This window comes from Rutidosis leptorrhynchoides, chromosome 2 (genome assembly GCF_046630445.1).
Source record: "Rutidosis leptorrhynchoides isolate AG116_Rl617_1_P2 chromosome 2, CSIRO_AGI_Rlap_v1, whole genome shotgun sequence".
Classification (NCBI taxonomy): Eukaryota; Viridiplantae; Streptophyta; class Magnoliopsida; order Asterales; family Asteraceae; genus Rutidosis; species Rutidosis leptorrhynchoides.
In genome coordinates, this window is record NC_092334.1 from 34,464,881 (window position 1) to 34,536,969 (window position 72,089).

At 31.8% G+C, this 72,089-nt stretch overlaps 1 pseudogene; it reads right to left on the reverse strand.

The window, feature by feature from the left end:
- Window positions 1-34,342: 34,342 nt before the first annotated feature.
- LOC139887776 (E3 ubiquitin-protein ligase AIP2-like) lies at window positions 34,343-58,452 on the reverse strand (annotated as a pseudogene).
- Window positions 58,453-72,089: the final 13,637 nt, after the last annotated feature.

The following is a 72,089-nucleotide window of genomic DNA, read 5'->3' on the forward strand; positions in this document are numbered from 1 at the left end:
CCACTTTGATTTAGGAAACCTTTCCCTTTTAACCATATTCGAAAAATGGTAAAGTGATTTTATGAAATATATATACCAACTAAATAAGTTTTTAATTATCATTTTTGTATGATAGTTTTTAATTAACTAACAATATATATACCACTTAACCACCACTCTGGTTAAGTTCAAACTTAGTAGTTAATTATAAATGTTTCTATTATTAGTATTGCTATTCTATAATTAATAATAAGTACTATTAATATAATTTTTTTTATTAATTAGGATTATATACGTTATAAATGCAGATATAAGTATATAACAGATAAATGTGTAACAGATAATAAATAAATATAGTTATATAAAATGCAAATATATATGATACTAATATAACGCGTAATATTAATCTATCACAATCAAATCAGTATTTTTGCTGCTCATAATTTGTACTATAACTGTTCTATATTCGAATTCCAAATCAACTATCAAACAAATTCAGTTACCGATTCAAATCAATCGTACACCTTTTATTCAATTTTTTTTATTTCTTTTGTAATTATATGATGTTTGGTCGTCTGGATTAATAAGCTGTCGACCACCAATGCTAAAGTAAACGAATTTCTATATGATTGATAAAATTATCCAATACATCATTATCCACTAACCACCATATCTCTTTATCTCTTTCTCTCCAAATTCTATAACCCATTTCCACTTTTAATATCTATACTACGGTCGATCAAAACAATTGCATATTGCAGCAAACATACTATGTTAATCATTCAAAGACGCCATAAAAACTTGCTACCAACTTTCGGTTTAATGTTACCATCCGATTCTTTCCATTTCTTTTATCATGTTCAACTTCATCACCAAAACAAATACGAGATCATGAGCCAACCATCACCACCAACGTACATCACCTTATACCCCGATTTATGCTATTCAACAATCACAAAGCTTGTTATTAATATCATAGAAAAACCGTACCACAAAGTTATATAGAGATCGAAAAACTCACCCATCGTTTGATCACCTCACGACCATCACCTTGCTGAACCGCTATCCGTAACCCTAAACTGCCGGTCATCACTACCATCTCCTTTCATTCTTCTCTTGTGATACCGTGACCACCATTTTCAACAAACCGCATCACTATACACTATTTATGTCTCTATGATAAATTCAAAAACCATCATAACAAAACCTTACAATCCTCTTATTGCTACTGCGGTTTACACCATTAAACGAAAACCACCACAAAATACCCATGATTGTATGCTGCTGTAACTTCCTACTACCACTACTGTAAGCACGCTTTTGCTTCTTCACCTGTTGAGTTCAAAACACGATGATAAAGCTGGAAACATTCACGGTATAGTGTTTTATCAAAATGATACATGGAATATTATTATGCAATACATTATTAATGTGCAAAGATAAAGACTAGTGGAACAATTCATAACTTCAAATGGCTGACAAATACAAATATAGATAACCCCACTTATTTTTATAAAAAAATAAAATAAGGAAACTAAATGAAGTGGAAAAGTAGATGCTTTATGATCGACATTTTTTTTTTGCTGTTGGTGTTATCTTTTTTCGTGGGGTACCGAAGGGAAAAGAAGGCCACAAATTTTTTTTATTATAGTAAGAATTAAAAACAAGACTTTTAGCTTGTGAATAATTAAGTTAGACCGAGATGTTTGTCAATGATGATGACGATTAGATGATAACAATGGGGGACGATGATGATGATGGTGAGTCACGATGAAAAAAATAAAATGATGGAGATGATAGTGAAGAGTTGAAGGTGATGAAGATGGTAACCGATAGATGTTGTTTGATGATGATGAAGATAAAGGTGGATGATGATAATTAGTTACGTACATAATGTTATTCGATGATGGTGGAATAACGATGATGATGGTATAATGACGACTAGAATGAGATAATTATGATAATGATGATGATACACTCGATTAAGTATGATGATTATGTTGTTATGGTGATCGTATGATATAGATGATGAGATATTATGATTTCAATTATAGAGATTATGAATTAGGTTTTAAATCCATGAAAAAAATGAAACAGAAAATAGATTAAGTATGATTAGATTATAGACTAAATCAGGAAATTGGAATTGGAGGAGTGGCTAGGGAGTCTTTGTGTTTAACTAAGAGATCATGGGTTCGAAACTAAGCTTATTCAACTGCATTTTTTTTTTTTTTAAAATACGGGCTGTTGTCAAGCTTGAGGTGTTGGGCCGAGGTTCACCTTCTTATATTGGGCCGAATGGTTGTTAACGGATTTGAAACAGGAAACAAGGATTAAATATAAATGGGTTAGTGATTTAGTCAAGAATGCGTAATCAGCTGGATGGTTTGGGTGTGTGTGGTTAACAAGAGGTTGCGGGTTCGAGCCTGGGTTGAGGCAATTTATTTTATTTTTGGAGCTTTTTCCTCTTAAGGTAGTCTTTTTATTATTATTATTATTATTATTATTATTATTATTATTATTATTATTATTATTATTATTATTATTATTATTATTATTATTATTATTATTATTTTTATTAGTAATTATTATTATTATTGTTATGTCATTACAAATATTAAAAATATAAATATTAGTATCATTATTATTATTAGTAAGATCATTATTTTTATAGTTATTATTATTAGTATTCATTATCATTATTATCAAAATTATCATTTTATTTAAGTTATCATTTTTATCATTAATATTACAAGTATCATTTTTAACTCTATTATCATTAATATTTTTTTATCATTACTAGTATTATTTTAATATAATTATAATTTTAACAAACAAACGATATATATACATATATACACAAAGTTATATTTAATACACCTAACATAACAAAAGTAATATTTTTAATTATTTTAAATATATAAAAAGAATATATGAAACGTATAAGTTATTAATATAGGAACGATATAACTAATAAATGTACATATATGTATATAAATTTGTACGATTACAAGTATGTGTGTTAATAAATATATAAATGATATAGGTTCGTGAATCCAAGGCTAACCATACACTTGTTCAATGTCGTCATATGTATTTTTACTACAAAATACATTATTGTGAGTTTCATTTGCTCTCTTTTTAAATGCTTTTGCTATATATATTTTTGGGACTGAGAATACATGCGCTGCTTTTATAAATGTTTTACGAAATAGACACAAGTACTTAAAATTACATTCTATGGTTGGATTATTAAACCGAATATCGCCCTTCAAGTCTGGTAACCTAAGAATTTAGGGAAATGGCCCCTGATTGACGCGAATCCTAAAGATAGATCTATGGACCTTGACAAGTCCCATTCGGGGTATGAATGCTTTAGTACTTTGAGATTATTATACAGATGAGAGGTTCTGTTTTGGGGATATTCTATGTGATGTTTTAGCAGAGGGGTATAAAATACTATTAATTTTTACAGGAAATACTATTAAATACGATACAATTTTACACAAGATATTTATTTATTTAGAGAATGGATATACTTAAACCTTGCTACAACACTTATAGGCAGTGTACCTAATCGTACAGTAGTGTAGTTTTTAGTAAGTCCGGTTCGTTCCACAGGGAAAATCTTTAAACAAAGCTTAACGCTATATTAGTTTACTTTTATAAAAATACAAATATATATAAGTAATATTATTATTATAAAGGGGGGTTTTTACCGTTTAATGACCGGTTTGTCGATTTTAAAACTTTAGTCGCAGTTAAAACCAAATGTAAAATAATAAATAAATGCAAGACTTAATTTAAAGCGTAAAGTAAATAACGATAATGAAATTGCGAATAATAAAAGTGCGATAAAATAAACTTGCGATAATTAAAAAGTACGAAAATTAAAGTGCAATTAAATACAATAACAATAAATAAAATGCGATAATTAGAAGTGCAATTAAATATAAAATAAAGGAAATAAAATATGAAATAAAAGAATTATGCTTATTTAAACTTCCGTAACCATGATGTTTGACGTGTTGATTTTAGTTTTATGCCCATGGGTTAATTGTCCTTTGTCCTGGATTATTTAATATGTCCATCTGGTTTTTGTCCATAACAGTCCATCAGTCATAAATATAAAGTGTGAGTGTCCTCGTCAAATTATCCTTATACCCGAAGTTAAATATTCCAACTAATTGGGGACTTAAACTATAACAAGATTTTAATACTTTGTTTAATAATTACACCAGGATGTCGACTGAGTGTAACCCAAGGTTTTAATATTTTGTTATCAATTATACCAAGTGTCCTTGTACATAATTTCACCCCTGTTTTAATTATTCTAGTGGCTATTAATCCATTCCCGTGTCCGGTTAAATGAACGATTATTCGTACATATAAATACCCTGCCCATCGTGTCCGATCGAGTGTATATGGTAATTTATAGGGACGCCAAATTGTAAATCTTTATATTAACATTAACAAACTATCATTTAGTTAAACAAATATAAAGCCCATTAATAGCCCATAGTCTAATTTCCACAAGTGTCGTTCTTTTATCCAAACCCTAATTATGGTACAAAGCCCAATTACCCAATTTTAGTAATTAGCCCAACATCATGATTACTTCGGATTAAATAAGCATAATAATAACTTAGCTATGAGACACTAAATTAAAAAGGTTGAACATAACTTACAATGATTAAAAATAGCGTAGCGTTACACGGACAGAATTTCGACTTACACCCTTACAACATTCGCTAACATACCCTTATTATTAGAATTTAAAATTAAAATTAAAATTAAAATATAAATTATATATATATATATATTACGTATATAGATAGAGAGATTGATGGATATTGGATGATTTTTGCGATCAGAATTCGTTTGCTTTTATAGGGAGTTTCAGTTTTTGGGGCTCCGCGACTCGCGGAATTTTTGCTCTTCAAACTCCGCGAGTCGCGGAGTTTGAAATTCCAGCTCACTCCAAATTGGATCTTAGTCTGCCGACGGTTTATTATATAAATATAATATATATATAATTAATATAATTAATTATATATTATATTATATTTATATACATAGTTAACTTGTAATTTTTAGTCCATTGCGTCGAGCGTTGAAAGTTGACTCTGGTCCCGGTTCCGGATTTTCGAACGCCCTTGCGTACTATTTTATATCTTGTACTTTGCGTTTTGAATCTTGTACTCTTGTAATTTTGAGACGTTTCTTATCAATAATTGGAACCTCTTTGATTGTATTTTGTACTTTTGAGCTTTTTGGTCGTTTGCGTCTTCAATTCGTCGAATCTGTCTTTTGTCTTCACCTTTTATTATTTAAACGAATATCACTTGTAAATAGAACAATTGCAACTAAAAGCTTGTCTTTCTTGAGGAATAATGCTATGAAATATATGTTCGTTTTTAGCATTATCAAATATTCCCACACTTGAGCGTTGCTTGTCCTCAAGCAATATCGTCTTGAAATACTAGAATCACTTCTTTATTCTTCACACTTTGTACATCAGTGATTTCTATACGGCGGTATAAACAATGGTAGTAACGATATGGTTTACAGTCTCACATGACTATAAAAATTTAGATCCATTAAGGAAATTGGATCTTTATGAAAACATTTGATCTTTTGAAAATTAAATCTAGTTTTTACCCTAGATAAGTTTTCCGGAATAACCCTTCATCGGTGTTTGCAAAATATTTTTGTGGGTTTGATGGGTTTCAGATTTGAAAATTTTAGCTCAAAACTTATGGTTTTGTGTCATCCACTTGCTAACCTTGTATTTGGAAAGCAACACGTCCAGTTTACTTGTCCCGTATATTACCTTTCGATAAACTACCATCCGGTTGTAAAGGAAAGCGTTGAACAAGCAACTGTTAAGGCAATGTCCCCTGACATGCTTTTAATTATGGTCTATAACGTGTCGGACGCAATTACTATCCTTGGTAGGAGCAATAGTAAAGCTCACCCTTATGATTTTTCGGTCTGGCACAAGGTCCTGTCTTTGACCATGCTATGCAAGCACCGTTCTTACGGTTGACACCCGATTTGGTTCAGGTGACCTAATGAATTTCAGGTGAATTCCTAGGATTTTACGTTCAATGGTAATGAACGCATTGAAAATGGATTTTTAGAAAACAAATCGGTTTGTAATTTTATCAAAATATTTTCTCGTTCAAGCTCGAGTTTAGATATCATTGAATTCCATGAGTTTGTAATTCTCAATCTTTAAGGTCAATCTCAAGGATTGAGTAATATCAGGCTTAAAAGCTGATTTTTGATGTTTTAAGGAGATTATCCTTTCTGGGGATTTGATTCATTAGTCTTATCCAGCTAATTTGCATGGTGCCCCCCATTGTACGAGATAAATCCTTCTCATGGTTAGGATAAATCTGACCACTTGGCGACCCTGTTTAATGCTGAGGTTCGTGGATTTCCTGCTGATTTTAGTGATGACTTTTCTAGATTTTTCGTCAACCTACAGCTGGTCTGGACGACAACTTCCTGACCTAAATCAAGAAGCGCGTGTCTTTTTCGGAAGACTTTACTTCCTTTTAATGATGGAATTGATTCATCGTGTAGATCCATCTTTCTTACAGTAAATCAGGTAAAACTTTTTAGTTTAGTCCAAAGCAAAAGTATTTTCAGTTATTTGTACAAAAATATGTGACATATGTTTAAGATAACTTGGTAATTTTTCCCACACTTGACTTTTATTTTTCTTTTTATTGTCCTCTATTCTATTTTAAATGAATTTTAACATTTTGGTTTGTTTCTCAATTTATGTCCTTTCCGAGGTAACAATAATTTCGGTGTTAAAACCTAGTTTTATCGTTCATAAATATGTATAAACATGATTTTGAGTTCATTTAATTGAAAATTTTGAAAAATTTTACTAGAATTGGGTAGTCAGTATATAAGACTAGGGCTATTCTTTATTATCAGAGAGCACTAGATTCTAATACAACTACTACTTTACTAGTATTTCTAATGGTAACCAAGTGTATAAAGTAAAAATTTTAAAATCCGAAAGAATTTAACCCCTTCCCACACTTAAGATCTTGCAATGCCCTCATTTGCAAGAAATCAGTAACAATTTTTAAATTATTGAGGGTGATTTGTGTGAAAATGATTAAATTTTACCAAAGTTTCCAAACATATTTGTGTTTGCTTGCTGAATGATAAATGGTGCATATCATTTGTTCATTCCGTCTTGTTGTTATTTCACATATATTTTGCATCTTGTCGTCAAAATTAGTTGCTTTTGCTGAACTTAATGCCAGTATTTGAAAATGCGTTGTTTTACCCTGTTGTGTACATAAGATAAACTGCAAACATATATACATATTTTTGAAGTTTGGTATATTACCCCACATTCAAAAATTATTAAAATCTAAGAATAAAAGTTAGAAAATTATAAAAACTATTACAATATTAACATAAGTATTAAACGTATCAACATTACAAATTACAAAATAAATAAAACTAAGTAGACTAGGGATGATACTGATACCAGTAGGGGTTCCATGCATAACCATAGGTGCTATAAAATGCTTCGGCTGGGTTATACGTAGGATACAGTGGTTGAATCTCTATAGACTAGGGAGGGAATATGGGCTTTGGAGTAGGAATATAGTTTCTACCTATATGTTGGCAATAAGCTATGATTTGGTTTTGATGAACTTGCCAATCTTCAAATGCTCTTTGTCTAGCATTTTCGTACTCCTGTGAAGCTATAAACCTTTGCATTTCTTGCATTTCATTTCCCCCTCCTACATTACCTTGCTGTTGGTTTCTCTCAACCTGTGGATGTCTATCATGGTATTGTACTGCGGCGTTATTTCGCCTCTTCAAAACTTTCGCACCATGGTATACATTTAAACCTATTGTATTGCGGGGTTCTGGTTCTTCGACTAATAATCCCCCCTGACTTATATCCACACCGAGATATTCAGCAATCAAAGTAATAAATATACCACCTCCTATTATGCTATGCGGTCTCATCCCCCTAACCATAGCTGATAAATAATAACCCACACAATAAGGTATACTTACAGCGCTTTGTGGGTCTCGAATACACATATGGTAAAACAAATCCTGTTCATTTACCTTTTCCTTGTTCTTACCTCTTTGTGTAATCGAATTAGCTAAAAACCTATGAATTACTCTTAATTCAGCTCTATCTATATCCAAATAAGAGTAATTTCCCCCTTTGAATCGGTGATGGCTTGTCATTTGACTCCATACACCATGTGTATCAAAATTTTCATCTATCTTTCTACCATTTAGTATCAACCCTCTACAATCGGCAGATGCTAACTCCTCAGGCGTATATATACGTAAAGCCTGAGCCATGTCTAGTAAAGACATGTGGCGCATCGAACCTCCTAACAAAAATCTAATAAAAGATCGATCGGTTAAACTAGCTACCCGATCATTTAATTCTATACTACACAACAATTCTTCACACCATACTTTATATACAGGTCTACGCATGGTGAATAAACGTACCCAGTCGTTAAAAGTAGAATTACCATACCTCTGTGCAAGTAATTCCCCAATTGGCCCGGCCAATTCTACAGCTTCTAATGGTCCCCATTCTATGACCCTAGGTACCTCAACAACTTTAGAATGAAGAGTATGCAAACCCCTTTGGTATTTTGGATAATCTATCCAAAGTCTGTCAAATCTCAGGTTCGGGTGCAAATCTTCCAAGTGCATATCAGAAAATGTCATGACTGGATGAGGTATATCTTGTTTGTAGTAGTTATCCACCTCCTGTTGTTCCGCATTCTCAGCAGGAGCATTACGAGCTTGGGATGAAGATTCACCCCTTTCAGTCTGCAAAACACATCAAACACAATTTTTGTGCATCCAAATATGCATTAGTGTCAGCAAAATCATTAATCAAAATAATTATAATGACATGATAAATTTATATCAAACTTAAGCTTATTTTCACATTTTTATCAAATCTACACTTTTTCAAATAAGCATATATGAAAATGTTCACCAAGTTCATAAGCATTCAACTCAAATAACATGTCAAAATAATCATTACTAGCAATTAAACAAGTTTCAAATGGCATTATCTCTCAAAAATCAAGTTCATGAATTTTAGACTTGAAAAAGTCCACTTTAATTCTCAAAATCATGTTTAGGCTCAAAGTTTGGATCATTTAACTACCTAAACATGTTACACTACTTAATTTAGTAACAATTCATGAAAAAAATCGGCCATAACCTATTTATATCAAAAAGCCCCAAATTTGCTCAAGAACACAAACCCTAGATTACTCAAAATTTGAAGTTTAAGGCTTCTAATCATGTTAAATAGCATCAATCTAGGTTATACAAGCATAATACATAAGCAATTTAAGCATAATTACACTAAAAAGCATCAAAATCAAATTGGGTATAAAATTGCTCAAAAACACTAATTTTCGGATTAAATGGTGTTTAGGTGTAGAAATTTACCGTTTTTCTTGAGTAATTCCTTGATAGCATCCTTCTTAACATGATTTTAGTAAAAGATTTGATGATTAACGGTTAAAAATTGTGATTTTGGGGGTGTTTTTTCGGGTTTTTTCGGGTTTTATCGCAGTGTTTTCGTGGGTGTGGGTTGTGGACTGATCAGTTCGGCTGTTTATATTTTTTTTTTCTGTATTTTGCATTCTCCCCGAGTCGCGGTATTTTACCCTTCAAACTCCGCGAGTCGCGGAGTTTGTATTATTTTTTTTTTTTTAACATCTTATACTAATTAAAACAATTAAGTAATTAATTTTAAAATTTTGTTTCCCTTGTTATTTAGGACGAGGTCGTTTCGGATCAATGTCCTAGTCCATCCTTCGACAAAATTTTAAAATTTGTCTTTTTGTAGCGATTGTTTTAAAAGCTAAGATTTTTGGGGTTTTTTTTAATGTTTTTGGCATACTTTAATTCAATAAGATTGAAAATAATGATAATAAAAGTTCTCGTCCCTCCCTTGGGTAAAGCAATTTCGGTTCAAAGACCTAGTCTTCAACTTACGACGAATTTTAAAAATCATATTTTTAACTTAATGAGATAAAGTAAATTTTTGTTTTTAAATTCACACAATTTAAATATAAAATTCAAAATTAATATTAAGAATTCACACCAAACTTAAAATTTGAAATGCATAAAATTAAAAATTCATATTTTTTAAAAATTAAAAATTCACACCAAACTTAATTTAAAAATTCATATTATAAATTCACATCAAACTTATATTAATTTTTCAAATATTTACAATTTTAAATATATTGATTTTACAAAGTTTACAATATTAATTTAAGATTTATATATTAATTTTAAAAACATGGTAAAAATAAAATTAAAATTTTTTTTGGCTTTTTATCCCACTTTAATCAATCAAATATTATCAAAAATATGCGCCCCTCTTTTCGGTAAAGTAATTTCGGTTCCAAGACCTAATTTAACTCATGACGAATTTTTGAAATATTTTGGTTTGATTTGATTAAAGATATTTATACCTTAAGAATAAACGTTAAATTTTGCAGTGATGTAATAAATTTTTGAATGATATCAATAATTTCGGTCGCCAAATCTAATTTTATTCAATACCAATTTAATACTTTATAGCGAACAAATTAGCGTTTATTATCAAAAGGTTAAAAATAAAAATAAAAAATAAAAACTGTACAAACATACCTGTGAAATAGATTTCTTAGTTATATGATCTATCCCATTCATAAGATAGTCGGTTTAATTGGTTTTCCAAGGCTACATAGGCGTAACCTCGAGCATTCAGTGTTTTTTCTTCTAAACATATGAACGGTCCGTCTCTGCATAAAGTAACAAATTCGGTGTTTGAATAGGTTTGATTATTTGAACATTTACCTCCATGTGACCATTTTCCGCATTTGTGACATCTTTCTAGGTGTCGTGCTCTTCTTTTCGCTGCAGATTTTGATTTTCCTTTACCAAATTGTAACTTATTATCTTCGCATCTGGATTCTTTTCTAACTCCGTCCAATCTTTCTCTGATTACTGATACTATTTCACTCGGTAGTGTGTCATTATTACGTTTAGTGATCAAAGCATGTAGCATTAGACCATGGTTTAGTTCACAGGCAGTCTTCATTTCCTAAAAAAAAATAAAAATTCAGAATGGGGGGAGAAGACTAGTTCTTTAGGGTCTGCTAGGGAAAGACCATTCGGGTTCCATTTTCGAGAACTATACGAAAACAGACAGTCTAACTCTAACAGAAATACATATTATCCCCTATACTTAGTTAGCTGTGTTATCGAAATTGTGATTAACTTCATTGTCTTCTTCCATCGGACCATGTATGTAATGTTTAACTCTGTGACCATTAACTTTAAATTCAATCCCATTTGAATTTATTAATTCTATCGTTCCGTATGGGAAAACTCTTTTGACTATGAATGGTCCAGACCATCTTGATTTCAATTTTCCATGAAATAGCTTGAATCGTGAATTGAAAAGAAGAACTCTGTCTCCTTCTTTAAATTCTTTTAAACTTCTGATTCTTTTATCATGCCATTTCTTCGTTCTTTCTTTATAGATTAACGAATTTTCGTATGCTTCATGTCTTAATTCTTCTAATTTGTTTAGTTGACTTAATCGTAGACATCCAGCTTCATGTAAATCAAGATTACATGTCTTCAAAGCCCAAAATGCTTTGTGTTCAATTTCTATTGGAAGATGACATGCTTTTCCATAAACAAGTCTAAAAGGTGTGGTTCTAATTGGATTTTTGTAGGCTGTTCTAAAAGCCCAGAGTGCATCCTCCAATTTAATGGACCATTCCTTCGGATTTGATCCTACAGTTTTCTCTAGAATACGTTTTAAAGCTCGGTTGGTATTTTCAACTTGTCCACTTGTTTGTGGATGATATGCGGTGGAGATTTTATGAGTTACTCCATATTTTTTAAGAACTTTCTCAAGCTGATTATTACAGAAATGAGTACCCCGATCACTTATTAAAGCTTTCGGTGTTCCAAAACTTGCAAAAAGACGTTTTAAAAAGTTGACTACAACTCGTGCATCGTTAGTTGGGAGAGCTTGTGCTTCCGCCCATTTAGATACATAATCAATGGCTACGAGTATATATAGATTATTATGAGATTTTGGAAATGGACCCATAAAGTCAATACCCCAAATGTCAAATACTTCGCATACTTGGATGACATTTTGTGGCATTTCATCACGTTGACTTATTTTTCCGGCCCTTTGACAAGCATCACAGGATTTGCAAAGAAGGTGTGAGTCTTTGTAAATTGTAGGCCAATAGAATCCAGCATCATAAACTTTTCTTGCTGTTAGTTGAGGCCCATAATGCCCTCCTGTTGGTCCTGTGTGACAATGGTTTAATATTTTACTGGCTTCATCTCCGAATACACATCGGCGTATTATTCCATCTGGACAACTTTTAAACAAATGTGGATCTTCCCAGAAATAGTGTTTTATATCACTGAAGAATTTCTTTCGTTTTTGGTACGATAATCCTTTTTCAAGGAATCCACATACTAAGTAGTTTGCATAGTCTGCAAACCATGGTATTTCATTATAATCTATCTTCAATAGATATTCATCAGGAAAGTTGTCTTGTATGGCTGATTCATTTAGAACTTCTAATTCGGGATTTTCAAGACGAGAAAGATGATCAACGGCGAGATTTTCTGCTCCTCTTTTATCTCGGATTTCAATATCAAACTCTTGTAAGAGTAAGATCCAACGGATTAATCTTGGTTTAGCATCTTGTTTTGAAAATAGGTATCTAAGAGCAGAATGGTCGGTATAGACCACCGTTTTTGCTAGAACGAGATATGATCGAAATTTGTCAAAAGCAAAGACAATAGCAAGGAGTTCTTTTTCAGTAGTTGTATAGTTCATTTGTGCTCCTTGTAACGTCTTACTGGCATAATATATAGGTTGAAATCGTTTTTCAATCCTTTGTCCTAAAACGGCTCCCATTGCAAAATCACTTGCATCGCACATTAGTTCAAATGGTAGATTCCAATTTGGTGTTATCATGATCGGGGCATTAGTGAGTTTCTCTTTAAGAATATTAAAAGATCTGATACACTCATCTGAAAAGATGAATGGATCATCCTTTTCTAGGAGTTTATTCATAGGAGTGGCAATTTTAGAAAAATCTTTTATGAAACGTCGGTAAAAATCGGCATGCCCTAGAAAACTCCTAACTCCTCTAACATTGGTGGGATGTGAAAGTTTAGCAATTACATCTACTTTAGCTCTATCCACTTCAATTCCTTCTTTTGAAATTTTATGACCAAGAACGATGCCTTCTTTAACCATGAAATGGCATTTCTCCCAATTAAGTACTAGATTTGATTATTCGCATCTAATGAGCATTCATTCAAGATTAGCTAGACATGTTTCAAATGTATCACCGAAGACTGAAAAGTCATCCATGAAAACTTCCATGCATTCTTCTATCATGTCGTGAAAAATCGCCATCATACACCTTTGAAAGGTTGCAGGGGCGTTGCAAAGTCCAAATGGCATGCGTTTGTAAGCAAAAGTACCATAAGGGCACGTGAATGTGGTTTTCTCTTGGTCCTCGGGTGCTATTGGAATTTGAAAATATCCGGAAAATCCATCTAGAAAACAATATTAACTATTTCCGGCTAATCTTTCCAACATTTGATCTATGAAAGGTAAGGAAAAGTGATCTTTTCTGGTGGCGTCATTTAATTTTCTATAATCAATACACACACGCCATCCTGTTACAGTCCTAGTAGGAATAAGCTCATTTTTTTCATTTGTAATGACAGTCATGCCACCCTTCTTAGGCACGCATTGAACTGGGCTTACCCATGGACTATCAGAAATTGGATAAATTAGACCTGCGTCTAGCAGTTTAATAATTTCTTTTTTAACTACATCTTGCATATTCGGATTTAGTCTTCGTTGGCGTTGCACATACATTTTATGACCTTCTTCCATAAGGATTTTATGTGTGCAATACGAAGGACTTATTCCTTTAATATCATGAATCTTCCATGCAATGGCTGGTTTATGAGCTTTCAACACAGAAATGAGTTGTGATTTCTCATTTTCAGTAAGAGAAGACGATATTATTACAGGTAATTCAGATTCACCATGTAAATAAGCGTATTCCAAATGGTTTGGAAGTGGCTTTAACTCTAATTTCGGTGGTTCTTCTATCGATGATTTATATCGATATCTGTCTTCTTCTTTTAGCATTTGAATTTCTTATGTTGTTGGTTCATATCCATTAGCTATAAGTGTAGCTAACATTTCAGCTTCATCAATTTGTTCTGTTCCTTCTCCTAAAGAACATTCTCCTGTTCCTTGTAATTCTGGAAATTCTTTTAATAATTCTGCATGTGCATCTATAGTTTGAATATAATAACATGTATCATCTGCAGATTGTGGTTGTTGCATTGCTCTATCAACTGAAAAGGTAACACTCTCGTCCTCTATACTTAGGGTCAATTTCTTACCGAACACGTCTATCATTGCTTTAGCCGTATTTAAGAATGGTCTTCCTAATATGAGAGGAACTTGAGAATCTTCTTCCATGTCCAAAACAACAAAATCTACTGGAAATACTAAAGTACCAACTTTAACTAGCATGTTCTCCATTATCCCTCTAGGATATTTTATTGATCTATCGGCTAGTTGTATGATTATTCTAGTTGGTTTCAATTCTCCAAGGTCTAGTTTAGCGTATAGTGAATACGGCATTAAATTTATACTAGCACCTAAGTCTGCCAATGCTTCTATTGAACTAAGACTACCCAGAAAACATGGAATTGTGAAACTTCCTGGATCAGATAGTTTTTCTGGTATCTTATTCAACAGCACTGCTGAACAATTAGCATTCATAGTAACAGCCGAGAGTTCTTCCATTTTCTTTCTATTTGTGATTAGATCTTTCAAGAATTTAGCATATCTTGGCATTCCTGAAATTACATCAATGAAAGGAAGATTAACATTTATCTGTTTAAACATATCCAGGAATTTGGATTGCTCGGCTTCAAGTCTCTCTTTCTTCATTTTACTCGGGTAAGGAAGTGGTGGTTGGTATGGTTTAACATAAGGTTTATCCTTAGCTGTGTTATCTTCATTAACCTTTTCAACTACCGGTTCTTTTTCCTTATCTTGATCAGGTTGTGGTTCTTGTGGAGTAGGAGTAGCTTCATCAGTAGTTACAGGTATTTCAGGTGGTTTAAGTGTTGTACCACTTCTTGTGGTAATGGCTTTAGCTGTTTCATTCCGGGGGTTAGCATTTGTATCACTAGGTAGGCTTCCCGGTTTTCTTTCACCTATTAACCTTGCTAGGTTACTTACTTCTTGTTCCAGATTTTGAATAGAAACTTGTTGATTTCTAAATGCTTGAGCATTTTGTTCATTGGTTTGTTTTTGAGATGTGAAAAAATGCGTTTGAGTTTCAACAAGCTTCGTCATCATATCTTCTAAATTAGGCTTTTTATCATCTGTTCGTTGTGGTGGTTTATTTTGAAAATTAGGTCTTTGCTGATTGTAAGTATTATTGGATACTTGTTGATTGTTGTATGGAATATTTTGGTTATAATTCTGATTTTGATTGTAAATAGGTCTTGGCGGTTGATAATTATTCTGATAATTATTTCCAGGCCTTTGGTTTATGTATGAAATGTTCTCTCTTTGTTCCATTGTTAATTCAATACTGAGACAATCTTTTGTCAAATGTGGTCCTCCACACTGCTCACAACTAATTCGTATTGAGTGGATATCTTTAGTCATCTTTTCCATTCGTCTCTCGACAGCATCTATCTTTGCGGAAATGGAATCTAAGTCATGGCTAGAATCGGCTCTAGCTGTTTTAGATGATCTAACGATATCTTTTCTTGGTGCCACTCATGTGAGTGGGAAGCAGTGTTATCAATAATTTTGTAAGCATCAGTTTTGGTTTTTTTCATAATAGAACCACCAGCTGCTATATCTATGTCTTTCCTTGTAGTGATGTCGCATCCTTGGTAGAATATTTGTACTATTTGACAGGTATCTAAACCATGTTGCGAACATCCTCTCAATAACTTTCCAAATCTTGTCCAAGCCTCGTATAGAGTTTCATTTGGCTTCTGTGTAAACGTAACAATTTCTGCTTGAAGTCTTACGGCTTTAGATGCAGGAAAGAATTGTTTAAGAAATTTTTCAACTAATACGTCCCATGTATCAATCGCCCCTTCAGGTAACGATTCCAACCAATCTTTGGCTTCTCCCTTTAAAGTCCAGGGAAATAACATGAGATATATCTGTTCATCCTCAACTTCTCTTATTTTAAATAGTGTGCAGATTCTATTAAAGGTACGTAGATGTTCATTTAGATATTCCTTCGGTGCACCACTAAATTGACATTGATTAGTCACCATGTGTAGAATTTGTCCTTTGATTTCATAATCTGGCGCATTAATGTCTGGATGAGTAATTGCGTGACCTTGGCCAGTGCGTTTAGCTCTCATTCGGTCTTCCATACTTAATGGTTCTGTTACTTCCATAATTGAATTTGTTGAATCGGAATCACTAGAGGATTCTGATTTAATGGTTCGTTCCTCAACAATCTCTGTTTGAATGATTGGTGGTTCCGGAGGAAAATTTAGTGGTTCAGGATCTATGAATCATCCCTGAATATTCTCTGGATTCTCAATTGTGAGGTCGGGTTCAAAAAATGGATTATCAACGGCGACAATATTAGTTAGATGTCTTGATCTAGTTACAGGTGGTGAACGTACAAAAGGTGATGAACGTCTTGCTCGGTGCATTCACTGAATATCCTATTAGTTTTTAAAAGGAAAGAAAAATTATAATAAGTTATTCAATTAATAGACTTTTCTGATTTTGCCCACGTTTCGAATAGCCAAAAGATGCAGCAGAGGGGCAGGATTCGTTTGGTCTCAATATAATTGAGGACTGTTTGGCTCTAATAACCCGGTCCACATACAAATCCAACTATTACTACGAACCAGAAAATTTTGATGTCTATCAATTTAACCACTTAAAATAAATTTTCGTAATTTTAAGAAATTTAGATAAGAAGTAGAATAAAAATCTATGTCCTAAAAACTAGAAGAGCGAGAAATAAGAAAGAAAAAGAGTTCGTCGAAAAAGGTCGAAAAAGAAAAATGGTTGAAAAATAAAAGGTGACGGAAAAATAAAAGAAACTTATAAAACTTAAAAACACTTGACTAACCTAACCTTATTACTATAACTAATTTAAAATTATAATCGCAAATTGAAATTACTAATTGGAATGATAATTGATACATAGGTAAAAGTCGTCTAAAAATATTAAAGCTTACAGGAAAAAGTAAATCCCAAATGGAAATAACTTAAAAAGAAACTAAAACTTAAAAAGGCGTCGCAAAATTCTAAAGTACCTAAATCTTAGTCTAAAGAAAAAGCACTTAAGGAATTCTACGGCAAAGCCTAAAAATCTAGAAGTAAAAATAACTATGGCAAAAACTAAGTTTAAAACTAAATACTAGCGAAGAATACAAATATTACGCTAAAACGATTAAAAAGGGACAAAATATAAAAATAAACTAAAAGTTGTAAAAAGTACAATTTTTATAAAAATATTATTTTTATATTATTTATTTATTAAAACTATTAATTTTATATTTTATTTAAACTAATTTAACTAAATAAAACAAATAAATAAAAACTAAACTAAACAATATAATATAAATAAACTAATTAGGGTTTAAAATTAATTAAAATTAATAAAACCCGTAATTAATGAGAATTAGGGTTCCTGTGTACCCGTATCAGGTCTGCTCCGCGAGTCGCGGTATTCGATGCTTCAAACTCCGCGAGTCGCGGGGTTTCAAAATTCAACTCAGGTACAGTTTTGAAATTCGACGCGTTTTTCTTTTTTATTTTTTTATTTTATATTTTCTGTTTTATATTTTCTGTTTTAAAATCTAAAATATTTATATAATAAAAACTTATATTTTAAAAACTAGAATAGAAATTGAACTACTTTATAATTTTATAAATAAAAATCTTAAAACTAGATTTATATATATATTTTTTTCGGTTTTTTTTTATATGTTTTAAATAAAAACAAAATACTTAAATAAAACTTATATAAAAATAAAGAAACTTTATAAAACTTAAATATTTAACAAAATCTTAAAAATACTTATATTTTTGTTTTTCTTTTTATATTTTCGAATATTTAAAACGCATTTTTATAAAAACGAATTTTAATAAAAGTAAACTAATTTTTTTTTTTTAATTAGCGTTACGCTTCCGGATTTTAAGCTAGATTGTTCTCCGGCAGCGGCGCCAAAAATACTTGATGTTTTAGCAGAGGGGTATAAAATACTATTAATTTTTAGCAGGAAATACTATTAAATACGATACAATTTTACACAAGATATTTATTTATTTAGAGAATGGATATACTTAAACCTTGCTACAACACTTATAGGCAGTGTACCTAATCGTACAGTAGTGTAGTTTTTAGTAAGTCCGGTTCGTTCCACAGGGAAAATCTTTAAACAAAGCTTAACGCTATATTAGTTTACTTTTATAAAAATACAAATATATATATATAAGTAATATTATTATTATAAAGGGGGGTTTTTACCGTTTAATGACCGGTTTGTCGATTTTAAAACTTTAGTCGCAGTTAAAACCAAATGTAAAATAATAAATAAATACAAGACTTAATTTAAAGCGTAAAGTAAATAACGATAATGAAATTGCGAATAATAAAAGTGCGATAAAATAAACTTGCGATAATTAAAAAGTACGAAAATTAAAGTGCAATTAAATACAATAACAATAAATAAAATGCGATAATTAGAAGTGCAATTAAATATAAAATAAAGGAAATAAAATATGAAATAAAAGAATTATGCTTATTTAAACTTCCGTAACCATGATGTTTGACGTGTTGATTTTAGTTTTATGCCCATGGGTTAATTGTCCTTTGTCCTGGATTATTTAATATGTCCATCTGGTTTTTGTCCATAACAGTCCATCAGTCATAAATATAAAGTGCGAGTGTCCTCGTAAAATTATCCTTATACCCGAAGTTAAATATTCCAACTAATTGGGGACTTAAACTGTAACAAGATTTTAATACTTTGTTTAATAATTACACCAGGATGTCGACTGAGTGTAACCCAAGGTTTTAATATTTTATTATCAATTATACCAAGTGTCCTTGTACATAATTTCACCCCTGTTTTAATTATTCTAGTGGCTATTAATCCATTCCCGTGTCCGGTTAAATGAACGATTATTCGTACATATAAATACCCTGCCCATCGTGTCCGATCGAGTGTATATGGTAATTTATAGGGACGCCCAATTGTAAATCTTTATATTAACATTAACAAACTATCATTTAGTTAAACAAATATAAAGCCCATTAATAGCCCATAGTCTAATTTCCACAAGTGTCGTTCTTTTGTCCAAACCCTAATTATGGTACAAAGCCCAATTACCCAATTTTAGTAATTAGCCCAACATCATGATTACTTCGGATTAAATAAGCATAATAATAACTTAGCTACGAGACACTAAATTAAAAAGGTTGAACATAACTTACAATGATTAAAAATAGCGTAGCGTTACACGGACAGAATTTCGACTTACACCCTTACAACATTCGCTAACATACCCTTATTATTAAAATTTAAAATTAAAATTAAAATATAAATTATATATATATATTACGTATATAGATAGAGAGATTGATGGATATTGGATGATTTTTGCGATCAGAATTCGTTTGCTTTTATAGGGAGTTTCAGTTTTTGGGGCTCCGCGACTCGCGGCATTTTTGCTCTTCAAACTCCGCGAGTCGCGGAGTTTGAAATTCCAGCTCACTCCAAATTGGATCTTAGTCTGCCGACGGTTTATTATATAAATATAATATATATATATAATTAATATAATTAATTATATATTATATTATATTTATATACATAGTTAACTTGTAATTTTTAGTCCATTGCGTCGAGCGTTGAGAGTTGACTCTGGTCCCGGTTCCGGATTTTCGAACGTCCTTGCGTACTATTTTATATCTTGTACTTTGCGTTTTGAATCTTGTACTCTTGTAATTTCGAGACGTTTCTTATCAATAATTGGAACCTCTTTGATTGTATTTTGTACTTTTGAGCTTTTTGGTCGTTTGCGTCTTCAATTCGTCGAATCTGTCTTTTGTCTTCACCTTTTATTATTTAAACGAATATCACTTGTAAATAGAACAATTGCAACTAAAAGCTTGTCTTTCTTGAGGAATAATGCTATGAAATATATGTTCGTTTTTAGCATTATCACTATGCATTAAGTTAACGTCGGTTACCAGGTGTTCAATCCATATGAATGATTTTTATCTCTATGCAGTTTGCGAAATGCCTAATATGAGATGATGTTTATGAGAAATGAAATGAAAATCTTGTGGTCTATTAAAATAATGGAAATGATTATTTATGATAAACTAATGAACTCACCAACCTTTTGGTTAACACTTGAAAGCATGTTTATTCTCAGGTATGAAAGAAATCTTCCGATGTGCATTTGCTCATTTTAGAGATATTACTTGGAGTCATTCATGACATATTTCAAAAGACGTTGCATTCAAGTCGTTGAGTTCATTAAGAATATTATTAAGTCATTTATAGTTGGATATGTTAAGAACTGGTATGCATGCCGTTAACTTTCGATGTAATGAAAGTTTGTCTTTTAAAAATGAATGCTATGTTTGTAAAATGTATCATATAGAGGTCAAGTGCCCCGCAATGTAACCAAATGTAATGTATTCGTCCAGATGCATTAGGATGGGTCTCTACAGGTGGTATCAGAGCCGTGGTCTTAGCGAACCAGGTCTTGCATTAGTATGTCTAACTAGTAGTTGTTTAGATGCATTAGTGGGTCTGGACTTCGACCGTGTCTGCATGTCAAAAGTTTTGCTTATCATTTCGTGTCAAAAATTACCCGCGATCATTCTTGGGGGATCACTTGCTTATCATTGCTAGTCTAGACGCATCTTACTACATTGATTGCATGAATAGCGTATAGACAAAATTCATATCGTAGCGTATCTGCTAATTCATATCTTAGCGTATCTGTTACTGTAAACTTTACCTAATATATTCAGTAAATTCCTCCGTAATCTATGAAATCTTCTGCTCTATATATATAGGTATTCTATATAATTAGAATATCATCCGATAGCTGGAAATCATTTCATATCGAAAAATCCTTTATTCAATCGTACGAAATGGAAATTGCCACTAGTTCAAGTCCCTCGGATTCCGACATGGAATTCCACTCAAGCTCCGAAAGCAGTGTGATCGGAATGGATCAACCAATCAGTCATCATCTATTCTGGATGAATTGGGGATGGGTTCGTAGCCTCCTCAATCATTGGAGACAAGAAGAAGGAGATCCCTTCCATCCACAACATTGTCCTCTTGGCGAAGAACCTGATGCACTTACCGGCGAACCTATTCGAGACACCATTTTCTCTCTCATTTCTAGAGTATCTCATCACGATTATATATTACATCAAATTTTAGATTTTATTTATCCACTCGTCCGAACCGACAATCACCCCAGTGTAATAGAAGAAGTCAACGAGCTTCGCGCTCGGGTAGTGGCTTTGGAGAATATGGTGCAGAGATTACAAACACCAGCAGCAGTACCAGCAGCATAACCAGTACCACCATCATCAACACCAACAGTACCAATACCACCTCCAACCACAACCGCGTCGTAAACCTCAACTTCACAATCTGTCCCACGAGCATCAATGTCATACGCACCATAGATACCAAGGAGTACCAACAACAATAACTGACGAAGTATTAACTCATAACTTCATTATAGAAACATTCCACGACGATTATGTAATCTCTAAAGTCTTAGAGATTATCTAATCTAGCCCTAACCATAAACCAGTTAAGCGAACCAAAATGATAGAAGGAAGAGTAGAAACCCTGACAAAAATGGTGTGTGATTAACAAGCTAAACTTGTTTTACCAACAGCATCAAAAGTACCGTCAGCGTCACAGCATCGTCAGTACAGTCAACATCAGAATCAACAACACCAATAACATCACAAACTCCATCAGTTCAAGAATCACTGTGGACATCATTACGAATCAATAACGCGTATATTGTATCAATGAGTTATGAAGAATTAACTCATTCCATCTGAAGAAATTATATGTATATTTTATATATATATATATATATATATATATATATATATATATATATATATATATATATATATATATATATATATATATATATATATATATATTGAAATAAAAATAAATCTTTCCGTGCTAAGCTATTGTGTGTGAATTTTAACTACTCGGTTAATTCATATTACAAATATGCAATAATGTACGTCTTTCGTCCGCAACTTAACCATCGTTAACTACAATCTCTGTCTCAATTCAACAAATTCCAATTCCTAATAAATCAAGTATATATTTGATTTTACACTTTCATCATCGATATAACCAAAACTTTTCAGATAACATCATTCGTACTTTGCGAAGTTCAGAAGAATTTAACAAAAACCAATATCACGCCTCAACAAATAATGAAGTATTGATTCATAATTTCAATATTATTGAAAAAGTACTTATGTAATCTCTAAAGCCTTCAAGGGATTATTCAATTCTAGTTCCAACCGTAAATCGAATGAGTTTAATTTAGTATTAACTCGTTAAAATCTATGTTACATCTGAGGAGAATATATACATATATATTTTCATAAAGACTGTAATAAAATTCTTATGTACAAAATATTAATTGTGAAATTTTTTTAATGGGTAGGTAATACCCGAGAGATATATGTATATTCACAATTAATATGTTACATTCTTCGAATCTGATTAAGCAAATTATTAACTATACTTCCTACTTTCACAATAATATACATTCCTTTATAGAAATCAAAACAACCATACTCATTCAAACCCAATTACATATTCTGATTTTGAAACCTCAGAATTCAATTCGAGATATAACCTGTACCATCACTTTTAGATTCCTACATCTTTCAAAGATATACTTTGACTTCAAAACTGTGTTAGAACATAAAATGTATATTAACGATTACAATCTGTGTTTAAACCCTTCAAAAATTTCTGAAGACACTTCAAATAATGAGCAATCGAGATGATGATTCAACCACATATTACCCACAGTTATGTACTTAAAAAGCTCTCGAACCAAAGTCATAATTCAACACATATCTGTGTCATATCCTTTGGCATTTATTAGCAAAAATAACTTTGCAATTCCTTTTCAAAGTAGCAAATTCTATCACAGCTCCAGCAAGACAACTTCGATTTTTCATTCGGAGTAGCCTTATCATAATCTTGATATATATGTTGCCCTTCTGCCATTGTTATCAGGGAACCTTTCATATCTCGCCACATTAGCAGTAAACTTATCAGTAACCGTAATGATCTGAGATTTTCCGAAAATTCATTATATTTATCAAAACCCCATCATTTACTCATCTGCCTCTTGTAATGAGAATTGCCATACGAATCATTGGGAGTTAGCAAATAGTATTTTGAAATCTCGCAGCATGTTGACATCAACAGTTATACATATAACGTCTATCTCCAAGGTTTACATACTTCGAATGTGAAGTTTCTGAAGAAAAAAAAACACTCTGAATCCGCGTACTAGTACTCGAAATGCTGATGAAGCAACAAAAACTATAAACGACCTTAGCAGTAAAAAGATTGATGATAAAGATTAGTGTATTGGCAAAGCGCAGAAAAAGAGAAGTCTTGAAACTGGAAACCGGATTGAGCAAAGTATGAAGGAGGCTGTGGACAAATCACAAAGACTGAACCTGACTTCAAAGAATCCAAATGATTCAGTACCTGCTAAAGTCATTAACGAATACCTTGCTCCCGACTCTAAACCCCTGCGGATAATATTCTTCATCATCCTCTGATATTGGAAATTCTAAGATATCATCGTATCTTTCATTATAAATATCCTCCATATTTCTGAAGATATTTTCATAATTATTCTTATCTAAAATCATTTACCTCTTCGCGCTATCTGTATTACATCATAAAAGAAACTATTTTAGTTTCTAAATTCTGAAACATTCGAGTTTAAAATAGGAATATTTTTAAAGTAGTGTTGGGAGCTGAAGCATGAGTTAGTATAATATAATGACACTTGATCAACGTGATTATATTACGGTAAATCATGCTCAGTTTCTAAATGGAACGTGATGATTCACAGATCATAACGTCATCATGTGTCATGTTACACGACTTTTGTATTCTATTTAACCTCTAAAATATCAAGAAAATATTTTCTTGATGATTCGGTCTTTTCGAGGATATTCTGGTAATTTGACAAAACAAGATTGTGCCATTACCATTTCCTTCTTAGAACATTAACAATGTTCATTCCGAAATTTATATCTGCAAATTATGGACCGTTATAAGTGGTAATTACTCGCAAGAAGAAGAAACGAAAGGACAAAGCTCCAAAACAGAAATTGGGGTATAGATCGCAGCAAATAAAAGAAAGCATTAACTGGAAATGACAATGATTGTGGGAGACAGAAGCAGGGACTTCAAAATATAAGAAAAGATATAAAACCCAACAACCACCCAGAAATTATAAACCGTATATATCAATACATATAGCAATATAAAGACACGGGAGAACTAAAAACACTATAAAACTGTGACGATCGCTCCAAATCCATATGGACGAACACGTCATTCATCGATTTCATTGCGAGGTATTTGACCTCTATATGATACATTTTGTAAATATTGCATTCTTTTGAAAAGGCACACCATAAATGAATATTTAAATCAAAGGTTTTCGACATCTGATGATTTCTACATATAGACAATCACCGTAAATAATAGTTTACAATAGTACTTCCATTGACAATGCAGTCAAAATAAGATACATGGTGATGATTTGGTGAATGCAACGTTTCCTTGATAAATATGCCATGTAAGACTCCATGCACATAGCTTGTCTATCATATAAGCAAACAGCGGAAGACTTCTAGGAACCTGAGAATAAACATGCTAACAAGTGTCAACACAAAGGTTGGTGAGTTCATAGTTTTAGTGTTTCGCATAATCTGTATATAAAAGTGGATCACAAGATTTCAGTTGTTTCATCCAGAAACGTTTATCAATAGATTCTACATAACAGAGCATCCTGGTAACTAAACTTTTGCGTTATAATAAGTACCCATGTTTTAACATACATGCAACCAACATGTACAATACACGCAAACCAACGTGTACTAACCTCAAATAGCATACGTCTGTTTTATAGTTCAGGCTAGGGTTTCTATACCTGGAACAGACGGGGATGTCAAGCCCTATGGATCCATATACAACTATTCGCGCCCACCAGTTCTTATAACCGGCAGTTACTAGTTACCAAAGCTAAGGGATTTTTGGTTCAAACTCAGTGTAGAATTTAGTATGTACTTGTATCCATTGTGTTTAAAATAAAGTGCATGTATTCTCAACCCAAAAATATAGATTGCAAAAGCAATTAAAAAGGGAGCAATGAAACTCACCTTAGCAGCATATAAAGTCGTTCACCAAAATGTGACTGAAACTCGAATTACCAAATAACCGTAGATCTCAACCTAGAGAACATATGTTGGTCAATAAATGTCTATCAAGTTAGGTCAGGTCATAGTGTATCGCAATCCTAATGCTCGAGATTGACATACAAAAGTTATCCAAAGTTATTTCAAAAAGTCAATCTGATTCAATACAATAGTTGAATGATCATGGCAATCGAACCATTTTAACATTTCATATAGTTTCCCAATTCTTGTAAAATTAAACTATAGTTTTTATGAAGCTTTAAAAAAAATGATAAAACAGTCAATTTTGACGATTGTTCAACAAACGAGACATGCCTTATTTAAGATTTCATTTACTCGGCTAGTAATATTTAAAAATCCATTTTATCAATCTCGTAAACCATTTGTTTAAATCTTAATTGCAGATTCAAAAGCAATTTCAATTAACGTTAATCATAATTCAGTTGATCATATCTTTTAATCCGTTCATCGAAACTATTCGATATCTAAATGAAAAGTTATTGATTTTTCGTCAGCTTTCCGAAAACATGCATATCATATACCTTTTATCAGTAATATATGTATTTACTTCGTGATTCATCATAACTGTTTAACGATAAAATTTAGCATACAAGCATGTATAAATATATATACTCGAGCACTAGACATGGATATACAATTAATATATAAAAGATAAAATATGAGTGCTTACGTATCAATATTGAGATTCAATATTGTAGGAAAGTATGTAGACGCAACGGAGATGATAAACACTAGGTTTGACTTGCGAATATTACCCATAACCTCCATAATTATAACCCATAATTTTCTTAGCTCTATCCCGCTTGAAACCCATTTTGAAAGTGACACGCTCATGACCTCGTCGTAGTATTTTATGTATAATACTAATTAGTATTAGTAATACTAATAATAATAAGATTAATAATAATAATAATAATAATAATAATATAAATAATATTAATAAATACTTACGGAGTAATATTAAGAATAATGTGAGGAAAACAGCACTGAAATCGTTTGAATTTATAGGACCTCAGCTGAAAAAGTACCCCATGCGATCGCATGGGGTTTAGCCTCCTTGGCCATGCGATCGCATGGCTGGAGGATCCAGCTCACACTTGTTTGGTTTTTAGTTTGTCGACGTATTTTTATATTAATATATAATATATATAATTTATATTAATTAATTATATATTATATTATATTCTCCTACCTAGATAACTTGTAATTTTTGTTCCGATAAGTCGTACGTCGTTACTCGACTTATGTCCCGGTTTCGGTTTTTCGAACGTTCTTTCGTACATTTAGAAAACTTTCATTTTACATTTCGTGTCACGTACCTTTGTCAAAATATAGCCTTAAGTTATCCATAAACTATACCACTCAAAGTATATCTTAAACTTTCGAGTGTTTTAGTCATTTACTTCTATAAATCATCGTCTCGCTATTTGTTAATATATATATAATATATACATTTTCATTTTGAAATAGTGTTTTACTGTAGCAAAGTTAGTGATTTTCGAAAACACTGTAGCTTTTCGGGTACTGTAGCAATTCGAAAATACTGTAGCAAATTAGTGTTTTACTGGTTCATCTTAAACGTTTTAGTTAACTTATCTAAATATTAATCGAATCAATAATCGAATGTTAATATCGTTTACTACATAACTTGAAATCATATATATATATATATATATATATATATATATATATATATATATATATATATATATATATATATATATATATATATATATATATATATATATGCACATTAAGTTATATATATATTGTTCGTGAATCTTCGAGAAAAGTCAAAGAATAATTGATTACATGAATATAGTTCCAAACCTTTGAGACTCAACATTACAGACTTTGCTTATTGTGTCGAAAACATTAAATCATTTAAAGATAAAGTTTAAATTTGGTCAGAAATTTTCGGGTCATCACAAAAACCAAGTGTATAGTAGAAGTAAATAGATTCTTCCGGTGGTAGATGAAAAAGAAGAATGACCGATATGAAGGTTAAGAATATATCAAGAAGCAGAACTGGATGGAGCATATTGATGAATGCTTTAAAGTATGAGGTAGAAATAATGGAAGGTGTGAGTTGTAAGAAAACGAAGAAGGTGGAATTTATAGCAAAACATCCGACAGAGCAATCAAAAAGGATGATCACATTTAAAGCAGATCCTAATTCCCTTGGTTACCAGAGAATCAAATCTTATTACGAAGATTTCCTCCAAATCTCTTAAACTTGAAATCAATCCTATCTATGTCAAAAGATATGACGAATCTATACCTACTCAATTCACTCTTTTAGTGATAGCTTCACTCGTACTCTTCACAAAATCAAATGGTTTTGTCCATATTTCTCAATGATGATAAAACCCTAATCTTCAGCTTATATGCGTCATGAAAACATATTTATTGTCATCCATGACCATCCCAATCAAATTTTGGGACAAAATTACTTTAACGGGTAGGTACTGTGACTTCCCGGAAATTTCCGACCAAATTTAAACTTTAATCTGTATATATTTCCGACATGATAAGCAAAGTTTGTTAAATTGAATATCAAGAATTTTAAACTGTGTTCATACATTCATTTAACTTCGACCATATTCCAATGATTCACGAACCATTATATGAACGGATATGATTATATATGTATATGTATATATATATTATAACTTGAAAACGTTAACAAAGTATTAGACGTATAATACTTTACATAAACATAATTGTTTCAAGATATGTTTAGAATAATTATCGATGGAATTAAAAGATAGTATCAAATGAATGAATTATTAGATACATTGAATTATGGCTACGAGTCCCTGTTAAGAGGTCCACTTTGATTTAGGAAACCTTTCCCTTTTAACCATATTCGGAAAATGGTAAAGTGATTTTATGAAATATATATACCAACTAAATAAGTTTTTAATTATCATTTTTGTATGATAGTTTTTAATTAACTAACAATATATATACCACTTAACCACCGCTCTGGTTAAGTTCATACTTAGTAGTTAATTATAAATGTTTCTATTATTAGTATTGCTATTCTATAATTAATAATAAGTACTATTAATATAATTTTTTTTGATTAATTAGGATTATATACGTTATAAATGCAGATATAAATATATAACAGATAAATGTGTAACAGATAATAAATAAATATAGTTATATAAAATGCAAATATATATGATACTAATATAACGCGTAATATTAATCTATCATAATCAAATCAGTATTTTTGCTGCTCATAATTTGTACTATAACTGTTCTATATTCGAATTCCAAATCAACTATCAAACAAATTCAGTTACCGATTCAAATCAATCGTACACCTTTTATTCAATTTTTTTTATTTCTTTTGTAATTATATGATGTTTGGTCTTCCTAATTAATAAGCTGTCGACCACCAATGCTAAAGTAAACGAATTTCTATATGATAGATAAAATTATCCAATACATCATTATCCACTAACCACCATATCTCTTTATCTCTTTCTCTCCAAATTCTATAACCCATTTCCACTTTTAATATCTATACTACGGCCGATCAAAACAATTGCATATTGCAGCAAACATACTATGGTAAATCATTCAAAGACGCCATACAAACTTGCTACCAACTTTCGATTTAATGTTACCGTCCGATTCTTTCCATTTCTTTTATCATGTTCAACTTCATCACCAAAACAAACACGAGATCATGAGCCAACCATCACCACCAACGTACACCACCTTATACCCTGATTTATGCTATTCAACAATTACAAAGCTTGTTGTTAATATCACAGAAAAACCGTACCACAAAGTTATATAGAGATCGAAAAACTCACCCATCGTTTGATCACCTCACGACCATCACCTTGCTGAATCGCTATCCGCAACCCTAAACTGCCGGTCATCACTACCATCTCCTTTCATTCTTCTCTTGTGATACCGTAACCACCATTTTCAACAAACCGCATCACTATACACTATTTCTGTCTCTATGATAAATTCGAAAACCATCATAACAAAACCTTACAATCCTCTTGTTACTGCTGCAGTTTACACCATTAAACGAAAACCACCACAAAATACCCATGATTGTATGCTGCTGTAACTTCCTACTACCACTACTGTAAGCACGCTTTTGCTTCTTCACCTGTTGAGTTCAAAACACGATGATAAAGCTGGAAACATTCACGGTATAGTGTTTTATCAAAATGATACATGGAATATTATTATGCAATACATTATTAATGTGCAAAGACAAAGACTAGTGGAACAATTCATAACTTCAAATGGCCAACAAATACAAATATAGATAACCCCACTTGTTTTTATAAAAAAATTAAATAAGGAAACTAAATGAAGTGGAAAAGTAGATGCTTTATGATCGACATTTTTTTTTGCTGTTGGTGTTATCTTTTTTCGTGGGGTACCGAAGGGAAAAGAAGGCCACAAATTTTCTTTATTATAGTAAAAATTAAAAACAAGACTTTTAGCTTGTTAATAATTAAGTTAGACCGAGATGTTTGTTAATGATGATGACGATTAGATGATAACAATGGGGGACCATGATGATGATGGTGAGTCACGATGATAAAAAGAAAATGATGGAGATGATAGTGAAGCGTTGAAGGTGATGAAGATGGTAACCGATAGATGTTGTTTGATGATGATGAAGATAAAGGTGGATGATGATAATTAGTTACGTATATAATGTTATTCGATGATGGTGGAATAACGATGATGATGGTATAATGACGACTAGAATGAGATGATTATGATAATGATGATGATACACTCGATTAAGTATGATGATTATGTTGTTATGGTGATCGTTTGATATAGATGATGAGATATTATGATTTCAATTATAGAGATGATGAATTAGGTTTTAAATCCATGAAGAAAAATGAAACAGAAAATAGGTTAAGTATGATTAGATTATAGACTAAATCAGGAAATTGGAATTGGAGGAGTGGCTAGGGAGTCTTTGTGTTTAACTAAGAGATCATGGGTTCGAAACTAAGCTTAGGCAACTGCATTTTTTTTTTTAAAAAGACGGGCTGTTGTCAAGCTTGAGGTGTTGGGCCGAGGTTCACCTTCTTATATTGGGTCGAATGGTTGTTAACGGATTTGAAACAGGAAACAAGGATTAAATATAAATGGGTTAGTGAATTAGTCAAGAATGCGTAATCAGCTGGATGGTTTGGGTGTGTGTGGTTAACGAGAGGTTGCGGGTTCGAGCCTGGGTTGAGGCAGTTTATTTTCTTTTTGGAGCTTTTTCCTCTTAAGGTAGTCTTTTTATTATTATTATTATTATTATTATTATTATTATTATTATTATTATTATTATTATTATTATTATTATTATTATTATTATTATTATTATTATTATTGTTAGTAATTATTATTATTATTGTTATGTCATTACAAATATTAAAAATATAAATATTAGTATCATTATTATTATTAGTAAGATCATTATTTTTATAGTTATTATTATTAGTATTCATTATCATTATTATCAAAATTATCATTTTTATTTAAGTTATCATTTTTATCATTAATATTACAAGTATCATTTTTAACTCTATTATCATTAATATTTTTTTTTTATCATTACTAGTATTATCTTAATATCATTATAATTTTAACAAACAAACGATATATATACATATATACACAAAGTTATATTTAATACACCTAACATAACAAAAGTAATATTTTTAATTATTTTAAATATATAAAAAGAATATATGAAACGTATAAGTTATTAATATAGGAATGATATAACTAATAAATGTATATATATATATATATATATATATATATATATATATATATATATATATATATATATATATATATATATATATATATATAAATTTGTACGATTACAAGTATGTGTGTTAATAAATATATAAATGATATAGGTTCGTGAATCCAAGGCCAACCATACACTTGTTCAATGTCGTCATATGTATTTTTACTACAAAATACATTATTGTGAGTTTCATTTGCTCTCTTTTTAAATGCTTTTGCTATATATATTTTTGGGACTGAGAATACATGCGCTGCTTTTATAAATGTTTTACGAAATAGACACAAGTACTTAAAATTACATTCTATGGTTGGATTATTAAACCGAATATCGCCCTTCAACTCTGGTAACCTAAGAATTTAGGGAAATGGCCCCTGATTGACACGAATCCTAAAGATAGATTTATGGACCTTGACAAGTCCCATTCGGTGTACGAATGCTTTAGTACTTCGAGATTATTATACAGACGAGAGGTTCTATTTTGGGGATATTCTATGCATTAAGTTAACGTCGGTTACCAGGTGTTCAATCCATATGAATGATTTTTATCTCTATGCAGTTTGCGAAATGCCTGATATGAGATGATGTTTATGAGAAATGAAATGAAAATCTTGTGGTCTATTAAAATAATGGAAATGATTATTAATGATAAACTAATGAACTCACCAACCTTTTGGTTGACACTTGAAAGCATGTTTATTCTCAGGTATGAAAGAAATCTTCCGCTGTGCATTTGCTCATTTTAGAGATATTACTTGGAGTCATTCATGACATATTTCAAAAGACGTTGCATTCAAGTCGTTGAGTTCATAAAGAATATTATTAAGTCATTTATAGTTGGATATGTTAAGAACTGGTATGCATGCCGTCAACTTTCGATGTAATGAAAGTTTGTCTTTTAAAAACGAATGCAATGTTTGTAAAATGTATCATATAGAGGTCAAGTGCCTCGCAATGTAACCAAATGTAATGTATTCGTCCAGATGGATTAGGACGGGTCTTTACACTGAGCGGCCTGCTGTACGCTAGGCGGCAAATACTGAAAACCGCTAAATTTAATTATCTTTTGTGCTCTATGATTAATTTTTCTGTATGAAAATGGTGCTTTTATGCGTGTATCCCCTGGGATACACCATTAATTGTGATTACCCCTACAATAATAATTAATATGATAAAAATGAGGAGAGAAAAGGTTAATTGATATTTCGATTGGTTTAGAATATCTAACCTTTTACACATAATACATTAAAATTAAACAAAAAATGATTGACTAAATTGTAACGAAAGTAATGTATATATGTATTCTCTTTGAAAACTTAGCTATAGATTTTACTTTTTAACGAAGAGATAATTATACATTACTTAATGTTGTTTTGTTAAGAAATTTTATTTAATATATATCATAAAAGAAAAATTATAATTAATATATGATCATCATTTGAAGTCGAAGGATCCACATGAATTCAAACTTCATTAAAAAAATATTAATTTATCATTTATGTTAAGAAACTCATAAGTTGTTATCATCATCAACTAATTGTATTAGTTAATTAATCATTATTAATTAATTTATTATGATATGATATGACTAGTTTAGTAAAAGTGATTAAACTCTAATCTTAAAATACATCTAAATATGAAAAATAATATAGATTTATAGATTATGTAGACAAATACTCTACTTTCAGTACTTTAGATTCTTAGAATAAATAGTACAAAGAACAATATAACTAATAAACTGTTGCCAAATTGTTAAATTAATCCAACAAAGTAAAGAAAATATTAATTTGATTGTGTACGTGAACTTGAAGACTTTATAGTATTTTGATTGATAAGTAGTCGGAATTCATTTTATATAAATTAATTGTAAGCTTCAAATTAATTATTTAGCAATAATTTTTGTATAAAAAATATTATTATCATACAAAATGTTGGTCAAGATGTGCAACGCACGAGCTTCGCTCTATATATATATATATATATATATATATATATATATATATATATATATATATATATATATATATATATATATATATATATATAAATTGAGTATGAGTGTAGTAAATATGGTGTAATAAATTTGTTTTATTATATAAGTTTTATTACTATTTTCTATTATATTATATCTATCTATAATATATTAATATTAATCTTCTATATTGTTCACAATATGGTGTAATAATAATATATGAATATTATGAATAATATTATGATAAGTTAATAGTTATAAGAATTCTACTTTAATGCATCATTTATTTAGAAGCTCAAGAGAGTATAACTATTAGAAGCTTTTCATTACTCACGTATAAATGTATAATCAATGGTAGCGTTTTACATAGTTTTTATAGATATGAGTCATATAATTCTCTTCGAATGATTCTTTTGATTTTAGATTAAACGGTTAAAAAATTTTACACTATAATAACCATTAAACGTACACTTTAGAATCCCAAATCTAAAGCAAACACTTTAACCATAATCGATTGCAAAAGATCCACAAACATGTTTGATTTTGTTAAAGACAACTACCAATTACTAATATATTAGTGAATTATGTAGGTAATTCATTATGTTTCATTTTATTTTCCTTTTCTATTCCATATCTATTACGCTTTTTGTTTATTTTGTAGGTATGATCAATTATTTAATAAATCGAGAGTTATGAAAGATCCACAAACATGTTTGATATTGTTGAAGATAACTACCATACACTTTTTGTTTATTTTGTAGGTATGATGAGCTCCTTAATAAGTTGAACGATTACGAAAGATCCACAAACATGTTTGATATCGTTGAAGACAACTACCATTTACTAACGTAAGTGAATTCTATTGTTAAACAAATTGTGTTTTCAAAATATAGTATCTCTAATTTACACATACATATATTCACCCTCTCGAACAGCATTAGCAGCTCCTTTCCTCTCTTCATCAGCTTCTTTCTCTCGATCTTTGTGACTTTCATACTCGTGATCATCTGTCCGCAATTCATGCTGACAAATTGGACACGAATTATGCTCATCCTGCATAAAAGAAAAGGCTCAGAACCCACATTTATTGCTAAATTTAGAAACCGTAGTCTGAATGAAATGTCCCGTTCATATTGATTATAAACGTTCCATATTAATTGATTTCGTTGCGAGATTTGACCTCTATATGAGACGTTTTTCAAAGACTGCATTCGATTTTAAAACAAACCATAACCTTTATTTTATCGATAAAGGTTTAAAATATTACGAAGATTATCAAATAATGATAATCTAAAATATAACGTTTTCACACAATTATTACATAATGGTTTACAATAATAATACACAACAATATATGTCTTCAAATGCAGTTTTTAAACAATATTATACAAACATGGACTCCAAATCTTGTCCTTAATTTAGTATGCAACAGCGGAAGCTCTTAATAATCACCTGAGAATAAACATGCTTTAAATGTCAATAAAAAAATTGTTGGTGAGTTATAGGTTTAAATCTATATATCAAATTGTAATAATAGATCACAAGATTTCATCTTTCAATAACATGCAATCTGCATAAAAATCATTCATATGTTTGAACACCTGGTAACTGACATTAACAAAGTGCATCTAGAATATCCCCATAAATAATATCGAAGTACTAAAGCAGTTCAAATTCTCTGACTGGGGCATGTCAAAGCCCATAGATCTATCTTTAGGATTCACGTCAATTGGTGGCAATTATAATAAACACCAATTCTTAGGTTACCAAGTTCAACAAGGGCGATTTCCGGTGTAACGATTCAACATAGAATGTATTTTCAATTACTTGTGTCTATTTTGTAAATCATTTTCAAATCTGCATGTATTCTCATCCCAAAAATATTAGATATTAAAAATGGGACTATAACTCACTTTCACAGATTTTTCCTTCGTCGAAAAAATAAGACTTGGTCACTGGTCGATTCACGAACCTATAATAAATATGTACATATATATCAAAGTATGATTGAAATATATTCACAACATTTTTATTACATTTTTATGATTTAAGTTTGTTAAGTTAGCAGTCCTCGTTAGTAACCTACAACTAGTTGTCCACAGTTAGATGTACAGAAATAAATCAATATATATTATCTTGAATCAATCCACGACCTAGTGTATACAAGTCTCAGGATAGATCACAACTCAAAGTATATATATTATTTTGGAATCAACCTCAACCCTGTATAGCTAACTCAAGCATTACTGCATATAGAGTGTCTAAGGTTGTTCCAAAATATATATATATATATATGGGTCGATATGATATGTCAAAACATTGTATACGTGTGTATGGTATCCCAAGATTACATAATATGTATAATACAATATAAATTAGTTAGGATATGTTTAGTCTAGATTTGTTACAAAATTTTCGTAGCTAAAACTAGCAAATTTATCCAATTTTGTTTTACCCGTCATTTCTTCGTTTCAAATCCGTTTTGAGTGATTCAAGTTGCTATGGTTTCCTAATGAACTGAAATTTATGAAACTAAACAGAAAAAGTATAAGTTTATAGTCGGAAATACAAGTTACAAGTCATTTTTTAAAGAGGTAGTCATTTCCTTCGAAAGAACGACATCTTGATGACCATTTTGAAAAACATAATTCCACTTTGAGTTTAACCATGATTTTTAGATATAGTTTCATGTTCATAAGAAAAATCATTTTCCCAGAAGAACAACTTTTAAATCAAATTTTATCATAGTTTTTAATTATCAAACCCAAAACAGCCCGCGGTTTTACTACAACGGCGTATGTCCGGTTTTACGGTGTTTTTCGTGTTTCCAGGTTTTAAATCAGTAAGTTAGCATATCATATAGATATATAACATGTGTTTAGTTGATTTTAAAAGTCAAGTTAGAAAGATTAACTTTGTTTGCGAACAAGTTTAGAATTCACTAAACTATGTTCTAATGATTACATGTTCAAATCTTCAAATAAGATAGTTATGTATATATGAATCGAATGATGTTATGAACATCATTATTACCTCAAGTTTAGTAGGTAAGCCTACTAGAAATGACAAAAATAATCTTGAGCTTGAATGGATCTTTGATGGCTTGGAAGTTCTTGAAGCAGAATCATGACACGAAAACAATTTCAAGTAAGATTATTACTCGAATTAAGATAGTTTATAGTTATAGAAATCGAATCAAAGTTTGGATATGAGTATTACCTTGAATAAGAAAGATAACCTACTGTAAATAACAAAGGTTTCTTGATCTTGGATGATTACTTGGATTGGATTAGAAAGCTTGGAAGTAATCTAGTAAACTTGAAAGTATTCTTGATTTTATGAAATTAGAACTTATATAATTTATGAAGAACACTTAGAACTTGAAGATAGAACTTGATAGAGATCAATTTGATGAAGAAAATTGAAGAATGAAAGTGTTTGTAGGTATTTTTGGTCGTTGGTATATGGATTAGATATAAAGGATGTCTAAGTTTGTTTTCATGTAAATAATTCATGAATGATTTATAATATTTTTTGTAATTTTGTGAGATATTTCATGCTAGTTGTCAAATGATGATTCCCACATATTTAATGACTCACCTGGGCTGCTAAAGAGCTGATCATTGAAGTGTATATACCAATAGTATATACATCTAGAAGCTGTGTATTGTACGAATACGAATACGGGTGCATACGAGTAGAATTGTTGATGAAAATGAATGAGGATGTAATTGTAAGCATTTTTGTTAAGTAGAAGTACTTTGATATATGTCTTGAAGTCTTTCAAAAGTGTATGAATACATCTTAAAATACTACATGTATATACATTTTAACTGAGTCGTTAAGTCAACGTTAGTCGTTACATGTAAGTGTTGTTTTGAAACCTTTAAGTTAACGATCTCATTTAATGTTGTTAACCCATTGTTTATTATATGATGTTAAATTATTACATTATCAAGATATTATGATGTATGAATATATCTTAATATGATATATATACATTAAAATGTCGTTACAACTATAATCGTTACATATATGTCTCGTTTCGAAATCCTTAAGTTAGTAGTCTTGTTTTTACATATGTAGTTCATTGTTAACACACTTAATGATATACTTAATTATCATTTTATCATGTTAAACATAGTGTATCTATATCTTAATATGATTCATATGTATTTAGTAAGACGTGGTTATAACGAATATCGTTATATATATCGTTTCGAGTTTCTTAATTCAATAATCTCATTTTTATGTATATCGCTCATTGTTAATACACTTAGTAAGATACTTACTTATCATAATCTCATGTTAACCATATATATATATATATATATATATATATATATATATATATATATATATATACATACATATATATATATATATGTCATGTAGTTTTTACAAGTTTTTAACGTTCGTGAATCGTCGGTCAACTTGGGTGGTCAATTGTCTACATGAAACTCATTTCAAATAATCAAGTCTTAACAAGTTTGATTGCTTAACATGTTGGAAACATTTAATCATGCAAATATAGTTTTCATTTAATATATAATCATGGAAAATTTCGGGTCACTACACTGAATGTCTCCAAAGGTGTTTGGAAGTGTGTTTTAAAAGTTATTATTATAATGCAACGTTGGATAAGCCATATTAGAGGATCAACAGTAATGATATTAGTTGTATAAAAACATTTGTAAAAACCATTTCACAATAAAAAAAACCATTTAAATATATCCAATACCCAAGACTTTTGTTATGGTTCAAAATGATACAACTAATTACCAGCCATGGTTTGAGACAAGGAGAATGAAACGTGTGCTTGCATGGCATCTCTTGCATACTATTATTTACCGCCAAATTCTCCTTACAAATGGCACATTCGGCATCTGCCCCTAGTTTAGCCAAAATCTCATCTGTAATAATGATAACTGGAAGCTTTGCAACAACTTCTTTACTTGCTGGTGGTGCTTTTGGGACCGAATCCCCCTCTGGGAACTGCATATTAATATTGATGTATAGTATTAGAAGTCATGGATATAATACAAACTCTTTTTTAAATAAAATATTACATCTTCTAGCTCATATCATGACTAGCTTGAAGATGGCAATTTCAACCCATTTACATACAAATGAATAGCCAAGGTTGAAGAAATCGCTTCTCGACCAGAACTCGGCAGAAACTTTTGAAGGAATTCTCGGCAACTCGGATAGTTCTCGGAGTAGAACTTAAATGTGGACAAACGTTGACTTTTAAATATATAATTAACAAATTTTAAAATATATGATATAAAATGTACGGAGTATATATTTAATGAAACATTAAATAAATTTAAATAGAGGGTTAAAAGTGTAAATTCAAAATGAGTAGAGGGTTAGTTTGGTAAAGACAAAAGGTTAAAAGTTAAATTCAAATTTTAAAATATATGGTATAAAATGTATATATTTAATGAAAACATTAAATAAATTAAAATAGAGGGTTAAAAGTGTAAATTTAAAAAGAGTAGAGGGTTAGTTTGGTAAAGACAAAGGGTTAAAAGTTAAATTCAAATAAAATCGCAGCTCTCGATTGACTGAGTTTTCCCCGATTTTTAACCGATTTTTACCAATTTTTTATGATTTTTCGTCCGTTGACCGAGTTGATTCGGACGTTACCGATTTTTTGGTCGAGTCTGGGCCCGAGAACTCGGTAGCCATTTTAAACTGAGAAGTCCCCGAGTTCTCGGTCGAGTTGGCCGATTTCGACAACACTGTGAAGCACTAAGCACATGTTATGTTTTATCTCTAACATATCAAATGAGTCTGCCCAAGCTGTATATTTGAAGCATAACAACAACTAAATCATTCCACACAGAAATAGACTACCATCAAAATAACATAAATTGTGTGATCATATTTGAGACTAATTACCCATAGAAAGTTTTTGAACCTAAAGTGCCCTTCAACTCATATCAAATTACCCGTTCTAAACCGAAACCCTATTCTGAGACATTACCCACTAACCCCATACCCTGCTTGAGTCACCCATCAACATCTACAAATCTACAATGATCTAAAAAGAAATGTATATTAGGTGGAGTAAATTACCATTGCTACAAGCCTGTCGATCATCTCTTGCGGTAGAGCGTTGGACTCGTCTGATATGTTTGGGATAAGCTCATGAATTCTATCCAACAGCTCTTATGGTAGATTATTGGACCCATCTGATGACGTGGCGTCTTGAGATGTTTGAGCTTGAGACATAGTAGCAGCAAGGGCTGACATCATATTCGATTGAACCAACCACTGAGGTGGTGGAGGCTCTTGGTCCATGGTTAGATGCCCTTCAAACAGATATCCTGCAATAAATTACGATAAGAGTAATTATACTGATAGTACTTGTGGTTTATATGAAATTACACCAACAGTCCTTAACTTTTGAAAATTACAACGATAGACCTTATGGTTTACATGAAATTACACCAATCGTAATTAGACAACTTACCTAAAAGAGTACGTTGATAAACCTTAATTTACTTACAATGCGCGTTAATCGTGCCTCTTAGTAACGCACATTTTGAATAAGTAAGGGACCATCAACATACACTTTTAAGTAAGTCAGGGATGATCTAATTTCTAATAGATAATGATGATTGGTGTAATGTCGTTAAAACATAGGGGTGACCACCGTGCACTACCAAATCAATCAAGGACAGTCGGTGTAATTTGCTTGAGATAAGGACGGTTGATGTAATTTCATGTCACCTCTAAAATGTAAAAGAAATAGTGTCTACTATACATATAGCAAGATCCTAGAGATGGAAATTTTTTTACGTTATGGTAACAAATGGGCAGATTGAGGTTGTGTTTTATTCTCTAACAGCTAAATACCCAAAAAGAAGGCTAGCTTTAGGGGAATGGGTCAAATGTTGACTGGGTTGAAAGATACCCAAAGCACATTCATAATGCATTGAAGAAATAGACTATTTATAAAAGACAGTTAAATTTTTTGACAAAAAGTGTCAGAATCAACAATTTTGACCCTTTACTAACCAACTGCTACCCACCCATTTTACCACTTCTGTATTTAGAATCATGAGCTACGTTATAGACCTTGATTTATCCTGTTTTGTGCCGATTCCTCTGGCTGGTTTTCTATTTCACTCAATTGTTCTAAGGCTCTAACTATGCAAGTCCTCAACTGTTGCTTTTCAGACGATTCAGATACAAGTTGTTTAGCCTCCAGAAATAGCCCTAGTCCAGCACTCCAGAATCCAGGTGAAGTGTATCTTGTTTTTAATATGGTTGCAACACGAGATATGACGGTGAAAAACTGCGGCGTTCATAATTCATTCAATAAGTAACACATCAAGATAACACTTAGTAACAAATTTTATGATGGTACAATAATCATTACTTTGCAGAGGCATAAGTTATAGATTTGTAAGAGACGTTTTACATTTTCGTTGATGCGGTACGATTCTTTTGGATACCGTAAATACAGAGTAACTGTTTTATGTATAATTAGATATAAAAGGGCACAAACAAAAGGATTAAGGTTGAGAGTGTTATTGATATTATAGTATATCAAGCTATCCAACAAACAATTAAACTATAAGTTAAATTCAAATTGATAGAGGTACATTATGTATTACTTAATTAATCATTAATCAAACTTATTACAACAAACTAATAAAATAAAATTATATTTATCAAAGTATGATGTAGATGCACGGAATTAAAAGATGATGAATAATAAAAACTACCGATTTACGAAGAGAAGGTGAAGCAGAAGGATAAAATTGATGAAGCAAAGCTATAACAACCCTCACTTTTCCCTTCTGAATTTACCAAACTGCCCTTAGGGTTTCAATGTCATATCATGTGTATTAGCATTAGGGTTGTTATCCGGGTATAATAGATAAAGTAATTAATATTTAAACCCTAATATTAATTAAAACCCTAAACCCAACCCTATACATTAAATACGAAACCCTAATAGCATTTAATATTGAATATTAAACCCTAACACTAATACTAAATAAATAATATAAACAATATGTCATAAAATAAATGTGACATTTATATGAATTAAAAATTTATAAGAACTAATATGAACTTAGTAAAAATTTATAAAAGTTAAGGTCTAATAAATAAATAAAATGTAATTAAATAAATGTAACCCTAATATTAATAATATTAATAAATTAATAATAATAATAATGATATAAATATATATATATATATATATATATATATATATATATATATATATATATATATATATATATATATATATATATAAATGCATTAAGCCGTATAAAAAAAAGAAATATATAAACATCATAATAAATCGGCTGTTTGATTAGGGGAATTGTAGCTTGATCCCTAAGATTTTCACAAGTTCTAGTTTGATTCTAATTTGTGTCTTGATCCAACACTTGATCACCTATATAAACCCTCAAGATTTTACAAAAGATCACCACAATAAACCTGCATTAGTCGATATAGTTCCAGCTTGTTTCCCTCCTCCTACTGTCGACCAATAAACCCCTCACCATCTGCTATTCTGTTGACTAAAAACCACCCACCAAAAGCCTGCTGTTGCATCAACATACAAGCTCATCAAAACCTGCTGCAAATCGCCACCCTTCCTGCTCCAATTTTCTGCTGTAATCGACTACCCAAGGTAGCCTATTTCTTGCTGTGCAGTCGACTTATAACTCCACCAAAACAGTCCTTAATCGACCCCTTTAATCTTCTGTTTTGCTGCTGCAATTCACGAACCAAACAGGCAAAGGATTTAACCCATTGTTGCTGCGAAGTTGCTGCTGTACCTACTGTATTTTGTCGAGCCATTCAGACCTAAAAAGACCTCAAGTAGGTCGTTGTTGTTGCTGCCACTGGTTACTGCTTTCTGCTTTGCATCATCATCATCAAATCTTAGTCTTTACCTTCTTAAGGTATACCTAGTAAACCCTAGTTCAATCCTACATTAAATCTCTTAATTTATAATTATAAGTATTATGTTTAAGTATTGTTAATGACTCTATGAATATGAATATGAATATGAATATGAATATGAATATGAATATGAATATGAATATGAATATGAATATGAATATGAATATGAATAAGATTAAAAGTAGATTAAGAATATGAAGTAATAATTTGATAAAGAATAAGGATTATGAATGGTATATAAAGATGATTATGAATAAGGGTTACAAGTTTATTAATAAGTTTAAAGAATTAAGATTATGTATATGAATAAGATTAAAGGTACTATGATGTTTAATAAAGATAATAAAGGTTATGAATAATAAATATAATTATTAAGAATAGGATGTAAGAATAATTATTATGATATGAACTAGTATGAGATTATGATTATGATTTTATGTAGGAGAAGGTTATGATTAATAAGATTGTAAAAATTAAAAAGTGTTTTGGTTGATAAGCTAGTTAATAATAAGATGAAGTTTATGATCATGAGTTAGATTATAAATTATGATTATGTATTGTATAAGTAAAGAGTTGGAAGATTTGGTTAAGTATGATTAAAAAGATTAGGGTTATAAGTTTGGATAATACATATGGATGATAAGGATTAGAGTTAATGAATATGATTAGCTATTATATTAATTAAAGGATATGATTTTATGTGGTGATGATTAAGGTTATTAGGTTAAGATTATGATAAAAGGTTATGATTACGGATTAGTAAAGTAATTATGATCATGGTGTACGTGCATGCATGCATGTATACGTACGTATGTGCATGTATACATTGTATGTATATGTGTGTGTATATGTAAATATATACATACGTGTATATGTATGTGTATATATGTATGTATATGTACGTGTTTTGGTTGATAAGCTAGTTAATAATAAGATGAAGTTTATGATCATGAGTTAGATTATAAATTATGATTATGTATTGTATAAGTAAAGAGTTGGAAGATTTGGTTAAGTATGATTAAAAAGATTAGGGTTATAAGTTTGGATAATACATATGGATGATAAGGATTAGAGTTAATGAATATGATTAGCTATTATATTAATTAAAGGATATGATTTTATGTGGTGATGATTAAGGTTATTAGGTTAAGCTTATGATAAAAGGTTATGATTATGGATTAGTAAAGTAATTATGATCATGGTGTACGTGCATGCATGCATGTATACGTACGTAGGTGCATGTATACACTGTATGTATATGTGTGTGTATATGTAAATATATACATACGTGTATATGTATGTGTATATATGTACGTGTGTATGTATGTATGAATGTACATTATGTAAGTTATATTAAGTTAGTGAACATAATAATAAAGAGTAATAAGTATATATATATATATATATATATATATATATATATATATATATATATATATATCATCATACACTTATGTATATGTAACACCTACACCTCATATATATATATATATATATATATATATATATATATATATATATATATATATATATATATATATATATATATATATATATATATATATATATATCTGTATGTATCACATAAGTATAATTATATAATGATAAGTGTACATAGTTGTAGTGACCCGAACTTTTCCATGTTTATATATATAATAAATGAAATTGTTATTTACATGATTAAGTGTTTCTAACATGTTAAGCAATCAAACTTGTTAAGACTTGATTAATTGAAATAGGTTTCATATAGACAATTGACCACCCAAGTTGACCGGTGATTCACGAACGTTAAAACTTGTAAAAACTATATGATGACATATATATGGATATATATATATAGTTAACATGATATTATGATAAGTAAACATATCATTAAGTATATTAACAATGAACTACATATGTAAAAGCAAGACTACTAACTTAATGATTTTGAAATGAGACATATATGTAACGATTATCGTTGTAACGACATTTAATGTATATATATCATATTAAGAGATATTCATACATCATAATATCATGATAATATAATAATTTAAAATCTCATTTGATATTATAAACATTGGGTTAACAACATTTAACAAGATCGTTAACCTAAAGGTTTCAAAACAACACTTACATGTAACGACTAACGATGACTTAACGACTCAGTTAAAATGTATATACATGTAGTATTTTAATATGTATTCATACACTTTTGAAATACTTCAAGACACTTATCAAAATACTTCTACTTAACAAAAATGCTTACAATTACATCCTCGTTCAGTTTCATCAACAATTCTACTCGTATGCACCTGTATTCGTACTCGTACAATACACAGCTTTTAGATGTATGTACTATTGGGAACCATCATTTGGCAACTAGCATGAAATATCTCATAAAATTATAAAAAATGAGTAATCATTCATGACTTATTTACATGAAAACAAAATTACATATCCTTTATATCTAATCCATACACCAATGACCAAAAACACCTATAAACACTTTCATTCTTCAATTTTCTTCATCTAATTGATCTCTCTCAGGTTCTATCTTCAAGTTCTAAGTGTTCTTCATAAATTCTACAAGTTCTAGTTTCATAAAATCAAGAATACTTCTAAGTTTGCTAGCTTACTTTCAATCTTGTAGAGTGATCATCCAACCTCAAGAAATCTTTCTTATTTACAGTAAGATATCTTTATAATATAAGTTAATACTCATATTCAAACTTTGATTCAATTTCTATAAGTATTACAATCTTATTTCGAGTGGAAATCTTACTTGAACTTGTTTTCGTGTCATGATTCTACTTCAAGAACTTTCAAGCCATCCAAGATCCTTTGAAGCTAGATCCATTTGTCTCTTTTCCAGTAGGTTTATCCACAAAACTTGAGGTAGTAATGATGTTCATAACATCATTCGATTCATACATATAAAGCTATCTTATTCGAAGGTTTAAACTTGAAATCACTAGAACATAGTTTAGTTAATTCTAAACTTGTTCGCAAACAAAAATTAATCCTTCTAACTTGACTTTTAAAATCAACTAAACACATGTTCTATATCTATATGATATGCTAACTTAATGATTTAAAACCTGGAAACACGAAAAACACCGTAAAACTGGACATACGTCGTCGTAGTAACACCGCGGGCTGTTTTGGGTTTGATAATTAAAAACTATGATAAACTTTGATTTAAAAGTTGTTTTCTGGGAAAATGATTTTTCTTATGAACATGAAACTATATCCAAAAATCATGGTTAAACTCAAAGTGGAAGTATGTTTTTCAAAATGGTCATCAAGACGTCGTTCTTTCGACTGAAATGACTACCTCTTACAAAAACGACTTGTAACTTATATTTCTGACTATAAACCTATACTTTTTCTGTTTAGATTCATAAAATAGAGTTCAATATGAAACCATAGCAATTTGATTCACTCAAAACGGATTTAAAATGAAGAAGTTATGGGTAAAACAAGATTGGATATTTTTTGATTTTTGTAGCTACGGGAAATATTAACAATTCTATATAAATCATATCCAAGCTAACTTATATTATATTATACATGTATTCTAATATATTATGTAATCTTGGGATACCATAGACACGTATGCAAATGTTTTGACATATCATATCAACCCATGTATATATATTATTTGGAACAACCATAGACACTCTATATACAGTAATGTTGGAGTTATCTATACAGGGTTGAGGTTGATTCCAAAAATATATATACTTTGAGTTATGATCTAGCCTGAGACGTGTATACACTGGGTCGTGGATTGATTCAAGATAATATATATATCGATTTATTTCTGTACATCTAACTGTGGACAACTAGTTGTAGGTTACTAACGAGGACAGCTGACTTAATAAACTTAAAACATCAAAATGTATTAAAAGTGTTGTAAATATATTTTGAACATACTTTGATATATATGTACATATTTGTTATAGGTTCGTGAATCGACCAGTGGCCAAGTCTTACTTCCCGACGAAGTAAAAATCTGTGAAAGTGAGTTATAGTCCCACTTTTAAAATCTAATATTTTTGGGATGAGAATACATGCAGGTTTTATAAATGATTTACAAAATAGACACAAGTACGTGAAACTAGATTCTATGGTTGAATTATCGAAATGGAATATGCCCCTTTTTATTAAGTCTGGTAATCTAAGAATTAGGGAACAGACACCCTAATTGACGCGAATCCTAAAGATAGATCTATTGGGCCTAACAAACCTCATCCAAAGTACCAGATGCTTTAGTACTTCGAAATTTATATCATATCCGAAGGGTGTCCCGGAATGATGGGGATATTCTTACATATGCATCTTGTTAATGTCGGTTACCAGGTGTTCACCATATGATTGATTTTTATCTCTATGTATGGGATGTGTATTGAAATATGAAATCTTGTGGTCTATTGTTACGATTTGATATATATAGGTTAAACCTATAACTCACCAACATTTTTGTTGACGTTTAAAGCATGTTTATTCTCAGGTGAATATTAAGAGCTTCCGCTGTTGCATACTAAAATAAGGACAAGATTTGAAGTCCATGTTTGTATGATATTGTGTAAAAACTGCATTCAAGAAACATATGTCGATGTAATATATTTCTATTGTAAACCATTATGTAATGGTCGTGTGTAATCAGTATATTTTAGATTATCATTATTTGATAATCTACGTAATGTTTTTTTTTAAACCTTTATTGATAAAATAAAGGTTATGATTGTTTTAAAAATGAATGCAGTCTTTGAAAAACGTCTCATATAGAGGTCAAAACCTCGCAACGAAATCAATTAATATGGAACGTTTATAATCAATATGAACGGGACATTTCAGTTGGTATCCGAGCGTTGGTCTTAGAGAACCAAAATTTTTCATTAGTGTGTCTTATTGAGTTTGTTAGGATGCATTAGTGAGTCTGGACTTCGACCGTGTTTACTTGAAAAATGATTGCTTAACAAATTTTGTTGGAAACTATATATTTTTAACATGTGAATATTATGTGATATATTAATCTCTTAACGTGTTTGATATTATGTGATAGATGTCTACCTCTAGAACAAGTCCCATTGACTCACCTAATAATGTTGAAGAGTCAAATGTAAATTGGAATGATTCGTGGACTGATTCACAAGTTTCCGAAGAGGAACCGGAAGAAGAATCGGAACCGGAAGAAGAAATAGAACCAGTGGGGGAAATAATAAAACGGTTAAGTAGAAGAAAATCCTCAACCAACCGACCAAAGTTAATTATGGTCAATGGTGTTTCCGCCAAGGAAGTAAAGTATTGGGAGGATTACCAATTCTCCGATGAATCGGATCCGACAAGGATTCCGATGATGTTATAGAAATTACCCCAACACAATTTAATAAGGCAAAAGAGAATAATAAGGGAAAGGGCATAAAAATAGAGAAATTTGATTCCAAACCCGATGAACTTTATATGTATCGTCAACACCCGTATTTCTTAAGTTATGACAAAAACCCGGGAACCTCTAAACCACCAGGTTTTTCTAAACCAATGTGGAAAACGACGGCTCGTATTAGGGGAACATCATATATCCCTAGAAACTTGGCAAAATGAACCAAAATCGAAGAAGAAGAAACGAGCGAGTCGGAATAAGATAGTTGTATTTGTGTGGTGTAATATATGTAATATAGTGTGCTTATGCTTTATGATATATGTAAAAATTGCTTGTATTAATAAGTATTTTTTTATGAATCTAACTCTTGTCTATTTTACAGTATATAAACACAAAATGGATAGACAACGCAATATTTTAAGAGACCTACCCGGAGACATGATTCATGAAATCTTGTCTAGAGTCGGTCAGAATTCCTCGGCACAACTATTTAAGGCGAGATCAGTTTGTAAGACATTCGAAGAACGTTCCAAGAATGCCTTGGTTTATAAAAGGCTTTCGTTCGAAAGATGGGGGATATCACATTGGGAAATCCATAAGTTACGATGTGTTTACTTTGACGCATATATTGCGGGGAACCCAAATGCTATTTTACGCAATGGGTTAAGAAATTATTTTGACTCAATATATCCGAATATAGGACTTCGTGATTTAGAAAAAGCGGCTAACATGCAACATAAAGAAGCATGTTATGCTTACGGGTTAGTAATGTTCGCTTCTCACCAAAGTGAGAACAAGAACATCGGGCTACAACTATTAAACAAAACGTTCCCACAAGTGACGGAGCCGGTAATTGGGATAAGAAATGAGGTTTTTAGGTTATTACGAGACTGTTGGTCATTACGAAACCCTCGTCATTTTGACGACCTTACAACATGCTGCCTAGCTAATGGTCATAACGGTTATTTTCCACAAGACCAAGGATGGGAAGTCGTCTTAGTAAAACCAGAATGCATGACTTGTTTCTGGACTTATGAATTACGTGTCTTTATTTCCTTTGCTGAATAACTTGCGTATTACCTAGATTTATCTTCAAAACTGTCCTGTATCATAGTGTACTATATTTCATGTTATATGTAATATAGCGAAGTTGTAAGTTTGAAGAATATTTGTATGTGATATATTATTATAATCAGTTTTTCATATGGAATTGTAGTAGTTGAATTGTATATTAGCTACTAAGTATGAACTTAACGGGTAGGTAGTACCCAAATTTAAACTTATAAAACGCTAATATAAAGAAAAAGCTTTTATAAATGAGTTCATATTATGCTACGAGATACTATTGACTACTCTTAATATTCTGTATGATTAAATTGTTTCATTTGACTATTTTGAAGGAAATGGCACCGACTACTCGACACACCTTGAATATGAGCGAAGAGGAATTTCGTGCCTTTCTTGCTTCAAACATAGCCGCAGTACAGGCCGCGCTACATACCAACAATAACTCTGAATCTAGCAATACAGCTAACGGCACAAGAAATCGTGTAGGATGCTCCTACAAGGAATTCACTACCTGCAAACCTTCAGAATTTTATGGGACCGAAGGACCAATCGGATTGAAACGGTGGACCGAGAAAGTTGAATCGGTGTTTGCCATAAGTAAGTGTGCTGAAGGAGACAAAGTGAAGTACACTACACATACCTTCACAGGTAGTGCGTTAACATGGTGGAATACCTATCTAGAGCAAGTGGGACAAGATGCTGCTTAAGCGCTACCATGGTCAGCATTCAAGCACTTGATGAACGAGAAGTACCGTCCCAGAACCGAGGTCAATAAGCTCAAGTCAGAACTTAGAGGGTTACGAACACAGGAATTCGATATTACTTCGTACGAAAGACGATTCACAGAATTGTGTCTATTATGTCCGAGAGCGTTCGAAGATGAGGAAGAAAAGATCGACGCGTTTGTGAAAGGGTTACCGGAGAGAATCCAAGAAGATATAAGTTCACACGAGCCTGCCTCCATACAAAAGGCATGTAGAATGGCTCACAAACTAGTAAACCAGATTGAGGGAAGAATTAAAGAACAGGCGGCCGAAGAGGCCAACGTAAAGTTAGTCAAAAGAAAGTGGGAGGAAAACGGTGATAAGAGTCACCAAAACAACAACAACTATCCCAACAATCGCAACATCAATCGCAACTACAACAAACAGCACAACAACAACAACAACAACAACAACAACAACAACAACAACAACAACAACAACAACAACAACAACAACAACAACAACAACAACAACAACAACAACAACAACAACAACAACAACAACAACAACAACAACAACAACAACAACTACTACTACAACAATCATCCCAACAACAATAACAACCGCAACAACAACAACAATCAGAAGAAGCTATGCCAAAGGTGTGAAAAGTATCACTCGGGGTTCTGCACCAAATTTTACAACAAGTGCAAAAGAAATGGTCATAGCGCGGTGAAGTGTGAGGTCTACGGACCAGGGGTTAACAGAACGAAAGGAACAAATGGTGTCGGAACGAGTAATGGCGGAGCAAGTAGTGTCGGAGCAAGTTATGCCAATGTAGTTTGTTATAAATGTGGAAAACCGGGCCACATTATTAGAAATTCCCCAAACCATGAGAACACGAATGGACAAGGCCGCGTAAGAGTTTTCAATATTAATGCGGCAGAGGCACAGGAAGACCCGGAGCTTGTTACAGGTACGTTTCTTATTTACGATAAATCTGCTTATGTTTTATTTGATTCGGGTGCGGATAGAAGCTATATGAGTAGAGAATTTTGTGCTAAATTAAGTTGCCCATTGACGCCTTTGGATAGTAAATTTTTACTCGAATTAGCAAATGGTAAATTAATTTCAGCAGATAATATATGTCGGAATCGAGAAATTAAACTGGTTAGCGAAACATTTAAGATTGACTTGATACTAGTACAGTTAGGGAGTTTTGATGTGATAATCGGTATGGACTGGTTGAAAGAAGTGAAAGCAGAGATCGTTTGTTACAAAAATGCAATTCGCATTATACAAGAAAAAGGAAAACCCTTAATGGTGTACCGAGAAAAGAGCAACGCAAAGTTAAATCTTATTAGTAACCTGAAGGCATAAAAACTAATAAGAAAAGGTTGCTATGCTGTGATAGCACAAGTCGAGAAAGTCAATTCTGAAGAAAAGAACATCAATGATATTTCTGTCGCAAAAGAATTTCTCGACGTATTTCCGAAAGAATTACCGGGACTACCTCCACACCGATCCGTTGAATTTCAAATAGACCTTGTACCGGGAGCTACACCAATAACTCGTGCTCCATACAGACTCGCACCTAGCGAAATGAAGGAACTTCAGAGCCAATTACAAGAACTTTTAGAGCGTGGTTTCATTCGACCAAGCACATCACCGTGGGGAGCTCCTGTTTTGTTTGTCAAGAAGAAAGATGGTACATTCAGGTTGTGTATCGACTACCGAGAGTTGAACAAACTTACCATCAAGAACCGCTACCCACTACCGAGAATCGACAACTTATTTGATCAACTACAAGGCTCGTCTGTTTATTCAAAGATTGACTTACGTTCCGGGTATCATCAAATGCGGGTGAAAGAAGATGATATTCCAAAGACTGCTTTCAGAACACGTTACGGTCATTACGAGTTTATGGTCATGCCGTTTGGTTTAACTAATGCACCAGCTATGTTCATGGACCTTATGAATCGAGTGTGTGGACCATACCTTGACAAGTTTGTCATTATTTTCATTGATGACATACTTATTTACTCAAAGAATGACCAAGAACACGGTGAACATTTGAGAAAGGTGTTAGAAGTATTGAGGAAGGAAGAATTGTACGCTAAGTTTTCAAAGTGTGCATTTTGGTTGGAAGAAGTTCAATTCCTCGGTCACATAATGAACAAAGAAGGTATTAAGGTGGATCCGGCAAAGATAGAAACTGTTGAAAAGTGGGAAACCCCGAAAACTCCGAAATACATACGCCAGTTTTTAGGACTAGCTGGTTACTACAGAAGGTTCATCTAAGACTTTTCCAGAATAGCAAAACCCTTGACTGCATTAACGCATAAAGGGAAGAAATTTGAATGGAAGGATGAACAAGAGAAAGCGTTTTATTTATTGAAGAAAAAGTTAACTACGGCACCTATATTGTCATTACCTAAAGGGAATGATGATTTTGTGATATATTGTGATGCCTCAAAGCAAGGTCTCAGTTGTGTATTAATGCAACGAACGAAAGTAATTGCTTATGCGTCTAGACAATTGAAGATTCACGAACAAAATTATACGACTCATGATTTGGAATTAGGCGCGGTTGTTTTTGCATTAAAGACTTGGAGGCACTACTTATATGGGGTCAAAAGTATTATATATACCTACCACAAAAGTCTTCAACACATATTTAATCAGAAACAACTGAATATGAGGCAGTGTAGGTGGATTGAATTGTTGAATGATTACAACTTTGAGATTCGTTACCACCCGGGGAAGGCAAATGTGGTAGCCGACGCCTTGAGCAGGAAGGACAGAGAACCCATTCGAGTAAAATCTATGAATATAATGATTCACAATAACCTTACTACTCAAATAAAGGAGGCGCAACAAGGAGTTTTAAAAGAGGAAAATTTAAAAGATGAAATATCCAAAGGATCGGAGAAGCATCTTAATATTCGGGAAGACGGAACCCGGTATAGGGCTGAAAGGATTTGGGTACCAAAATTTGGAGATATGAGAGAAATGGTACTTAGAGAAGCTCATAAAACCAGATACTCAATACATCCTGGAACGGAGAAAATGTACAAGGATCTCAAGAAATATTTTTGGTGGCCGGGTATGAAAGCCGATGTTGCTAAATACGTAGGAGAATGTTTGACGTGTTCTAAGGTCAAAGCTGAGCATCAGAAAACATCAGGTCTACTTCAACAACCCGAAATCCCGGAATGGAAATGGGAAAACATTACCATGGATTTCATCACTAAATTGCCAAGGACTGCAAGTGGTTTTGATACTATTTGGGTAATAGTTGATCGTCTCACCAAATCAGCACACTTCCTGCCAATAAGAAAAGATGACAAGATGGAGAAGTTAGCACGACTGTATTTGAAGGAAGTCGTCTCCAGACATGGAATACCAATCTCTATTATCTCTGATAGGGATGGCAGATTTATTTCAAGATTCTGGCGGACATTATAGCAAGCATTAGGAACTCGTCTAGACATGAGTACTGCCTATCATCCACAAACTGATGGGCAGAGCAAAAGGATGATACAAACGCTTGAAGACATGCTACGAGCATGTGTTATTGATTTCGGAAACAGTTGGGATCGACATCTACCGTTAGTAGAATTTTCCTACAACAACAGCTACCATTCAAGCATTGAGATGGCGCCGTTTGAAGCACTTTATGGTAGAAAGTGCAGGTCTCCAATTTGTTGGAGTGAAGTGGGGGATAGACAGATTACGGGTCCGGAGATAATACAAGAAACTACCGAGAAGATCATCCAAATTCAACAACGGTTGAAAACCGCCCAAAGTCGACAAAAGAGCTACGCTGACATTAAAAGAAAAGATATAGAATTTGAAATTGGAGAGATGGTCATGCTTAAAGTTGCACCTTGGAAAGGCGTTGTTCGATTTGGTAAACGAGAGAAATTAAATCCAAGGTATATTGGACCATTCAAGATTACTGATCGTGTCGGACCAGTAGCTTACCGACTTGAGTTACCTCAACAACTCGCGGCTGTACATAACACTTTCCACGTCTCGAATTTGAAGAAATGTTTTGCTAAAGAAGATCTCACTATTTCGTTAGATGAAATCCAAATCAACGAAAAACTTCAATTCATCGAAGAACCCGTCGAAATAATGGATCGCGAGGTTAAAAGACTTAAGCAAAACAAGATACCAATTGTTAAGGTTCAATGGAATGCTCGTAGAGGACCCGAGTTCACATGGGAATGAGAAGATCAGATGAAGAAGAAATACCCGCATTTATTTCCAGAAGATACGTCAACACCTCCAACTGCTTAAAATTTCGGGACGAAATTTATTTAACGGGTAGGTACTGTAGTGACCCGAACTTTTCCATATTTATATATATAATAAATGAAATTGTTATTTACATGATTAAGTGTTTCCAACATGTTAAGCAATCAAACTTGTTAAGACTTGATTAATTGAAATAGGTTTCATATAGATAATTGACCACCCAAGTTGACCGGTGATTCACGAACGTTAAAACTTGTAAAAACTATATGATGACATATATATGGATATATATATATATATATAGTTAACATGATATTATGATAAGTAAACATATCATTAAGTATATTAACAATGAACTACATATGTAAAAGCAAGACTACTAACTTAATGATTTTGAAACGAGACATATATGTAACGATTATCGTTGTAACGACATTTAATGTATATATATCATATTAAGAGATATTCATACATCATAATATCATGATAATATAATAATTTAAAATCTCATTTGATATTATAAACATTGGGTTAACAACATTTAACAAGATCGTTAACCTAAAGGTTTCAAAACAACACTTACATGTAACGACTAACGATGACTTAACGACTCAGTTAAAATGTATACACATGTAGTATTTTAATATGTATTCATACACTTTTGAAAGACTTCAAGACACTTATCAAAATACTTCTACTTAACAAAAATTCTTACAATTACATCCTCGTTCAGTTTCATCAACAATTCTACTCGTATGCACCCGTAATCGTACTCGTACAATACACAGCTTTTAGGTGTATGTACTATTTGTATATACACTCCAATGATCAGCTCTTAGCAGTCCATGTGAGTCACCTAACATATGTGGGAACCATAATTTGGCAACTAGCATGAAATATCTCATAAAATTACAAAAATATGAGTAATCATTCATGACTTATTTACATGAAAACAAAATTACATATCCTTTATATCTAATCCATACACCAACGACAAAAAACACCTACAAACACTTTAATTCTTAAATTTTCTTCATCTAATTGATCTCTCTCAAGTTCTATCTTCAAGTTCTAAGTGTTCTTCATAAATTCTACAAGTTCTAGTTTCATAAAATCAAGAATACTTCCAAGTTTGCTAGCTTACTTTCAATCTTGTAGAGTGATCATCCAACCTCAAGAAATCTTTATTATTTACAGTAAGATATATTTCTAATATAAGGTAATAATCATATTCAAACTTTGATTCAATTTCTATAACTATAACAATCTTATTTCGAGTGGAAATCTTACTTGAACTTGTTTTCGTGTCATGATTCTACTTCAAGAACTTTCAAGCCATCCAAGATCCTTTGAAGCTAGATCCATTTGTCTCTTTTCCAGTAGGTTTATCCACAAAACTTGAGGTAGTAATGATGTTCATAACATCATTCGATTCATACATATAAAGCTATCTTATTCGAAGGTTTAAACTTGAAATCACTAGAACATAGTTTAGTTAATTCTAAACTTGTTCGCAAACAAAAGTTAATCCTTCTAACTTGACTTTTAAAATAAACTAAACACATGTTCTATATCTATATGATATGCTAACTTAATGATTTAAAACCTGGAAACACGAAAAACACCGTAAAACTGGACATACGCCGTCGTAGTAACACCGCGGGCTGTTTTGGGTTTCATAATTAAAAACTATGATAAACTTTGATTTAAAAGTTGTTCTTCTGAAAAAATGATTTTTCTTATGAACATGAAACTATATCCAAAAATCATGGTTAAACTCAAAGTGAAAGTATGTTTTTCAAAATGGTCATCAAGACGTCGTTCTTTCGACTGAAATGACTACCTCTTACAAAAATGATTTGTAACTTATATTTCCAACTATAAACCTATACTTTTTCTGTTTAGATTCATAAAATAGAGTTCAATATGAAACCATAGCAATTTGATTCACTCAAAACGGATTTAAAATGAAGAAGTTTTGGGTAAAACAAGATTGGATATTTTTTGATTTTTGTAGCTACGAGAAATATTAACAATTCTATACAAATCATATCCTAGCTAACTTATATTGTATTATACATGTATTCTAATATATTATGTAATCTTGGGATACCATAGACACGTATGCAAATGTTTTGACATATCATATCGACCCATGTATATATATTATTTGGAACAACCATAGACACTCTATATACAGTAATGTTGGAGTTAGCTATACAGGGTTGAGGTTGATTCCAAAAATATATATACTTTGAGTTGTGATCTAGCCTGAGATGTGTATACACTGGGTCGTGGATTGATTCAAGATAATATATATCGATTTATTTCTGTACATCTAACTGTGGACAACTAGTTGTAGGTTACTAACGAGGACAGCTGACTTAATAAACTTAAAACATCAAAATGTATTAAAGTGTTGTAAACATATTTTGAATATACTTTGATATATATGTACATATTTGTTATAGGTTCGTGAATCGACCAGTGGCCAAGTCTTACTTCCCGACGAAGTAAAAATCTGTGAAAGTGAGTTATAGTCCCACTTTTAAAATCTAATATTTTTGGGATGAAAATACATGCAGGTTTTATAAATGATTTACAAAATAGACACAAGTACGTGAAACTACATTCTATGGTTGAATTATCGAAATCGAATATGCCCCTTTTTATTAAGTCTGGTAATCTAAGAATTAGGGAACAGACACCCTAATTGACGCGAATCCTAAAGATAGATCTATTGGGCCTAACAAACCCCATCCAAAGTACCGGATGCTTTAGTACTTCAAAATTTATATCATATCCGAAGGGTGTCCCGGAATGATGGGGATATTCTTATATATGCATCTTGTTAATGTCGGTTACCAGGTGTTCACCATGTGAATGATTTTTATCTCTATGTATGGGATGTGTATTGAAATATGAAATCTTGTGGTCTATTGTTACGATTTGATATATATAGGTTAAACCTATAACTCACCAACATTTTTTTGACGTTTAAAGCATGTTTATTCTCAGGTGAATATTAAGAGCTTCCGCTGTTGCATACTAAAATAAGGACAAGATTTGAAGTCCATGTTTGTATGATATTGTGTAAAAACTGCATTCAAGAAACATATGTCGATGTAATATATTTCTATTGTAAACCATTATGTAATGGTCGTGTGTAATCAGTATATTTTAGATTATCATTATTTGATAATCTACGTAATGTTTTTTTTTAAAACCTTTATTGATAAAATAAAGGTTATGATTGTTTTAAAAATGAATGCAGTCTTTAAAAAACGTCTCATATAGAGGTCAAAACCTCGCAACGAAATCAATTAATATGGAACGTTTATAATCAATATGAACGGGACATTTCAATAGTGGTTGATTAATTAAATAATAATACTATTATTAGTATAACCTATACACTTATCTATATAGTAACACTTAAGTACACTAAGTATATTATCACTTATATAAATATAACTTTTCTCGAGAACGGTCATTGTTAATATAGTTTGCTATATTAATAAACAAACTTTATGTCTATTAGACATTAACTAATCGAACATAATATCTCTAGGTTGAGATCTCCGTGTTCAACACTCCGATCATATAACTTGCGTGAAATATCTATCTGCTATTAAGGTGAACTTTATAGCCCATCTTTTTACTATTTCTTAACTGTTTTATAACTTTGGGGTGAGACACATGCTTGCTTTTAAACTGTTTTACACTTAGACACAAGTACACGAAAGCTTTATTTTGATTAGTTCAAATTGTGCTAACATGCTTTGATTCATGCTAAATCCCTGCCATGATATCGTTAGTTGCTGGAATTTTGGCAAGCTTAGTTATTGTGAATAGCGCTATTGAGAGTGACGTCTCTATCCGGATGACCGTTGGTCAATGGATACATAATAATGATTCAACGACATGAACGTGATGTGTTTAGGGTAACTTATGGTTAGTTTCGATATCATATACCCCAGCACTACTACCGAACTGATTAATCTTTATAATTAAATCTTGTGGTCTAAAAACTTGGTTATTATTGATAAACTTATGTTGTTCACCCAACCATTTTTGGTTAACACTTTAAACATGTTTCGTCTCAGGTGAAGATTGCTAAAGATTATTTGCTATTTGGACTTTGCTGCTTTTGGAGTCCGCATATCATCATTCATATTATCGCATTAGAACATTTTAGATTACATTTAAATTTTAAGGAGTCATTTGTAATGACTTAATACTTTCCGCTGCTTATAAAATACATTGGTTTTTAATTAAAACGTCTCATATAGAGTCATTCTCGTTTATACATACCTGTGTTGTGATATTGTGAAGTCATATTTCCCCGGCCCTATTTGGGGGTATGACAGACTGGTATCAGAGCCAGGTTGTTATAGAGAACTAAGATTGCATTTTATGTGTGCCTTATGTGTTAGTTAGGTGCCTTAGCAATCTATAGGACTATAACCTTTCATGTTTTAGTTCTAGTGCATTTTTCCCTTACATTTTATTCGTGCTTTTGCGTCATCCTTAGAACCTACCTAATCATCTCTCTTTCTTTTCATTTTGGATGTCTCACCTTAACCCGATCGTCATTTCTGACTCTGAGGGATCCTACTCCGAAAGATCTGTCCGCACACCGGCTTATGGACCCGTTTTTCCGCCATTATCACCAACTCACCCAAATTATATCCCTGCTAGTCCACCACACTCCCCTCATTTGGAAGAATCCCACACTAATGCTAACTATGATGGGGATGACGAGGAGGAAGAGTTTGTGGAAGAGATGATTGAAGAAGTGGGAGAGGAGCCTTCTAAGGAAGAACCCGAGGAAGAATCCAAGTTCGAGCCCTCTGTTGCCTTACCTTCTTCTTTAAAAAGAAATGAACCCAAAACATCAAAAACCGAGAGTTCAAGTTCATCCAAGGAACCCCGTCTTACCACTGTACCCGTGCTTTGCATGAACTCTGTTGAACATGCTAAGTTAAGAGTGATTTACAAGAAGTGAAGACAGAATTTGGTAAGATAAAGGAACTTCATGATGGGCAATTTAGTACGCTTGAAGATCAACAAGAGGAATTGTCAAAATACTTGTATGATGTGTATAACATCTTTAGAAAGACTGCTAGGAGACATGATAGAGATATTGAGCTTCAAGATCAAAGGATTGTGGAACTAGAGAAGGAGGTGCAGTTTCTCAAGGATCTTCTGTGGGAACATTTTCAAGACCCAACCCGCATCACCTAAGAATTAGATCTTAGGATTTTTTTTCTATTTCCTTATTAGTTTTCGTTCATTATAAAGGCTTTGCCTAAACCTACTATCTTAGTTTCATTTCGTGTTTATTCTAGTTTCGTTTCGTGTGTAATAAAAGATGTTAGTTATCTTTGTGATGTTTAATGAAATTCAAGTGTTTTTAAAACATCTCGTTATTTCTCCTATCTATTTTCCTAATATATGTTGTGTGAAATTTATGCATCATTAAACAAACTTATAACTTCATAACTCTTCGACTAATACTGTTGTATGTGTTGAATATCAATGGCTCAACCAACTCGTGGCGCTAACGCTCTTCTAAATGTCACTTTGACTCCCGCACAATTTCAACAACTGTTGGCTGCCGCGCAAGGCAATGGCAACAACGGTGCACCGTGAAACCTTTAAACTATTTGTTCTCATTAAAGTTTTATAAGCTACCCGCCCCCTACATACAAGAGTACTGAAAGACCTGGGCTCAGTAATATAGAAATGGTGAATGCTGATCTCATGAGCTACACTAACCGATTTCAAGAGTTTGCCCTCATGGCTACTCCCAAGTATCTAGGGATCTAATGCTACATCAATGGATTACCTGATGAAGTCCGGAGAGATGTTATCTTGGAGAACCCGGGAACCATACGAGAAGCTGCTTGCATGGCAAGCTATTTCATCGACAAACATAAGGAGAAAGAAGGTGCAAAAAGGAAGAGAGAAGGGATGGAGCAAGAAAATTCTAAAAGCAAATTCAACAAGCTTTATAAGGAAAAATTCAAAAAGTTGTATAAGAGAAAACGTCCTTATTGCAAAAGATGTAAGAGACATCATGAAGGATGGTGTAAGGCCAGGTGCACCAAGTGCAAGAAGGTGGGTCATGTAGCCAAGAATTTGTTATTCTATCAACCAAAACTCCAGCTACAAAGGCAAATACAACCGTTCCTACTTGCTATAACTGCGGAGGAGTAGGGCATTTCAAAAATAAATGTTCAGATAAGAAGAAGAATGAAGAGGCACAATGAAGAGTTTTTGGAAACCACAAGAGTCATTTAAATTTTTCATTTTCATAGTATTCTTTATGTTACCATTTAGTACTTTTATATTTTGGAAGATTTTGTTAAGTTCCTGTAATACTCAGGTTATTTTCTTTTAAATGAATGATGTTATTTTCTTTCCTTTCATTTTCCATTGAATTATTCGCCTCGAAGAAAATGAATATTGACTAGATGACATAGTAGTAACCTTATGGAGTAATAAAAGTATGATTTAGAATAATATAATGACACTTGATCAACGTAATTATATTATGATAAATCATGCAGAAATCCTAATGGATCATGATGGGAATAAGATTTGATCAATCTTAGGACCATTGTGTACCATTACTTACTCCTTATCACTATATTGTCAACTAAAAATATCAACCTTAGATATTACATTATCCTTCGCTTGTAAATTATCCACGCCCGGTGCTGCACCTATTGAAAGGGTACCATACCGTTTAGCTCCATCCGAAATGAAGGAATTACCCAGCCAATCCCAAAGAACTTTTGAAGAAAGGTTTCATTTGTCATAGCTTGCCTCCATGGGGAGCACCCGTTCTTTTCATTAAGAAGAAAGATGACACGTTGAGAATGTGTATTGATTACCGAGAACTCAACAAGCTAACCATCAAGAATCGTTATCCATTTCCGCTTATTGATGACCTGCTTAACCAACTGCAAGGGTCAAGCATCTATTCGAAGTATGACCATAGGTCGGGTTATCATCAATTGAGAGTCAAGGAAACTAATGTTTCCCAGACTACTTTTCCGGACTTGTTATAGACATTATGAGTTTCTTGTCATGCCTTTTGGCTTAACCAATGCTCCTGCTGTATTCATGGATCTTATGAACCACGCATGCAAACCTTATCTTGATAAATTCGTGATAGTTTTCATTGAGAACATCTTAATCTATTCCAAGAGCGAGAAAGAGCGTGAGCAACATCTGCGATTGATCTAGAGCTCTTAAAGAAGGAACAACTGTATGCCAAGTTTTTCAAGTGTGAATTTTGGCTGCGAACCGTATAAATTCTCAGACATGTAGTTAATAGTGAAGGAATACATGTCAATCCTATAAAAATCACTGCTATTCAGAAATTTTTGAGAACTAATCATGGATGAAGTCCATAAGACTAAATATTCTATTCACCCCGACTCTTTTAGCTGAAATTTCGTACAATATCATACAATATCACTCAAGTAGATCCCCACTTAATTAAGTGTAAACTTTGCTCTAACAAAACGTTGACCGAATGGTAATTTTTAGTCAACACTTCCTGTTAATTAAAGTTCATACATTTCACATTTCGAATCTTAAAAAGTGTCTTGTGGATGACATACTTGTTATTCCACTGAATGATATCCGCATTAATGATAAAAATGCATTCCATTGAAGAACCGATAAAAGTTATAGATCGTGAGCTTAAAGGATTGAACCAAAGCTCTATTCCTAATTGTTAAGATCCGTTGGAATTCACGAAAAGGCCCCGAGTATACCTGGGAACGTGAAGACCAGATGAAGCGGAAATATCCTCGTATTTTCTTAAACGTTGATGCATCCGAGAAGTCTTACTGAAACTTCGGGACGAAGTTTAAATTAACGGGGAGGTACTATAACAACCCTCACTTTTTGCTTCTGAATTTACCAAACTGCCCTTAAGGTTTCAATGTCATATCCTGTGTATTAGCATTAGGGTTGTTATCCGGGTATAATAGATAAAGTAATTAATACTTAAACCCTAATATTAATTAAAACCCTAAACCTAACCCTATACGTTAAATACGAAACTCTAATAGCATTTAATATTGAATATTAAACCCTAACCCTAATACTAAATAAATAATATAAACAATATGTCATAAAATAAATGTGACATTTATATGAATTAAAAATTTATAAGAACTAATATGAACTTAGTAAAACTTTATAAAAGTTAAGGTCTAATAAATAAATAAAATGTAATTAAATAAATGTAACCCTAATATTATTAATAATAATAATAATAATAATAATAATAATATATAAAATATATATATATATATATATATATATATATATATATATATATATATATATATATATATATATATATATATATGTATGTATAAAAAAAGAAATATATAAACATCATAATAAATTGGCTGTTTGATTAGGGGAATTGTAGCTTGATCCCTAAGATTTTCATAAGTTCTAGTTTGATTCTAATTTGTGTCTTGATCCAACACTTGATCACCTATATAAACCCTCAAGATTTTACAAAAGATCACCACAATGAACCTGCATTAGTCGATATAGTTCTAGCTTGTTTCCCACCTCCTACTGTCGACTAATAAACCCCTCACCATCTGCTATTCTGTCGACTAAAAACCACCCACCAAAAGCCTGCTGCTGTATCGACATACAACCTCATCAAAACCTGCTGCAAATCGCCACCCTTCCTGCTCCAATTTTCTGCTGTAATCGACTACCCAAGGTAGCCTGTTTCTTGCAGTGCAGTCGACATATAACTCCACCAAAACAGTCCCTAATCGACCCCTTTAATCTTCTGTTTTGCTGCTGTAATTCGCGAACCAAACAGGCTAAGGATTTAACCCATTGTTGCTGCGAAGTTGCTGCTGTACCTGCTGTATTTTGTCGAGCCATTCAGACCCAAAAAGACCTCAAGTGGGTCGTTGTTGTTGCTTCCACTGGTTACTGCTTTCTGCTTCGCATCATCATCATCAAATCTTAGTCTTTACCTTCTTAAGGTATACCTAGTAAACCCTAGTTCAATCCTACATTAAATCTCTTAAATTATAATTATAAGTATTATGTTTAAGTATTGTTAATGACTCTATGAATATGAATATGAATATGAATATGAATATGAATAAGATTAAAAGTAGATTATGAATATGAAGTAATAATTTGATAAAGAATAAGGATTATGAATGGTATATAAAGATGATTATGAATAAGGGTTACAAGTTTATTAATAAGTTTAAAGAATTAAGATTATGTATATGAATAAGATTAAAGGTACTATGATGTTTAATAAAGATAATAAAGGTTATGAATAATAAATATAATTATTAAGAATAGGATGTAAGAATAATTATTATGATATGAACTAGTATGAGATTATGATTATGATTTTATGTAGGAGAAGGTTATGATTAATAAGATTGTAAAAATTAAAAAGTGTTTTGGTTGATAAGCTAGTTAATAATAAGATGAAGTTTATGATCATGAGTTAGATTATAAATTATGATTATGTATTGTATAAGTAAAGAGTTGGAAGATTTGGTTAAGTATGATTAAAAAGATTAGGGTTATAAGTTTGGATAATACATATGGATGATAAGGATTAGAGTTAATGAATATGATTAGCTATTATATTAATTAAAGGATATGATTTTATGTGGTGATGATTAAGGTTATTAGGTTAAGATTATGATAAAAGGTTATGATTACGGATTAGTAAAGTAATTATGATCATGGTGTACGTGCATGCATGCATGTATACGTACGTATGTGCATGTATACACTGTATGTATATGTGTGTGTATATGTAAATATATACATACGTGTATATGTATGTGTATATATGTATGTATATGTACGTGTGTATGTATGTATGAATGTGCATTATGTAAGTTATATTAAGTTAGTGAATATAATAATAAAGAGTAATAAGTGTGTGTGTGTGTGTATATATATATATATATATATATATATATATATCATACACTTATGTATATGTAACACCTACACCTCATATATATAATATATATATATATATATATATATATATATATATATATATATATATATATATATATATATATATATGTATGTATCACATAAGTATAATTATATAATGATAAGTGTACATAGTGGTTGATTAATTAAATAATAATACTATTATTAATATAACCTATACACTTATCTATATAGTAACACTTAAGTACACTAAGTATATTATCACTTATATAAATATAACTTTTCTCGAGAACGGTCGCTGTTAATATAGTTTGCTATATTAATAAACAAACTTTATGTCTATTAGACATTAACTAATTGAACATAATATCTCTAGGTTGAGATCTCCGTGTTCAACACTCCGATCATATAACTTGTGTGGAATATCTATCTGTTATTAAGGTGAACTTCATAGCCCCTCTTTTTACTATTTCTTAACTGTTTTATAACTTTGGGGTGAGACACATGCTTGCTTTTAAACTGTTTTACGCTTAGACACAAGTACACGAAAACTTTATTTTGATTAGTTCAAACTGTGCTAACATGCTTTGATTCTTGCTAAATCCCTGCCATGATATCGTTAGTTGTTGAAATTTTAGAAAGCTTAGTTATTGTGAATAGCGCTATTGAGAGTGACGTCTCTATCCGGATGACCGTTGGTCAATGGATACATAATAATGATTCAACGACACAAACGTGATGTGTTTAGGGTAACTTATGGTTAGTTTCGATATCATATACCCCAGCACTACTACCGAATTGATTAATCTTTATAATTAAATCTTGTGGTCTAAAAACTTGGTTATTATTGATAAACCTATGTTTTTTCCCTAGTTATTTTTGTAATTCTTGCAGTTTTTGCTTCAATTCATCCTCACGTTCCATATTCCTTGATGTTATAAAATTCAATTTTGGAAACCTGAAATTGTTTAATCTTGAAATTCGATGATTAAGAAAGGGAATGAGGATCTGATTTATAAAGTAGAATAACAGTTTGAAGATGTCTTGAATAGGAGGTAACCTGCCAACTCTATGGGAAGGTTAAGTCACCAACTAACAATAATTAGACAAAACTAGTTTTAAACGTCTGCGCTTAGCTACGAAAATTTCACATGATTTAATTTTGTATATTTAAACAAAGCAAAACACACAATTTTTTTTTCTTTCTAAATCTAAGACACCTGCACGATGTCATTAATCCTAATTAATTTAACATTAATAATGTGTACAAATAATAAACTAAGATTAATATACGGATTATTACACTATTCAGGGCATTGATAAATCAAACGTTAATTTTACTTCATCCACCACAACTGTACATTAATAGATTGTACAGTACAACATGTTAATTCATGATTTATGAATAAAGTAAAAATGATGATGGATATATCAGCAACCATCCAAAAAAAACACACGCTCCTGGATAGTTTTTTGAAAATTGCTCTGTACGTCTCATTCCTTTCAATGCTGTCATTTCAAATTCATCCCACTCTAAATCTACACCATTCATTTGTATGTGTGAAAGAAATTATATCCAAAATTTCATTTTTCTTTCTTCTTGATTATTCATTTTTCTATGTATTCAACAATCTCAATCATGGACTAATACTCTAAACATACGATGATAAACATTTTTAGCTACAATCTCTAAATTGAATACACTAAAGTCAATTTTTTTACTTTTAAATTTTATTATGTATTTGGTTTAAACAAAGCCGTAAATTCACGAGCTTTTTAACTAGTTAATCTATATTATTATTACTACCCTTAACTAATATTGTACACCATAGGCATTACAATTTAATATTTTTTTAAAAAGAAGTTTAAATGAGAAAATGTGTTTTGTATGTGGACATTTGGCCAATTAGGTTGCAAGTTAAATACACAAATAAATGAAGGTTTGGCTTATTAATCTATATTATTATTACTACCCTTAATTAATATTGTACTTCATAGGCATTACAATTTAATATTTTTTAGAAAAAAAAGTTTAAATGAGAAAATGTGTTTTGTATGTGAACATTTGGCCAATAAGACTGCAAATAGAATACAACATTTAGAATATAGATTAATAATAATTAATTAATTAATAATATAAACAAGATTTTAGGAATGGGTTTAGCTGAGTTTACTGACCCATTTTGGATGTCGGTAGGTTTAGTTGAATATCTTCATAACTTGCACGTTGCATAAGAATTACGACATAAGATATTTTTGTGACATGAGATATTTTTGTGACAAAGTTCGTCTTTGCAACCCATATCTATCTGTCTATATATATCTCTGTAAATGACCATATAAATTGCAAGAACATCCTAAACCACATATAATGGTGTATCCTATCGTATACACGCATAAAAGGCATAACGGTTGCATAAAAGTAGCATCAGGAAGGCTGGAAACAACAGTTCTGTGGAATTATTCGTCCAGCGTTCTCCGCTGTACAGGCTGCTCCGTCATGCGTAAGCCCTGAAGGCCGCCTAGCGTGTAAGCCCTCGCCGGAGAACGGCACTTTCAGCATAAATTTCGGACCGTGAGTAACAGAACGTATCATCATCTGACACGTGTCCCTGAGCAATCTGGTGGATCTAACACTATAAATAGACCCCTTGGGTCGTCATTTTATACGGTTCAGACATTCTGACAACTTTGAGAGCTGAGATTTCACTTCTCTCTTTCTCTCTCTACTTTCTCTCACTAGAAGTCATCCGGCTAGCACTTATACGCTCTGCGGACGACAGATTGATTAAGCCACCCCACAAGTTCTTACACTTGTGTACCGGGTCTACAGGGATTATTTCCCGAGGGTAAAAATCAATCGGCAACACTCCGCCATCTCAAAAGCTAGATCACTTCTGGTCTCTTGTTGACATACTAAGCCTTACCTCATAAGGAAATAGGTGTTAACAATGGCGCCATCCATTATTAAGACGAATCATTTCACCAATACTGATAAAAACGGCGAGGATAATGAATTCATACCCATAGAAGTGGGCATGATACATCCATGATACAAAGTAGGCTTATTTTTCCATTTAATTACCAAAATGTCATATCATTTTGGTCAATCATGCATATAGCTTAAAAATTACCAAATTTAGTACATATCATTTTGGCCAATCATATACCTTAAAAATTGAGGTGATATTCACATACCAGTTTTTTATCCATACACACTTTTTACCATAAAATTTATAATTATAACCTTAAATTTATCTTGAAATTCAATTAGGTGTGTATGGATCAATATTGAGTGTGTGAGTATCATTCCTTTAAAAATTATCACATTTGGTATATATATATATATATATATATATATATATATATATATATATATATATATATATATATATATATATATATATATATATATATATATATATATATATATATATATATATATATATATTACACGGTTCATCCCTATTCTTTGTCCAAAATTACACATGTGCCTAACGAACATTAGTCAAGCTTCATTACGTGACCCATGTGCGAAGTATTTTCATCCATTCAATTTTATCACTCTCTTTCCTTCATCCCATCTCTATCCTTCATCTCATCTATCCTTCAACCCTACTACATCCACATAACTTTCTTTTTTTTTTTTGAAAGACAATAATTTTATTATTAAATAAAACAAAACTAGCAAGAAGCTAGTGATTACAACGATATTAAATGATAACGATACTGAAAGCGATTTCACCACTACACACGATATCCCGACAAAACACAAACAACATCACAACTCGATTCAAAAAACATCAATCTTGTAACATTCCGCCTTTTTCCATTTACTTTTCCGTTATACTATTTTAAACTCCGTTATATGTTTATAACATCTCCCGTTAATACGCGTTTTAAATTATCTCGTTTAGGAAATTCACGCACCCGAACGAAAGTTGAGGGACTAGACTTGACAAGGGATCAAACCCTTGACTAGGTCAAAGGGTCAAACTCCTTTCATCCATTCACTTTCATCCTCATCTGTCATAACTCGTCCTTAACCATAAGAACGAGTTAGATAACGTATGATTTCATTGCGAGGTATTGACCTCTATATGCGACATTTTTAAAAGAACAACTGCATTTATTTTACATTACAAACCATAACTCTTATTTTAATACAAGCTTTAGACAATAAAAAGATGATTATCGTTTAGCGATAATCTTAGACTTACAAACTTTACATGTGATGATAACAATACGATTTCTAGCATATTTTACATTACAAATCCTTCGATATGCAGTTTTATTTTTGACACAAATATGCATACTCAAGATCTTGTTTAAATTCAACATGTTGCAGCGGAAGCTTCTAATTATCACCTGAGAATAGACATGTTTAAAACGTCAACATAAAGTTGGTGAGATATAGGTTTAATGCCGGCAGCAATATATATATAGACCACAAGATTTCACATATAAACATTTTAATAAAAATATTCTAAGTGGTTGAGCACTTGGTAACCATACTTAACATTTAATCACGTCGCATATTCCCTTTATTATGAAATCTTACTACACCGTACCAAGTGTAGTCACGAAACGAAGTACTGTGCAACCGTTGAATACTGGTCGTCCAGTCCGGTTGGGGTTGTCAGGCCCGATAGATCTATCAACAGGATTCGCGTTTACAATACCGCTGTAAATAACAGTTACCAAGCTACAGGGAAGTATGCCAATGGTACAACTCAACGTAGAATATATTTTTCAGTTACTTGTGTCCATAACGTAAAACATAAAATACATGTATTCTCATCCCGAAATACTTAGAGTTTAAAAGTGGGACTATATACTCACTTTCATCTTGAAGATATGAAATTTTGACTTGGTCTCCGATTGATATCACGAACCTATCCATATATAATATATCAATACCTTTTCTTTTTAAAACAATCGTCACATATATATACTTATTATACTTTTAATACTTTTAATAATTTCTTAGTCCGTAGTTAGCAGTCCGATGTTAGTAATTCAATTTTAATGGTTCATTTTTAGGTGTTTAATAAACCCCCAATGAAATAAATAAAACCCCCATCGTATATATATTGGTCGAGATTAATCTTGACCCACGGTACCGGTGTTGTCAAATGACGTGTTGCGTACATAAAGTACCGGTGTTGTCAAATGACGTGTTGCGTACAATCATGGGATCTTATGATTAATCTTCTCGTATTGTTTACGGGTGATCCTGAACCATATAAAATTAAATTATGAGTACATATATATAAAATATCATGTTATTTTAGAAAGATGTGATTTATTTATTTTTTTCCAATTAATCACGTAGCTAAATTAGTCTTGGATATCCGATTTCGTTTTGGTCATAGTTTCTTCGTTACAACTCCGTTTTCGTTGGTTCAACTTGCCACTTCCTTGGATCGAGTCCCTCTTTAAGAATATGAACTGTAAATACCTTAGTTTGTATTCGAAATCACAGGTCATAGGTCAAACTTTGGTGAAACTTATGAAGTTAATCATTTTCCATTATGTAAACAACCTTAAATGATTATTTTTCTAAAAATACTTATACTTTGAGTTAAATCATAAAATTTTTATGCGTTAACATATTCATAGTAAAAATCATTTTTCCAGAAAATAAACCTCCAATTCAAAGTTTAAGATGGTTTTTAATTATCCAACCCAAAACAGCCCCCGGTTACACTCCGACGTCGTAAAAACAGTTTTTAAGGTGTTCTTTGAAAAACCAAGTTAAACCTTGTTAAATTAGCATATATTTAAGATATATTACAGGTCTTGAAATATTTTAAAAGTTAAGTTAGAAGGATCTATTTAGTTTGCAAACAAGTTTGAAAACATTCAAACTATGTTCTTGTTGTTAAAATTTTATACCACAAAATAAGATAGCTATATATATATGAATCGAATAAGGTTATGAACATAGTTACTACCTCAAGTTCCTTGGACAAGGTTGCTGTAAAAGAGGAGTAAGAACCTAGAACCAAAAGGGTGATGGAATTGGATGAAAGATTGGAAGTAAGTTTGTGTTCTTGGAAAGGATTCTTGAAGTGTTTTTGTAAGGGTTTTCTTATGGTGATTAAGGCTTGTTTCTATGGCTAGATCTTCATGGTTTCTTGCTGAATGGTTATGGAGTTTAAGGGTTAAGAAAGAGTGTGTGTTTTAGCTAGAAAATGGAAGTGAAAGTTGAATCAAAATGAGGATACATGATCCTCCTTAAAAACGTGATTTAGGGGGGAGCAAGGACAAAATTTTAAGCTTGTAATCTTGTGTATTTGTCAAACAATCATACAAAAGCAATTACCTCTACCTTAGGGCAGTAACAAGGGCTAGTTAGGTGGTGATTTGATGTGTATATACCAATAGTAAATACGTATAGAAGTTAGGTATGATACGAGTACATATACTCTAGATATACGTATAGAAATCTTGTGAAAAATAGAATGAGGATTCAAATATAGCTATCTTTTGTGAATACACTTATATGATTTTATGTATTTAAGTCCTTAAAAGTGATTAAATACATTACATATACGATATATGTATAAACATTATAGGTTATAAGTATTTATGTCAAATAACGTTACGTATGGTTATCGTTTTGAAAACTTAAGTTAGTAGTTTTATAATATACTTATAACTTATTGTTATTAATACAAAATGAGATATTAAAACATTCATTAATCATGTTAAATATGTATATATACATATATATACACAAACATATAATTATCATATATTGTATAGTTCGTGATATCATCGGTCAAACTAGACGGTCAAACGTTGTGTAAAACTCTTTTCGGAAACATAAATCTCAACAATTTGGATTGCTTATCATGTTGGTAAGGTTTAATTTATATAAATATTAATCTTATAAGTATAGAACGATCGAAAAAGTGCGGGTCATTACAGTACCTACCCGTTAAATAAATTTCGTCCCGAAATTTTAAAATTGTACCTATTTTGCGTCATCGGAAAACAAGTGTGGATATTTTTGTTTCATTTGATCCTCTCGTTCCCAAGTAAACTCGGGACCCCTTCGAGCATTCCAACGAACCTTAACGATCGGTATGTTGCTCTGCTTGAGCCGTTTAACTTCACGATCCATGATTTCGATTGGTTCTTCGATGAATTGTAGTTTCTCGTCGACATGGATTTCTTCAAGAGGAATGGTGAGGTCTTCCTTTGCAAGACACTTCTTAAGGTTTGAGACGTGAAATGTATTATGTACTCCGGCGAGTTGTTGTGGTAACTTGAGTCGATAAGCTACCGGTCCAATGCGTTCGATGATCTTGAACGGGCCTACGTACCTTGGGTTCAATTTACCCCTTTTGCCGAAACGTATTACACCTTTCCATGGTGACACTTTTAACATAACCATGTCCCCAATCTGAAACTCTAATGGTTTCCTTCGGACATCGGCGTAGCTCTTTTGGCGACTACGGGCTGTTTTCAATCTCTCCTTGATTTGTACTATCTTCTCAGTCGTTTCGTGTATGATCTCGGGACCATTTAATTGTCGATCTCCTACTTCATTCCAACAAATAGGAGATCTACACTTCCTTCCGTACAATGCTTCGAATGGCGCAGCTTTAATGCTCGCATGATAACTATTATTATACGAGAATTCTGCTAATGGTAGATATTTATCCCATCCGTTTCCAAAATCGATCACACATGCCCTGAGCATGTCTTCAAGAGTCTGAATCGTTCTTTCACTCTGCCCGTAGGTTTGCGGATGATACGCGGTACTCATATCCAAACGAGTTCCTAGGGCCTCCTGTAGTGATTGCCAGAACTTTGATGTAAATCTACTATCACGATCGGATATAATGGAAATAGGTATTCCATGCCTTGAAACAACTTCCTTTATATACAATCGTAATAGTTTCTCCATTCTATCCGTTTCCTTTATAGGCAAGAAATGTGCAGACTTGGTGAGACGATTAACAATCACCCAAATAGTGTCGTATCCCCAGGCAGTCTTTGGTAACTTCGTGATGAAATCCATGGTAATACCGTCCCATTTCCATTCTGGAATTTCTGGTTGTTGAAGTAACCCTGACGGCTTCTGGTGTTCTGCTTTGACTTTGGAACAAGTTAAACACTCCCCAACATATGTTGCAACGTCTGTCTTTAAATTAGGCCACCAATAATGTGTCTTAAGATCTTGGTACATCTTTCCAACTCCAGGATGTATCGAATATCTTGTCTTATGTGCCTCGTTCAATATCAACTTCCTTAATCCACCCAACTTCGGTACCCAAATACGATTTGCAAA